General features: G+C 31.3%; 3 protein-coding genes across 10 annotated transcripts; all 3 read left to right on the top strand.

Annotated features, from left to right (window-relative positions):
• The first annotated feature begins 7,694 nt into the window (after window positions 1–7,694).
• On the top strand, window positions 7,695–19,151 carry LOC129296947 (E3 ubiquitin-protein ligase RGLG4-like). Of its 3 annotated transcripts, none has more exons than XM_054935347.1 (13): window positions 7,695–7,835; window positions 7,937–8,229; window positions 15,685–15,769; window positions 15,983–16,123; window positions 16,209–16,322; window positions 16,418–16,515; window positions 16,597–16,676; window positions 17,714–17,819; window positions 17,923–18,050; window positions 18,230–18,356; window positions 18,533–18,589; window positions 18,670–18,776; window positions 18,884–19,151. In XM_054935347.1, the coding sequence occupies exons 2-12, from the start codon at window positions 7,948–7,950 to the stop codon at window positions 18,754–18,756; spliced, it is 1,305 nt and encodes a 434-aa protein (XP_054791322.1). In that variant the 5' UTR covers window positions 7,695–7,835; window positions 7,937–7,947; the 3' UTR covers window positions 18,757–18,776; window positions 18,884–19,151. The 3 variants fall into 3 exon arrangements, with proteins under 3 accessions (XP_054791322.1, XP_054791324.1, XP_054791323.1); XM_054935349.1 differs by having other exon boundaries at window positions 7,697–7,835; window positions 7,992–8,229; XM_054935348.1 differs by having other exon boundaries at window positions 7,703–7,831; window positions 7,900–8,229.
• An 8,432-nt stretch (window positions 19,152–27,583) lies between these two features.
• Window positions 27,584–34,258, top strand: LOC129296945 (uncharacterized). 3 transcript variants are annotated; one of them, XM_054935344.1, is made up of 15 exons: window positions 27,584–28,040; window positions 28,647–28,773; window positions 30,747–30,916; window positions 31,010–31,109; window positions 31,189–31,267; window positions 31,394–31,434; window positions 31,527–31,600; window positions 31,693–31,795; window positions 31,869–31,967; window positions 32,040–32,117; window positions 32,241–32,462; window positions 32,553–32,600; window positions 33,016–33,054; window positions 33,319–33,375; window positions 33,493–34,258. In XM_054935344.1, the coding sequence occupies exons 1-15, from the start codon at window positions 27,604–27,606 to the stop codon at window positions 33,577–33,579; spliced, it is 1,761 nt and encodes a 586-aa protein (XP_054791319.1). In that variant the 5' UTR covers window positions 27,584–27,603; the 3' UTR covers window positions 33,580–34,258. The 3 variants fall into 3 exon arrangements, with proteins under 3 accessions (XP_054791319.1, XP_054791320.1, XP_054791321.1); XM_054935345.1 differs by having other exon boundaries at window positions 32,055–32,117; XM_054935346.1 differs by lacking the exon at window positions 32,040–32,117.
• Window positions 34,259–40,198: 5,940 nt separating this feature from the next.
• Window positions 40,199–42,791, top strand: LOC129296944 (nuclear-pore anchor-like). 4 transcript variants are annotated; one of them, XM_054935342.1, is made up of 9 exons: window positions 40,199–40,352; window positions 40,671–40,857; window positions 41,020–41,149; window positions 41,514–41,642; window positions 41,722–41,792; window positions 42,065–42,167; window positions 42,324–42,422; window positions 42,525–42,587; window positions 42,730–42,791. In XM_054935342.1, exons 3-9 carry the CDS (start codon window positions 41,078–41,080, stop codon window positions 42,778–42,780), a joined length of 588 nt encoding a protein of 195 aa, XP_054791317.1. In that variant the 5' UTR covers window positions 40,199–40,352; window positions 40,671–40,857; window positions 41,020–41,077; the 3' UTR covers window positions 42,781–42,791. The 4 variants fall into 4 exon arrangements, with proteins under 4 accessions (XP_054791317.1, XP_054791316.1, XP_054791318.1 ...); XM_054935341.1 differs by having other exon boundaries at window positions 40,202–40,352; window positions 40,622–40,857; XM_054935343.1 differs by having other exon boundaries at window positions 40,206–40,352; window positions 40,697–40,857.
• The last annotated feature ends 8,991 nt before the right edge of the window (window positions 42,792–51,782 follow it).

The following is a 51,782-nucleotide window of genomic DNA, read 5'->3' on the forward strand; positions in this document are numbered from 1 at the left end:
CTAACTAGTCTCCATTTGTTCATGAAGAGAGCTAGATTAAATGTATGACCCCCCATGATTGTTAGTATTGGAAAAATTGTGTTACACAAGTGAGTGAATTGACCCTAACTCGATAGCTCCTCACAAGTCAAAGGCTAGGTTAGTCTATCAAGGATATAGCCACTTAATAGCTATCGATTTCATGTCAGAAGTACAGGGAGGGTATAAGGCTGGCAGTTGATCATGCATTTAGATCCAACTACATGGTTGCTAATTGTGGTTCAGCATGTGTTCGGGGTGCATGGCAAATATTATTATGACCTCATATTCTGCATTGTCATTAATTATAGATATATGTGCTTTATGTAAAACCTTTAATTTTTAAACACACATAAATAGCACATGCTTAACCTTAAGGTAAAGCTTCTATGATAATTTTAACTAATTTAATCAATAATAAAAGAGATCATAGAAATAAAAAGATTAAACCTGGCAATATAAAAACTCAAAAAGTTAAGTAAGGAAAATCCTATTGAGATGGGATTTCATTAATTATGTAATCTCAAAATCAAACTTAAAAGGTTATTTAAACATTATAAATCAGAGTAAAAAGTATTGGGAACATAAATATTAATTAGAGTTGAAAACAAGTTAAAATGAAATAAAAGGGGGTCATTTTCACTTAATAAGGGTACGTGGTTGCGATTGAAACATAATAAACTATGGTCAATACTTTCAGTGAAGACTTGGCTACAGCTAATTCCCTTTTGGCTGTAGCCAAATGCTCTCAGTTACCCTTTGGCTGCGGCCAACAATCTTTAAGCTATGATCAAGACCTCATGACAGCATCTATCATGATAGCTCCAAATCATAAATTTCTAACACACATAACGTTTAACTTGAATATCTGATTGAGGGGATTCAAGTGCCCACATGTCAAAAATTTCATAATTTAGCTAATGATTTTGGTTTCATATCAATCCAACATTAGATGAAGAATTTAGACACCGGGAACCAAAATTTCACATTTTTACCTCTAAACCATCAATCAAGTGTCCAAATCTCAAACCATAAGCCATTAGCCCATATAAGGGCTTGAACCATACTCAATAAGTCTTGATACACGTGTCCAAATAGTTACAAGTATCAAATAACTCTTAATACAAGAATTGACCACTCAACCTCTACAAAACACATAATGAGGGGATGAAAATGTAATTTTTTACATTCAAGCTAAATAATCACCCAAAATATATAAAAATTATTTAACTTATTAAAATATACTTGTTCAAACTATCTTGGCCGCTACTGTAGTCAGTTTAGGGGTTGAGACCCTACTATGACTAAAACAATCTAAAAATGCTTAAAATCAAAGTTTAAAGTTATAAATGCAAGTGGACTTCAAATAAATATAAGTCCATATGAAAGACTTTTAGTTGGCAAATATTGTATTCAAATTACATATAAAAGATGAAACTAGAGACACTACAATTAATTATTCAGTCTCTAACTTCATAAGCCTCCCTTTGCCTTTAGCTTAATCTTCACCTATAAACATTAAATTATGGGAATAAGATAAATATCTCAGTAACTAAGTAATTTAATCAAGCATATTAAAGTATGGCAATCACAACAATTAAGCGTTTAAAATAACATAAGGCAAATCAACATTATTCACAATACATCTTTAAAATGTGTTTCACATGATCAAATGCAATCGCCTTATACCATTTCTTATATCATTTGACTGAATCCATGAACTATTATCTCATATAGATTTAGCCTATGTGACTAGACTAGCCCCACTTTTTAATTGTGAAGGGTTACTCGGCCAAAAGCTCAAACACTCACTCTCGGACCATAAATTCCCCATATTCAAATTTGGATATGTCATAAATGCCTGACCCATACTGTCCAATCTAGTACCAGTGATACTGAACATTGTACCTAACCTATCCTACACCTGTAGGAGGTTGGCAATGCTAAACATATATAATAATGAAATATGCGAACCATTATGCGTAAACTCAGTGAATACTACACCATATGGATTTAATCCCTCTACTATGTTAGGGTGAACTTTTACCCATTATGACCATGTAAGTTCAATCAACAAATACAAATGTAAGCTCATGCATATCATCATAGTAATTCATTATCCTCATAATTTTTAGAATTTGCATGCTTATCACAGTTTACACCATATTATAGTTTAAAATGGCTAGTTATATAATCAACTCATAGTTAATCTAGCCCACAATTCATATTTCAAATACCAAATAATATCTATATAAACACAATCATCAAGAATTTCATCACAAATATGCATCCATACCACATTTCTTTTAACATTATCAATTAAAACCACTCATCATGTTAACATATTCATCTCATAGGCAATTTAAGCTTAACATCTATATAATTATAATTAACAAACACTTCATTACAATGCGTCATGTTTCATGTTTAGGTAATAGTTCAAAACCAACATATTTATCTATAAACTTATTTTAAGCCATCCATAATAATGCTTAAAGTGTAAATGCAGACATAATGATATACTATACTTAAATTTCTGGTTACCTCAACTCTTGGTTTACCAATCAAGAGTACTCGTGAATATCAAACAGAGCCTCTAATAAGCTCAATAGCACCAATAATTGTCAATCTACAATTAAACACATCAATAATCATTAATGATTAATTATCTTTAATTAATTCTAATCAAAGCCTAAACCTAAAAATCTCATTGTGGTCATCTGTTCATAATCAAATCCATTTTTAGGTTACATTAGTTCACTTAGGCTCTCATTAGTTTAATTAACACCTTTAATTAACACCATTAATAAATCATAACCTTTTTTTCTTAACTAATTAGTTTTAGGATTTACTTCAAACCTCATTTTAAAATCCTAAAACTTCATTAGCATTATAACTCAAAGGTTAGACACTTAAATAAAACTTCACTAGCCATCTGATCTAGCCTAATTTTTAAATTATTGTGTTTGAGAAGGAGGAAGAAGGAGGAGGGGAGAGTGAAAAAAGACATAGAGTGGGTAGAAGGCTTGAAGTAAGTAGTGGTGATTGATGTGAAATAGAGGAGACGAGGAGATTTGGGCAAAAAAGCAAGATTTTAAAACTAGATAAGATCGGCCGGTTCAATCGGTTCAACCATAAACCAATTATTGGTCCGGTTCGATTGAGGCAGAAAAATCAGAGAGTAATTGAACCGGTTAAGGATCAAAAATTGGTCAACGAACTGGGAAAATCAGGAAAAGTGAATGGTTGGCTGATCAATTGATTTGAGTGACTAGATCTAAAAAAGACAAAGGAAAACCGACAGCAAAACTAAAGAAGAGATGAAGAAAAGGAGTATAGTAAATCACTACCTTAATGCGCTTTTTCTCTTAACAAAACTACTAGATATGCCCTAAAGGTTAAAGCTTTCAATGGATTGAATGGAGATTTGTGGCATTCTATATAGTTTAATGGCAGTAACTTAGAGAAAGGGAGGAAAGAGCAAGACGACAGGATGGGAGGTTTTTTGTTTTGTCTATTGATGTAGTACAAATAAACATTAAGTTGTTCCTCTCTCCACGTGAATGCATCATTCAACATTGATTTTATTATTATATTATATTATTATTTATATTAATTAATTAATTAATGTAATTAAAGATGGAAGCAGTGGGTGGGAATAGGGCCGTGCATGGGCAGGGTCGGGTAGGGTATACCCTTAACCTGATGCTCTGCCCTAAATGTCTTTGGGCCAAAAAAACATGCCGGAAGCCCAACCCTGCCCGAAAGATGCCCATTTATGAAGGGGTCGGGTGGGCAAGGTTGTTCAAAGATCGAGCATGTCGGGTTAGTGTCCAATTTATTATTCTTTTTTTGAGTAGGTAGAAACTTTTTATTGGACCAAAATATATTAAAATTGGGCTCAAATTAACCCCTAAAAAACCATTTCCAATAACAAAATCATGGACTAAAAAATCTTTTCTAGCAACAATATAACTAAAAATGAAAAAAAATCAATAAACTTGGAAATGCCATACCCAAATATATATTGAAAAGAGAGAGAGATTTCTAAATGTAGTGACCATCAAAATGATTTGTAACATGAGGTTGATGCTTAGTCTTTGTGCATCTTCGAATTGTTGGAACATCAAAGAGTAAGAGATCAAGAGTAGTAAAGCAATCAAATCCAGAGCTTAGGAATCAAAGACCAGAGCATAAAACCATCAATTAGAGATCAAAGCAACATGGCCTCAACACAAGAAGAGATGAGACAGCCTCGACGATGAAAGACGAGCAACAGACCAAAGGTAGACATAATCTATGCAATACCTTCTCAGACAATAATGACCATAAGTTAATGGGCGGTTCGAAGGTGAGAAGAAAGAGGTGAGGAGCTAAGACCATGATACGGAGTCGCTGAAATGTCACACATGACGGACGAAGTCGTTAAGCTAAGACGAATGTAAGAATGATGCTGTGAATCATGGGTGGTATTATGGTCGACGAGTGAGTAGTGTGGTGGTGTGATTGTGCAAGATGCGAGTTCAAGTGTGTGCTGCAAGGAGAGGATAAAAGAGGAGAGGAGATAAGAAGAGAGAAAAGGAAGACGGCTAAATTGAGAAAAAGTTGAAGACTTGAAGCTAGGGTTTCAAGTTTCATTTCAAACTCCCACTTTCAGCCAACAAATGATGCCATTTTTTTGAGAAAAATAATATATAGCCTTGGGCCAGGTAGGGCTAACTGGTTGGACACCCTAGCCCTAAACCCTGCCCAACCCAAGGTTCGAGCTTAGCCCGACCATGCCTATTTGTTTTCGGGCAATTTTTTTGGGGCATGGGTAAGGCCAAAAACCATCGGGTCAAGTCAGCCATTTCGGACTTCTTGCACAGCCCTAGGTGGGAAGGCGAAGCGGGAGGGAGTTTTTTTTTAGCCAAATTATTGCTTGGGTATTGCAAAAGTTTGAATGAAAATCTACATTAATTATTAATATTATCAAATGCTATGTTTTTAACAAAACCACTCTTATTAATTTATACTATTTATGCTTATAAAAGTTGGGGGGAATGAAATAAATCTATTAAATTATTACTCTTATAATTATAATAAAATTAAAAGAAAAAATTATTAATAATAAGAAAAATTATATATTTAAGTTACTAGTTATCAATTAAATCAAGATATGTGAATTTTTTTAAAATTATTTATTCTATAACAAATTATTTTTAATTGACATTATTAACGCATTAAAATTTATTTGTTTTGATTTTATTGGATAAAAGTATATTAAGTATATAAGACTAAGTATTTAAACTGTACCTTTTGTAAATTTTCTTTATCATTCGACAACCATTTTTATTTAAATATTACTTTTTATGATTATAAATGAATTTATTTTATGGTTTATATATATACATATATAAAAGTTATTTAAAATATTAAATAAATCCTAACTAGTTCAGCCACAATCCTAACTAGTTCAGCCACGGTTCAACTATTAATCCTTAAATCAGTATATTGTTTAGTTCAATGACTGGCCTAATTTTTAAAACCTTACAAAAAAGAGATGGAAAGAAATTTTTAATATTTTATTTGTGATATTTGCAAAACTTTGAAAAAGAAATCTTTTTTTATATTTTTTTGTTTAAAACTATCTTAAATTTGTATTTCTTTATATTTTTAATTAATTAAATATATTTTTGTTAAAATATAATTTACATTTATGTGAAATTGTCATTAGAGTTCGAAAGAGTAATAATATTCATTTGAATAATATAAATTAAACTTATACAACATTGAATTAAAATAAATTCTTAAAAAATTACCGCCAAGCTCAGATATGTAATTTGTACGTACTTAAAAATTAATTTTTAAAAAAATTAATTATTTAATATTTAAATAATATCCTGCCCCCTTAGTCAAAAGTCTTGACTCTCTCACTAGTAATGAGGGTGGGCTAAATTATACAGTATGAAAATTCTGGTTTACCTATCTTATTGAATTGGCAAAACATAAAACTAGTGTCTTGATTTATATCAATAAAATGTTTTATTTATAATAGATTTGATCATGATTTAATTACAATTTTTTCTATTAAACCTTAAACCAATACTTTGATTGAAGTGTTTAGATTTCAATTGAAAAAAAAATAATTATAGAAAAAATTGATTATTAAAATGTGATGAAGCTTAAATAAATTTTAAAAAATTAATTTTGATAAATTGAAGATGTTTGAATGATTTTTTAAAAATTAATTTTGAATGTGTAAATAAATAATATAAAAAAAGGAGTTAAATGGAGTTTTACAAATTGAGAAAATTTCAACTTTTTCAAAATAAAGTTTCACAAGTCAAATGAAATTTTATAAAATAAGGGTGTTTGGATAAATTTGTGTAAAATCATGATTTTCATTCCAGAGTTGATTCCCAAAGAGCATGCACACAGGAGCCGATTTTTATTCCCCTGGTAAATTGTCCCGTTTTGTTTTCTGCTTCTTTTTACCCATGCTTTTGTTGTTGGTTCACATTCTTTCTGCAAATGTCGTGAGCCACGCTTTGTACGTCCATCGTGTTTCACTCGTGTCTTGTGGATAACAATCAGTTCAATCCAATTTGAGCTCGTGATTTACTATCAGTTCATAACAATCAAAGTAGGATTAACCCATTAAATTAATTACCTGATGATAATATCAATTCCACAATATTTACTGTCAGTTCCCTGGATTGATGAGCTCTCCCTTCAGTGTTTGGTTGTGATGGAAGAAACAACAAAAATGCAAATTTCCAGCAATAGTGGATTTTATGGCCTTTCTCATTTTTATATATATATATATATATATTAAATAGTTCTTTTTTTCTCTCACTCTCATTTTTCTTACCAAACATGCTTTAAAACATGGTTTTAATGGAAAATGATTTTCTCCTCTTTCTTTTCATCTTCTTCCTTTTTATCTTTCTATTTTTAACCATTAAATTAAGATTATTAGAATCAAGATTTAATTTTTTTATAATATTTTTTAATTTTTTATATTAAGTTTTAACAATTCAAATTTTATTATAAAAATTAATAATATTAGCTTTTTATATTTTATCAATTTAAAACCTAACAGTTTACTCCCTCCGTTTAAAAAATATAACATTTTTAATCAAATCTCACCCTAATAAAGTATTTACTTATTTTTAAATTAACCCTATTTATTTTATATTTATTCTTATTAAATGCCCAACAATAAATATAAAGTCATTATTAATAGAAATACTTTTGAAAAAAAAAACAACGATTACACCTCACCAGACTAAAAATATTTTATATTTTTTAATATTAAATTTTTTGAAAAATGTTTTATTTTTGGACGGAGAAAGTATATTTTTTTAATAATTTAATATTTTTATAAAAAATCAAATTTAAACCGTATAATTTTTTTTTTAGTAGGTAGAAAAGTAAAAGAGGTTAGAGAGGAGCGGAAGCAGTACGAACTGCTGCCCATCCACACATAGTCAATTTTCTTTTCACTGCTATTTTTATTTCCACTCCAATCCGGTACTAAGCAAACGAGACGCTGGAGTTAACGCACATCCAAAATCCATTCTTGATCCATTTTCTAAGCCTGTAGACTTCACGTTTCCAACCTCAACAGTCAGGCTTCCCTCATACTCGTCGAGCCTTCTTCACGCTGCAAAGCTTTTGCTTATCTGTGAAGCCTAATTCCTATTTTGGAATCGGATTCTATCGCTACCGATCAAGCCAAATCCATAGAAAAAACAAATCGAGACAAAAAACAGAGAGCATCTGATTCTCCATTCTTTGTCCCTGATTACACGGCTTCGCTTTCTGTATTCTAGGTATTTCGCTTCTCTTGCTTTCTTGTCTATAATCTCGGTGTTTCTGGACTAATCAGACTCAAACCTAGGTTTTCATTCAAATTTTGTGAGAAATTTTATAGTTGAAGATGCGATGGGCAACGTCAATGTTAAAAAGCGTAACGCTCAATTTTCCAGAAATGTTAAAGCGGAACGCAGAAGTAGTAGCTCATCCGACCTAACTAACCGATCGGTGCCTCAGCTTCCACGACCGCAGCAGCGGCAGGAGCAGCCGCCGCCGCCGCCGCCGATGATGATGCAGAGGAAATCGAGTAAAAATAACCGATCTTCGGGAGAAAGCTCCGTCGTAGCGGGGAAGGAATCTGCGAAGAAGAAATATGCTTTGATTCCCGATAACTTCACTACCCTAGAGCAGGTTTGAATTTTGATTCAGTTTCTCTAAAAAATTTCGTTTTGTCTGGTTGTTACTTTTTTTTATTTTTGGGGTGAAATTGTCTGGTTGTTGTTTGTTTTGTATTGGAAATATTTTGGTTTTGTTGCTCATACAAAAATAATAAAAAATTAAAACTAGTAAGTAATAATTAAAAAATATAATGAGTATGCATATTCCGAAAAAATCCTTTCTTTCACGCGAGTGAGTAGGTTTTTTGGAATGTTTTAATAATTTTCTTTTCTTTGTTTACACAGAGTTACTTTTATTTTCAAAACGATGAATTTCTCAATATTTCATAAACTGACTAAGCACGATGAAATTATTATTGGGCTTTGAAATTATTGTGCTAAAAAGTAAGTGAATTTTTAAAACAATAAATTCGATAATAAAGATTGCTATATATGACTCTCTTGGTTCTCATATTATTATGAATAAGGTAATAATAATTTTATAATGACCTATTTATTTTTTAATTAAATTATTATTATAACCCATTTAAGTTTTTCAATCTGAGTCAAGTTGAAAATTAATTTACCTTAATTATACACAATAAATGATTTTTTACAAAATAAAAAATGGTTATACTATAATTTAATTAAACTTAAAGCTTTAATATTATTTGCTTGGAAAATATTGTTGGAGGTGGAGCAGCTGCGTTGATGCAGCTGACTCAAATGTGTGTGTGTGTGTGTGTGTTTTTTTTTTTTTTTGAAAGGTGTTGTCTGCCACTGGGCCAGTGTCTTAGATATTGGTTAGACGAAGACTTTAAAGTCAAGTTGCTTTCGATCCTGTGATGAGGGCTCTTCTTTCAATGTGATTGCAAAATTTAAAATTCAAATTCGATTGCTGGTTCCTTTTTTGGCCAGATGGTACGCTGTAATGAATTTAAATAAATTCCATGAAAATTTATCTCCAAAACTATTAGCATATGTTCATGTAAGTATGGAAGTTTCATTGAACATTTTTCTGAAGAATAATTTTGAAAACCTTAATTGGACCTTATTAAATTATAATTAAAATATTCATTGAGGTCTTTTTATCAACATGATAATCTCTATGTTAATCGAATAAAAGTCAATTTTTTTTTTGGTGAATAAGATATGACTGGAATAATTAACTAGAAACTCGAAGTAGCATAAAATATTAGGCAAGTGGAAAATGGCGTGTTTTTGGGGGCCTGGTCATGATAGCTATCATTGATGACTTCTTTATTGCCTTGGTTGGTTTTTGAGTGTGATTGGTTATTAGTGGATAAAATAGCCCTTTATATTATTGGTGTGGACCTTAGTTTGTTTTAGATCCACGAACCCGTTGGATATTCTCTTTAGGCTTAATAGTGGAGGAAACGCAGTGTTTGATTTCAAAAGCTATAAAGCATTACGTGCAAAAGTTTTAAACGTTTATTTGGAGACTGGCCATATATTTTTTAAAGCTAAATGATATATATATTTTAAATAATTAAAGATTGATTGATTAAAACACATGTTTTTGATAAAGATGTTTTCTAAATTTATTGCGTGAAAGATATCACTTGGGAAAGAAAAGATTTAAGAAAAAAGATCATTAGAGAACGTTGAAGTTAGGAACCATGGGCGGGTGGTGCTGGCAGCTTGTTTTGGACTTCCCATTTGAGGCGCAAAGAAGATATGTTAGGCATGTGGACTATAGAATATTAGTTTCACAGTGGCAGACTATAAAAGATAGGATTGAATTTTTTTTAGGAGTTTCCTAAGAATTAAGTGGGTTCTCTCCTCCCTCCCTCCATTTTTTTGCCAAATGAACGGGTTCTATACAGTGGCTAGAAACTGATAATAATTTTAAGTCTGTTCCTCTAAATTGTATTAAATTTAGAATATTGAATGTGAAATTTTAGTGTAAAAATGATTGATAAGGCCCAAAAAAAAAAAAAACCTTTAAGCCTTAGGCGAAAACGCATTTCTCATTGCTACATCATCCCCCCCCCCCCCCCGGGGGGGATAAATTGCTACATCATTCGTACGGGAAAGTCTTGGGGATAGGAATTGTGGTGATTGACCAAATCATATCATGCCGCTTCACTGTATGTATTCCATTTTACTTCTCACAAGCCGAAGCGTGATCACACGTGTTGTGTAGTTTACAGCGTGATCCTCGTGTTGTGTAGGCCACATACCATATAAAAAAAAAAAAAAACCAGAGGCTGCTTACCATGAAAACGACCGTGGCTTGTGTTTTTTGTCTTTGAGATGCATGTTTCGGTTTGAATGATGAATTTTTAATCTAGATGTGGTCTAATGTTTATCACTTCTAAGCTTAAAAATTCAATTTCATAAGCCAGAGTGATTTTGGCTCCCCAGGAAAACAGAAAAAAAGTCAATTTAGGTTGTATTTGGATTTCAGTTGAGTATGATTGATCATTGAAAAACTTGCTTAATGTGATTGATTTAAAATATAATTGATTATATTATGTGGTGCATAATTGATTTATATAATTGATTAATGATATTGATTTTAATCAAACCTGAAAAGTAAAATTGAAAATAAGGTAAAATCATATTTTTGTAAAAATATATCAAAATACTCATGATATATGTTAAAATTAATTATAAATTTAAAATCATGTTTTCAAAAAAAAAATCAAAATACCTATTATATATGTCAAAATTAATTATCAACTTAAAATCATGAGTTTTTTTAAAAATATTCAAACACCTCATACTTGTCAAAATTAATTATGAACTTGAAATTATGGTTATTTCATGAGCTACTATTATTTGTTTTTCAATTCAATTTTTCAATTATACATTTCTAAAATTTATTCAAAAATCATGTAAATTATTTTACAAATTATATTTTTCTGGTTTATAATTGATTTTGACATAATAAGAGCTGTTTGTAAATTTTTAAGGAAATCATAATTTTAGATTTATAATTATTTTTAGCATGAACAATAAGTATTTGGATTTTTTTAAAAAAATATAATTTTAAATTTATAATTGATTTTACATAAGTGTTTGAGCAATTTTTGTCAAAAAGGTGGTTTCCATGCAATTAATTAATTGTGAACGAAATCCAAGCAGGCACTTAATCGTACTTCTATTGAAGAGCTCAACTCATTGGAACAATTGATAACTCAATAGCTATCTGTTAAAACATCGGAAAGGTGCTCTAGGATTTATAGATGCAAGTAAAACAGAGTACCATCTTTGAGAGAAGAAAAATTTAGCAATCAATGTATCAAAATTGCACCTTTCAAAACTCCAGAATGTCAAGAGATGAGCGAGTCCGCGAAACTGCATACCACTATCTCTCTAGCCTCTTCCAGTTTCTTCTTCATCTCCAAGAGCTCCTCCAGATTGTTACACCCTTCCACATTAATCGCCTCCACATGTTCTTTCAAATTTACGTTAGTGGAGGCCGAGTCAAAAACAGAGGACTCCGTCACACAGCTCCCGGCTGTGCTGCTGGCGCCGGTGGTTGTCACAGTCATCGACGACGCTGCTGCCGCGGAGCTGTGAAGGAATTGGTCAATGATGGGATCGAAGGAAGGGAAGCCATGGGCGTAGGATCTTCCAGTAGGAGACAAGACCAGCACCGCAATGAGGGACCCAGAGATTTTGTGGTATTGCTGAGCTTTCTTGATCAGGCCCTTGCGGCGCTTCGAGAAGCAAACATACCTTGCTGATTTGTTTTCAATTTTCTTGATCTCCGTGTTCCGCTTGCCGGCTCCCATGGCGGCGGCGGAGGAGAAAATGATTCCCTGGTATCGGGAGGATGAGAACTGTGAAGTAAAAAAACGCAATGGTGTAGTTTTCCTGTGAAGATGGCGGTGGCGGGAATGAAGCTTAATTACTCAGGTAAGAAGCGAAAGGAAAGTAGAAAGTAAGAAGTGATTTAGCGGTTCTCCATTTCCTTCTCATAAATGATAAACCCCGTTACTTGCGCGTAAACCTCGCCCCTAACGTCTATATTTCTATCCCAGTTTAGGAAATTCTAATCCAATTCAGTTGGGCATTTATTTCCTGATTGTTTAGTAAATATTTAATTTGATACGAGTCAGATCAACAAAGTTATTCCAATACCCAATTACCCAGACCCCCCTAAAAAAAAAAAAAAGATCACCCGTATCGGATGATACCTATGCAATTTTTTTGGGGCAAGAAATGCTTATACATTTTTAATTCTAAACAATCTACTATTACCATCTACCAAAGAACAATGCGCATCGCGCAATTTGTTTCTACAGCTTCTCAATCAGTTTTGAGTGAACACATTATTATATAGAATGGTAGTCCCTAATCCCTATCCCTAGTCAATGTACATGCTTGTCCCAAAAGCTGTCCTCTGTCTATCAACGCAGGGTCATTTCAAGAATTTCATGTTAGTACAACATCAATAACAAACCTTATCACACTAGATGGAGTTGGCTTCATGGATTGTACGACACTATTGTGCTTTATCATGAACCAAGCTTTTAAAAATAGTGTTAATTAAAAGGTTTTGTTTAACAACTTTTATAAGTGTTTTTTTGGCTTTCCTCTATCTCTTTTTATAAGACCAAGATTATTTGTTCTTCTCTCTTCACTGGTGCCTTCTGTAGCTTTCTCAATGCATGTCCAAACTATCTCCAATTGTTTTCTACCATTTTTCCTTGAAAAGATGCCACATCAACTTTTTATGATATATGCTCATTTCAAATTTTATTTTTTCGTGTATGCTCACACATTCATTTGAATATTCTCATTTATGTTACTCTAATTTTATGCTCTTGCTATCTTTATAAAGCCCAAGATTCATCCCCATATAACGTGACTAATCTTGTAACAGTTCGATAAAACTTTCCTTTAAGTTTATTGTATACTTTTCAATCACAAATAACTGTTTTAGCGTTTCTCCAATTAAGTTACCCAACTTGTATCCTATGTACAATATTCCCATCATGTTAAATAATAGCTCCCAAATATATAAACTATATCATTTGCAAAAAGCATGTGCTTAGGAATTTTCTTTTGAATATGCTCAGTCAAAATATTGAAAATCAGGTTAAACAAATAAGGAATCAAAGATGATCTTTGATGTAGTTTAATCCTTATAGGAAAGCCTTTTTGTTTTACTACCAGATGTTTTGATATTAGTTGTTGCCCCCTCACGTATATCTCGTATAGCTTTAATGTAGGCAACTCGGACTCTTTTTGTTTTCAAGGCTTTCCAAAGTACTTTTCTCGAAACACGGTCATGTACTTTTTTCAAATCAATAAAAATCATGGGTAAATTTTTACCTTTGTTTTGATACTTTTCCATTAATTCTCTTAGTGGATAAATCGTTTCTGTAGTCGCTTTACCTAGCATGAAGCCAAATTGATTCTTATAGCCAATCTCAACCTATGTTTAATCACTTTTTTCTAGAATTTCATTGTATGACTCATAAATTTAGTTCTTCTGTAGTTTACATAATTCTAAATCTCTTCTTTATTTTTGTAAATAGGAACTAAGGTGCTTCTCTTCCATTCATCAAGCAATTTTTTGGATCATAAGATCTCATTAAATAATGTAGTCAGCCACAACACTTTCATAGGGATACAATCAGGTCCATTGGTTTTACCATTTGCTATTTTCTTAAGAGCTTCCTTTACCTCACTATCATATATCCTTGGATAGAATGACGGATTATGTTCTCTTTTACAAGTTACTAAATCTTCTAAGTTATTAGACGAGCCCCCTCCATCATTAAAAAGTCCATAAAAGTAGGTCTTTCATATGTTTTTAATATCACCACCTGTAACCAAAACTCTTTCTTTTTCATTCTTTATGTACCTTACTTGTTCTAGATCTTTTGATTTTCTTTCTCCACTCTTAGTAATCTTATAAATTTTTTGTTCTCTATCCTTTATCCCAAAACCATTGTAAAACTCTTTAAATGCTTTAGAATGAGTTTCGCTCATAGCTTTCTTAGTTTTCTTCTTAGCCGTACGATACCTTTATCATTTTTTTAGCATTATTGCACAAATGGATGGCTTTAAAACACTTTTTCTTATGTTTTGACTTTTTCCTGTATGGTCTCATACCACTACCAAGACTTCTCATCTCTCGAACCAAAACCTTTTGATTCTCCCAAAACTTCTTAGCCATATTCTCTTGTAAGATGCTAGCGCTTTCTTGAAGTTCCTGAATTCCTTTGGCCAAAAGATTTGGCTTGAAAATTTTTCGCTTCTCACCTTTTAACTGCACCACCTAAGCCTTGAGTATATTATGTGTTGGCACTTTTGATTTTTACTCTTAACATGCACATCAACGACAAGGACCCTATGTTGTGTTGTTACGCCATTCCCTGGAATCACCTTACAATTTAACCAAGTCTTCTATCTGTGTTCCTGACATAAAAGAAATCAATCTATAATCTTGAGGCTCTATTTTTCTAAGTGATGAGATGTTTATCCTTTTTCTTGGAGCAAGTGTTGGCAATCTTGAAATCATAAAAGGAACTCAAGAATAGATTGTCCTTTATTATTTAGCTCCCCAAAATCAAAACTACCATGCACCCTCACATAATTACCTCCCTTCCTCCTGACATGACCATTAAAGTCTCCTCCAATAAAGATTTTTCATTTTGTGGTATGCTTTGAATCAACCCTTCCAAGTCTTTCCAAAACAATTTCTTAAGATCGGTTTCTGCCCTAACTTGAGGTGCATAAATGCTAGTAATATTGACAGTCTCATGTCCAACGATCATTTTTAAGGAAATAATTCTGTCCTGATTTTGTTTATTTCTATGACATTCTTCTTCCATTCCTTATTAACAATGATATTGACCCCATTCTGTGTGCTTATGTTTCTTGTATATCAAAGTTTGAAACCATTAGTATCCATGGCTTGATCGGTTTATTTAGTTTCCTACAGGCACAAAATATTAATTCTTCTACGAATCCCAACTCCTACTACCTCTGTAGATTTATAAGTTAAGGTCTTGGTGTTCCAAGTACCAAATATGATCTTGCTCATATGAACTAACTTTTTTAGCTGTGGTAGTCCAGGAGAACGAGGTGGTCTTTGCTCATTTAACACTACATTTGGGTGCCGATGCAGCGGTTTTAACTCACTTGTCATTGCACTCGAGCCTTACAGCGTGTTACTTATTGGCACGAAAGCATCTATTGTCCATATGCATGTGAAATTCAACAAAGTTTTATATTGGCTATTGAGAGCCTAATACAACCCTCCTCCTTTATCCGGGCTTGGAACCAACCATAACGTCAATGGAGTTTCAAGAATTTTAATGTCAGTAAAATGAATTTTCTGAATCATGTCATGTACGATAAATTAGAGTAATTTATATATTCATCAGTGAATTTTGTGTACAATAAAAAGATAAAGGAAGTATTTATGAGCAAATTCTAAACTATTGGCATATATGGATTCCACAGTAAACCTGAAATTTCAGCGGCCTTCTCTTTTATACAGGTTACTGCAGCCTTGAGGAAAGAAGGTTTGGAATCTTCAAATCTCATCCTTGGAATTGATTTCACTAAGAGCAACGAGTGGACTGGTAAGTGGCAATACATCACGCGCATGGTCACGCACTATATATATATATATATATCCTGATGGTTCCGTGGCCATGATTGTGGACTTAAACTGGCATAGATATGGTTTCTGGTTTGATAAAAGAAATATGGGTTTAAATTACGCATTACCTTTTAAAATGATTTATCTTTCATTGCTCACCTCAGAAGCCAATGCATCCATGTTTTTATTGAAGGCAAAATGTCATTCAATAACAGAAGCCTGCATGCTATTGGAGCAACACCCAACCCCTACGAGAAGGCCATCTCTATTATTGGCAAGACCTTGGCACCCTTCGATGATGACAATTTAATTCCATGTTTTGGCTTTGGTGATGGTAAGTTCCAATCCTTGAGGAAGTCCACGGATAAAGGAAATTTCATTCAGATTTAACTTCTGGTTTAATTATCATTCTTTTGCAGTTACCACCCATGATCAAGAAGTGTTTAGCTTTCACAGTGATCACTCATCCTGTCATGGTTTTGAGGAAGTCCTGGCTTGCTACCAAAAAATAGTTCCGAACCTGAAACTTTCAGGTTTTTTCATCTGCTTGTTCAAATATGATGTGACCTTAATCTTTAGCTTAAAAATCATGGCTGAAAGATATTTGGATGCAATTTTTGTTTTGAAGGGCCTACTTCTTATGGTCCGGTGATTGAGGCTGCAATAGACATAGTTGAGAAAAATCGTGGCCAATTCCATGTGTTGGTTATAATTGCAGATGGCCAGGTTTCCAAGGCTACCTCTATATATCTGAGCTGGTGAATGTCTGTCGCAAATCTTATTTGCTTGTTTTGGTTTAATATGAAGGTTACAAGAAGTGTCAACTGTGATGACAAAGAACTCAGTCCTCAAGAACAGAAGACCATCCAATCTATTGTTGATGCAAGGTAGAAATAGAAAATTGATAAGTAGTTTCAAAAATCACTTTAGCTTAAAAGTTTATGTTGCTAACAAAAATTTTGTGAATAGTTTTATTGTCATCTCTGGGTTTAAAGCAGGCATGGCCATTTTGGCTTGGCCTGCTCCAAACCCACTTGTTTCAGCTTGATTGGGCTTTGTAAGTTAACAGGTAACTGTTAGTGTTAACTACTGAAACAAACTTAGAGACACGCACACACATCTTGCGCATGTAAATGCCTCTGGACATATGCATATGTTCATATTAAATTCTTGAATTCTGTTTTTGGTTTTTAATCAGCTCATTAGACCTTTTATTTATTGATTTGTTTTGTAGTTTATATGCTTCTTGCTCACTAATCTTTTATCAGTTTGTTTAATCCATTCCATGCTCTGTACCTACCTTGAACCCACAGGTTTGGGTTTGGGGAAAGACGACGTTCATGAGGGTAAGGGGTGAGAATGGGCAGCTTATAAGTGAATATAGTGGGGATATATAGCTGGAAAAGAGAGGGGGGGGGGGTGGGGGGCACTATCCTGATCTGCTTCATTGTCATCCTTATCTTGAAGGGTGGATTATGTTAGAAACGACTTGAACTCAATCTGGTGATTTAAGGCTCATGAAAAATTTCATAGTCTCCAACAATTAGATAATGTAACCCTGAATGCTTACGTAATTGTTTTGATACCCTTAAATTTACAACTCATTGGAAGTTCTCATCTCGTAGCTGCACCAGAGCGACGATTCCAATGTAAAATCGAATTATAAAAACTTGCAGGTGCTTGATTAAATAGTAATACTGAAATGGTTCAGAGAAAAAGGTGAAAAGATATTCTGTATCGAGTTGAGAATAATGCTTGTCGTCTTGGTATTTATACAGACACAGACTAATTCTCCAACTAATTGCAGTTACATGTAACAATAAGTAAACATTCTAACTAAAGTGTAACAACTCTGAAGCAACCTACGTTACTTCCCCTGTTAAATCGTGATTTCTCCTTTCTAACTGATCATTTCTATTGCCAGTTCATATCCACTTTCGATTATTCTTGTTGGAGTTGGTGATGGACCTTGGGAAGACATGAGAAAGTTTGATGACAAGATACCTGCACGTGATTTTGATAATTTTCAGGTATAGCACAATGATGCTCAGAAATTTTGGATGGCGATACCTTACCTATTTGCATTGTTACCATCACCATCACTTGCTTACGTAGCATATTTCTTCTATGCAGTTTGTTAATTTCACTGATATTATGTCTAAAAATTCAAGCCCCTCTCAGAAAGAAGCAGCTTTTGCTTTGGCTGCTCTTATGGAGATACCGTTCCAGTATAAAGCAGCTATTGAACTTGGAATACTTGGGTAGGATTCGTATGCACTACTTAATTTAACTAGTTGGAAAGCGAAAAGAAAGTATAATATGCTGTGACTCTAGTCTGGTGACAGTTTTCATTGAAGCAACCTTGTTTCCTCTGTCGTGACCATTTGATTGAATTTGCCGTTTGACGATTGACTTTTTTCTTCTTTTCAATGGATAAAAGCCGTGTAACAGGAAGGGCAAAGAAAATAATTCCACGACCTCCTCCAGTTCCTTATTCTCGACCTGCACCACCGGCTCGTGTACCGAGCAATATACACTCATCAACAGACGATGAGCGAAATCAGCAGGTATATGAGACTAAAACCAAGAGTGCTGTTGTATGTTTGTTTTAATGGCTGCCTGATAATTTAAACTTACTGCACTAAAAATATGTTAAAACTTAACGAGCAAGTAATTGCTATACACTACTGCTTGCTTTGCTGACAAGTTTGAGGTTGTCTTCTGATAATTCTGATATTTATAGGTCTGCCCTATCTGCCTGACAAATGCAAAGGACTTGGCCTTTGGGTGTGGGCACATGGTGAGCTTCACTGAATTCAAGGTCTCCTTTCTCGTCTTTTCAGTCAGTTTCATGCGTTTTAACAATTCTTCAAAATGCAGACTTGCAGAGATTGTGGAGCCAGGTTAACCAACTGTCCCATTTGCCGAGAGCGGATCACTTCTCGTCTCAGGGTTTTCACCGGGTGATCATACGTGCAAGGGGAAGGGTATTTTTTTTTAACAGAGAACTAGAACTTGATATTCTTACCTTCAAAGTTTGATTGATCGGTCGAATTTATTAAATTAAACTGAAAATCTTACTATGTATCTTAAGGTGAACAGCTCAGGGGTTCATGTTTATGCACATTAACTAAAGTCAGAGTGTTGCTTCCTGATGGTCGAAGAATGGACCGGGATTTGCACGAGACTACTGTAATGATGGTGACTTGGATTTGTGGAAGATTTTATTTGTTTCATGTTGAGTGTTTTGAAGTTGTTTATAAGTCATAGCCATCGTGTAAATACCGTACACTTTCTTCTTTGATGCCAACATGCTTTGAAGAACGTTGTGATATTTCCAAGGGCCAAGAGCTGCTTGCTTAGACTGAGGAATTGTGAAAAGCTCCTTGCGATCCATTTCAATAATTACTGGTTTAGGAGTGAAATCTCTCACAACTGAAATAGCTTTATCACGGGCTTTTAGCTCTGCCAAAGAACTACAGTCAGCAGTCACTTGTTCAAAGCAACCTTTCAGGAAACAACCTTTGTGATCCCTACAGATTAATCCAATGCCAGCACGAACAGATGTAGAAGAGAAGGCCCCATCATAATTTATCTTTATGGAATTATGATCTGGAGGCTTCCACTTAGGATAAATGGCAGTGTCAATACTTGGAGCAATATGATCCTTATAATTATGTTTCCAAAATTCAGATATTGCTGCATCAGTACAGCAAATAATTTTTGAAGGATTCAATTCCGCTGCTGAAAACACATAAGTACGGCACGTTTTCCAAATATTCTGGGAAATGCGAGCGACATAGGCTTTGCCGAGGTCATGCAGGACCTACAAAGAAAATGAGAGCGCTAGTGGTGAAAGGGCTGGATACCTGAATGACCATCCTGAACGACAGTGAACAGCCAAACCAGACTTTGTGTGTCCACTAACAACCCAAAAACATGTGCTCAATCGACTCAGGGACAAGTTTGTGGGGTTGGGAGAACATTTCCTAGAAAAGAGTGCTTCCTTAGTGGCCAGAGCTTTATGTAGAAAGTGTTTGATCTTTGGGTGAATCGTAATCTTCCAAATATCAGTCCAAAAATAGTCTGGCCCTCTAACACTGTAGGATGCAACCTGTGGAAGTTCAATCGATAACCATATTTTGCAGTATAAATACCATTCTTAGTTTCTGACCAGGCCGCAGAGCAGGGATGATTCATTGTCATCCGCGAGAGATACCACTTGCCATCAGATATTAAATCTGCTACTTTCAGATTAGAGTCCACATCTACCACATTCACTCATTCAGTTTTTCAGGAAGGAATTTTTGGCATTCCAGGGATCCAAGGGACCATAGTCGGATATTCGTGCCATCTCCAACTTTCCAGCAAGTGTCTTTCAGCAGCACAACGGTCTAAGGAGTAGATTTCACTGACAGTAAATAATAACTTTACTTTTAATTATCAACAACTATAAATTTGAAATTAACTACTCCTCTCCATAAAGTCAATTTCAAGTTTTTTGAATCGCAAGCAAAGTTGTTAATAATGGAAAGCAGAGCATGTATTACGAGATCGCGGATAAGCTAAGCATCTGATGAATATTTCTTATTCTAAAGAACCCTCTCTAATTTTAAATATAAGCAAATTTTATTCAATTCACACAGTTTAATAAAGTTGATTAATCCTTCACTTTTTTTTCTAATTTAATGATATTATTATTTAATAAAGAGCAATTAAGGAAATATATTATAAATGTTTCTTGAAAATTGCTGTTTTGCTTATAAAAAAAAAGAAACCATATGAAAATTTTGCTTTTATTTTAAGATAAAGGGAATATTATACGCTATCATTGGTATTAGATTAAAATACTTTGACCTCCCATCTATTTTACTTTAATTATACATACATCTCTTCTATGTATCTTATGGTGAACAGCTTGGACTTGGAGGGAAGCCTCCTTCACACCTCTACTGAGGAGGTGCATTTTCTGAATTGTTTAGATTTGATCTGGACAATCTACATTAAATGTACCTTCTTATTTTTTAAAATAAAAAATTTGAATAATTTTTTTAAAAAAATTGATAAATCTGTTCACCAATTTAGATAGTTCAAATTTAATATAAATAACCCATGTTTAATATTAAAAATTTATAAAATTTATAAATTTTTTTTTAATATTAAACATGTATTGTTCAGAATATATATGGATAGTCAATTTATAAAAGTTTTGATAATAAAAGTGGATCATTTTTATTAAATCTGAACTATTCAAACTGGTGAATAGATTAATTAATCTTTTTTTACAATTTATTCAAATTTTTTATTTTGAAAAATATAAAATAAATAATATATAATATATTAAATCTGGACAATTCAAATCATACACCTTTTAAGCGGAGATGCAGAGGAGGGAAGCCAACTCCGAACCGTCCAAGGGGTCATGTTTATGCACATTAACTAAAGTCATAGAGTATTGCCTCCTGATGGTTGAAGAATGAACCTGGATTTGTATGGCACTGCTGTGATGATGGTGACATGGATTGACATTATTTTCATGGAACATTATAACAATCGTGTAAGTACAGTGCTCTTTCTTCTTTGATGCCGGTCACTCTTGTGGTAAGATAATTGCTCGGTGAGAATTGACATTAAAATCCCAAGGAAATGCTCTAATGCCAGTGAAGTCCTGCTAAACGGTAAAACACAGCCATCATCATTTATTGTGATTTTAATGCCAGCGTGGTTTGAAAATTTGGTTAATCTGGTGGAAAGATAGAACGGAAATGTTCTGATGCCAATAGTCTCACAAAACTCGCCATCTACAATACACAAAACATAGCCATCATTTATTGTAATAAATGCCAACGTGGTTTGAAAAATTTTGGTACGGAAAGATAGTAATTGCTTGGGAGAATGACTTTCAAATCCCATGGAAATGCTCTTATTAAATGCCAGTAGAGTTCTAGGATTTTAAATAGAATAAATTTTTTTTGATACATTTGCATAAAAGCCCTTTGCCTTTTTTTTTTTTTAAATAAAGATGACATTCCTCCATTGGCATTGGTTGTTAAGCTATCAAGAGCATGAGGTTTTGAAGAAGTCCATATTCATCGCATAATAACAACAATTCAATTTAATTAAATACTTATAAAAAATTTTATCATAAAAGATTGATAAAGTATCAAATCTTAAAATTTTGAAAGAAATAATATATGTAAGGAGTGTTTTAAATTTTTGAAAACAAACATATTAATAATTTTTAAGTATTGATAAAATTTAATAACTATAATCAAAATTTTAGCAATCAATCCTTAAATTATTGATAAAGAAGTGACCTAATCAAAACGCTTTGTTTTTAATAACCTGGCCATGATTATTGAGCCGTGCAAATGTAACAGTACTAGGGAATAAATTTTAAGATTTGAGTCATTATTCGAGAGTGGAAAATTTTGCTTTTGATAATTAAAAACTAAAAGTTTGAATTTAACGATTGCCATTCAACAAAATCAATTTTACAATTTGACTCCTTGTTCATGAGTAACACTCTCAACTAAAAACTGAATAGCAGGTACCCTGTTCAAAAATGCAATTAAATCTCACTCATAAATAAAGTAATTATTTATCTTTAAATTAATGCTATCTTTTCATATTTATTTTTATATAATAAAATATTTCACTTTAAAATTAATATAAAGTGATTATTTAATAAAGAAACTTTAAAAAAAAGACAATAATGATACATTAAAATATTAAAAATACATTATATTTTTAAAATTTAATCTCTCAAAAACTACCTTATTTTTTTTAACAGGGCCAGTATAATATTAGAAATAACAATTTTACGTTTAATTATTAACACCTACATTCTAGAAGATTTAATTTGACCGTGGCTTTTCAAAAAGTCAATTTTGAGATTTGAGTCATTATCCATGAGTAAATTCGAATTGAATAACAAGTAAATTATGAAAAATAACAACTTAATTTACTTTTATTTATTAACAACTAAAGTTTGAAATTAACTTTCACAAAATCAATTTTAAGATTTGAGTTATTATCCATGAGCAACTTGAAACTAGATAACAAGCATACTATAAAGAAATAATAACTTTAATTTTTTTTAAGTATAAGGAGAAGATTTCACTGACAATAAAGAATAACTTTACTTTTAATTATCAACAACTATAATTTTGAAATTAACAATTTCTCTCCATAAGGTAATTTCAGGTTTTTTGAATTGAAAGCAAAGTATTTCATAATTGAAAGCAGAGATTTATTATGAGATCGCGGATAAGCTAGGCATCTGGATGAATATTTCTTATTCTAAAGTAACCCCTCCACTTTTAAATATAAGAAAATTTTATTCAATTTACTTAGTTTAAAAAAATTAATTAATCAATATAATTATATATGAAATTGAAAAGTTTGAACTAAACTGTCCTTGTGCTTAATCCTTCATTTTTTCAATTTAATAATATTATTATTTAATAAAGAGTAATTAAGGAAAGATATCATAAATGCTTCTTGAAATTATTGTTTTACTTACTCCTTTCGTTCAAAAATATAAAGCATTTTTTAAAAAGTTGGATGTTCAGAAATGTAAGATATTTTTATTCTTTCGAGATGTAATCATTACCCTTTTTTTCAAATATACCCTTATTGATAATGACTTTATATTTATTGTAGGGTGTTTAATAGGAGTAAATATGAAAAAAATAATATTTGTTTAAAAGTAGGTAACTATTTTATTAGAAGATGAGATTCGATTAAAAATACTTTACATTTTTGAACGGAGGGAGTATAAAAAAAGAAATCATTTGACAATTTTGCTTATATTTCAAAATGAAGGGAATGTTATGCATAATCATCATTGTTATTATTAGAATAAAATACTTTGACCTCCTTTCTATTTTACCTTCATTACAAATACATCTCTTTTATTTTTGAAATATTCATGAACATCCTTTAATATAAATAGTTACAAAACATAAATATTTTTTGTATTTTTAAAATTTTATTTTCATATATTCAATCATTAATTGATCGTTTACATTGAAAAACATGTATTGGACTAAATGCCTCCATTTTAAATATAAATATTGTCTAAAAATTACTCAAATTATCCAAAAAATTAATGCATATATATATATATATACACACACACTTTTTATTTATGTTTTTTTAGAGTATTATTATAGGTGAACTGAAGTCAACATCTTGCAATTCCTCTGAGATCAACAATATTTTCCATGGAAATAGTCACCATCCACTGTGACGAAATCAAATTGCCCCTTAAGTTCTTTTTATCCGCAATAAGCGGTTTTAGACTTTCAAGTACTTAATTAAATATAATTAGGAACATAAATATAAATTAATTATCTAAACAAAACATTAAAAGTGAAGTAGCTGCGGGATGAATTGAAAACAACGTAAATTTCGAGTATCATGGAATAATAATTAAATTGAACCCCCATGACGCATTGAATGACGGCATACACATGTAATGAATTAGCTAGTTTGATTTATTATACAAATTAATGTAATCTTATGAAAATCACATGTAGACTTCAGAATTATGATTGCTTAAAATAATAATGCAAATCATATAAAAAGTGTGACATGGTTGTCATTTGTCACCAACATTACAAGTGTTTTGTGGTCATTATTTTTATGGGTGTAAACAACTTTAGGATACAACTTGATAACCCTAACTCTTGGACCAAAAATTTAAAAAGGTTATCCAATACTTAAAAATAGGCATATTTAATTAGAGACGAGCGTTAACACTCTAAAACAGGGGTAAGAATAAATGAGTAAAAAAAAAACAACACCTTAACTTAAAATTTTAAGATTTAAACTTATGCATGGAGTTTTCAACTTTATTTTATATTAATTATTAATTTTAATTTTATTTGATGCAGGACTTTTCATATCAGTTTAAATTCACTTATATTTGAACAATTTAACACTTGATAATCTAAATAGTTTAATTTGTTTGCGTGTCATGTAATTGTATATTTGTACTTATCAGTCTGTTTTCAATAAAAAAAAAGTTGTATTTTTAATGGAAAAATTGCATCCAAGAACGCCGATGTTACAAAATTCACAATGAAAATATCTTGAAAACTTAGAATATTCAATAAAACTCAACGGGTTTTAATTTTGCCTTAGAAAAAAAAAATACCATTATTATTTCCTGCAGCCGATACTTTTTGAAATTATTACAAAAGCTGACTTAAAAGACGTTTGATTTCACATTAGCAACTGCCAGAAGCCCAAAGTCACTAGTCATGTATTTATTATATAATTGTGAAATTGTCAATATCATTTTGAATTTCTTGGCATCTTATTTAACTACTTTAAGCATTGCAAATTTACAATACATTTTTTCTTGATGAATAATTTACAGCACACTTTAATTTTAAATTACAGACTTCAGCTGAAACTATTATTAATATATTTAATTTCAAGTATCTTCTCAAATTAATGAAGATATTTTTGTTAACTCATGATAAAAATCATATCTTTTGAGTGATTTTTTTTTTTTGAAGTGGTCCAAGTGATTTTTGTTTCTCTCTCATTATGGGTTCTCAAGTCAATATTAATTAATTCTCTGTTCACACTTCACGCACTAATTTTAATCGACCCAAATTAAATGAGAAAATAGACGTGTCATGACAATTTTTTTTTTTGGTATTTTGAATGTTAAGTTGTCGAGTCAATCAATCCAACGTTAACAAATCAAAACTCATCGAAGAAATTGAAGATAAAGATGCATGATAATGCTTCCAAGCTATAGAATATTCCATGTTCAAAAAAATCCTCTAGAATAATCCATCGCTTTCTTTATGTTTATCAAGTCAAAGAAAATTATTTCTCACTCCAAATTTTTTGAGGCCTTCTGTCTTTCTATCTATCTATCTATTTTGTGCCAACTAGCCTCCTTTTTGTTTGCTTCTTCTTCTGTGTCGTTGAATTATTGGCTGACATGGATTTTAGTTTATTTTATATTTTCAGAGTGATTACAAATTTTTTAAATTTTATTAATTACGCAGACCTTTATTCTATATTTCTATATTTAAAACTTACATGTCGTCACTTAAGTTGCAGGAATACTGATATGCATATAAGATATGATACGTATCTAATGTGTTGATATTTTAATTTTTAGGAATATAAGATACCATACATTTCAATACATGTATATATTTTATAAAAATATTAAAAATATAATTTTAACTTAGAAAATATTTAAATTAGCATACATATATAGTTATTTATAATAATACCAAATAAAATATACTCACTCTATTAAAAAATATAAGACATTAATATATGATACCGATATAAATACATGATATAATTTGAAGTATCGATTCTCTATAGAAGGTCACAAGTTTTTCATAAAATAAAGATTAATATATACAAATTTTCTTTGAATTTTTAATCAAATTGCATACTGCCATCTTCTTCAAAATATATAAACTATCAAGGAAAATTTCATATAATTTTTGCAAAGCTCAAGAAAAAATTGAGTAGTATTAACTTTTTGCAATGAGTTAAGTGAGAAAATACATGAAAGGAAATACTAGTTGTAATTAAAAAAAAAAAGAGATAAAGAAATTTTCAACCTTTTAAGTTTTGCTTTCGTTATTGAGTTAGTCTCTCAAGTTTAATTTTTATTGATTTAGTTTTTTATATTTTTTAAAGTTATTATATGAGTCTTTTAAGTTTTAAAACACAAATTAACTCTTAAAATAATATAATATGTAAAGTATATTATCGAGAACTTGAGATATATATATGTAGCTAAATAAGAATAAATTAATCATCAAATCAACATAATTTTTATCAATATAATTCTTATTGTGTTTTGTTCTCTTTTTATTAAAAAAATTGTGTCTTTTACTTTTTTAACTAAGTACTTATATTTTTTAAATTAATCTTTATGGTTACCATTGATATTTTATCATGTAGGTCGACAAATTTTGTTAGTGCTGTCTTCTTTTTAAATAATAAGGATCAAATTAATAATTAAAATAAACTTAAAGGACTGAATTAATAAAAATTAAATATGAAGGATTAAATTAATAATTGAGATAAATATAAGGAGTTAAAAGTTGCATTATCCTTAAAAAGATGAAAAAATTAAAGGAATTCAAAATTAAATACTAGTTTTAGACTAGTCTTTCATGACAAACCAAAATTTAAATATTTATATAAAAAAGGTGTCTCATATTTAACATCTAACTATGTCTTCAACAGGATTGTCTCTTGTGAGTAATGAAAAAAGTAGTTTTAAATTAGATTAAGAAGCAGTTGTGGAATTTCCTGGTTTGTTCAAAGCAGCATCATCACCTGGAGAAGAGAAGAAGAAGAAGAAGTGTGAGTCCCAGGAAATTGCCCACGAAGGTCAATGATTTCTCACAACTCAGATTTCAACCCCAACCTCTTGCTTCTGGCCGGTAAGAACAGCAACGTCTGATAGTAATAATTTAATAATTAACCATACCCACTATCTTGCATTACTTTATATCAAAATTTTGACTTGTTCTATTCCTTCCACGCAATCATGACTTTTTCGCTTCGATATTCAAAGCATCGCCGAGATTTAGAAATAACCCAGAAGAGTCACAGAACTTCACAAGAACGGGAGCTCTTTTACTTTATATATATATATATATATATATCACCAAATAATGGAACTCAAGCGTGGCATAATAATAATAATAATATTCCTTGAAGCTCTCTCTCTTGTTCTTTCTTTTATCAGCTTCTTCTTGAAATCGCGCGCGGAGATTTTTGCTGGCTTTGATATTGGATTAACCTAGCTAGATGCTTCTGGTTCATGGGATTCTGAATTGGTTTCTGGGGTTGTTTAGTTTCACAGAAAATAACGGATTGTTTTCATCCAGTTTCTCAGATTATAGCAACAATAATGATAAGCCTTGGCTATTGTTCATCACTTGCCTAGTAATTCTAGGCTTTGGCTTGTTGCTGCTGCATTGCACAGAAACTAAACAATCTGATAACACTACTTTAAATTATGGAAATGAGGAGTTTCAGAGTCTGATTGATCTTTTAAAGGAGGAAGAGGATCAGGAGCAGCCCGGCGATCAAACAGGTCTCGGTTTTGTGGCGGTCTACGAGCAGCCGGCCACTGGTGACCGGACGGCTAACAATGGTGGTGGTCGGAGCGATGGTGCTTGTTGCGCCTTCTGCGGCAATTTGAGCACCACAAGGTGTTCAAGGTGCAAGACGGCAAGATATTGGCAAGTAGTCTCCTCAACTATAATATATTATTTATACATGTGATTTATTTTTCACTGTACTTAATTATTACACGATGTTTTTCTTTTTAAATATTATAATAACTAATTGCAATGATTGATTATCCAAAATCATAAATTTATTTCACTTGCATCTCGATGATTTAACAGTGTTTTTTCTTCTTTGTTTTTTGGCCAGAATTTAACTGTGTTCTTAAGTTTTTGTGATTAAGCATGTATTTTCAAATTTAAAGTATAATAATTTTAAAAAGACAATAACACTTCAAGCTATAATTTTAAAATATTTAGTATGGAAAGTAATACATGATGATTAAGTGATAGATAATTATTGCAATTATTTGTATGTCAAAATTTATTTGTGAAAATTATTTGATATTTAATACCACTGACATGCACATTCGAGTCTGCTAGTCGAGTCTCAATTAAAAGGAGAGTGAAATTTTTCTGACATTTTATTTTAATTTACAAGATTCAAAACGGGGCTTTGTTCAAAGAAAATCAAATTCCTCCAATATAATTCGATGTTTGTTGAAATTAACAGTCATATATATATATATATATATATTTGTTTTCTTGTGGGTTTGTCAGCTCAAGGAGATGCCAAGTTCTGCACTGGAGATTAGTTCATAAGAATGAATGTAGAGAGACAAAAACTGTGGACCCAGAAACACATCAGTCTCATGAAGCCTTAAGAATTGTTAACAAGTCTAAAAAGGTAAGCTTGATTAATTTCATATATATAGGCAATTAATTTGACACATATGGTTCATTAGTTTATTTGCTTCATTTGATCATTTACAGGTTGAAATTATAATTAGCTTAATTAACTGCAATTAATCCCATGTTGTGTAAAATAAAAAATTGGAAGAAAATTAAATACCTAGCTAGCGATCAGGTTAAAGAATAATCAGTAAAAAAGAAATAAAACAAGTGGTTAATTAGTTAGTAATGTATTTGTTTGTTTGTTTATTTTTGGTCCTTTGTGCTTGATAGTCGTCATTAAGCGTTACAAAATCACCACAATGGAAAAAGCCCTTGCCTATCTTGATTATAAATAACTAGCCACTACTATAGCTGGCAAGGGAAGAATAACATTCTTTAATTAAAAGTGAATATTGAAAAAAAATTATGTAATCACATGTAAAAAATAACAAAAATGAAGAGAATAGAGAATAAAAATACCAGATCAAATCAAATTTAATGAAAAATTAGGTTTTATAATTGAGTCAAGTTGAACCAAAGGAGCATTGGGTTGAAGTCTTGAAGATAATTAAACCTGAGGCTTCTCTTCATGCTTTACTCATTACAGACACATTTTAAGGTGCTGGCGTTGAAAAGATTTTTGGAAATTTGGTTGAGAAAATAAAAATAAAGATTGACTGATATGTTTTCATTAGTAATCCTAACATATACTGAAAACAATATTTAGGATTAAAGGAAATTATTATTTGCCAACTACATATATTTCACAAGTAATATCAGTCATCATAAACTATTCGTTTGGAGCAATGCTATTCCTAAAATGTTGAATTGGTGTAATGTCACCCCTTAGCTAACCAACATTGATGTCTACCGTTAGTTTTATATTAATTTTGAATTAGAGGGCATTTTTTGCTCCTAAAATATTTAAGAAGGGAATTGCTACCTTGAAATTGAATAATATGATGAAACTAACATTCTGAATTTTTTTTTACTTAGCAGTTAAAAAATTTATCAGTTTATGTTAATAATTAATTAAATTGACATCAATTTCTTTCTCTTAATTTTTTTTTAAACATGTGCATCTTGACATTGATTATTCATATAAGTAGAGAGATTATTTTTCCTGTTATTGAATTTTAAAGTACCAGTTACTTTTCTATGGATACTTTAAAGGTAAAAATGGGTTTTAACTCAAATTAAATATGGAGTTAACTTAAATGTCCATTAATCTAGAGCAACATGGTAACCATTTTAACTTAAATGATTTTTTTGACTCAAAATAATTTACCATCTGTAATTCATTAACTCAATAAATTACAAAAGCTAAATTATTCTAATTCTAAATTTAGAATTAAACCGATAATTGAAATAAATTTTAAGAATTAAAATTTTTCATGAATTCTTTTGCACCAAAACGTTTGATCCTTCTTTAAAATGTCTAGAACTTATGGTATTTAAGTGTAATTAAAAAATTTAGAAGATCCCCATTTTCCCTACTTAGTAGATTTAAATCTAAAACTTTATTAAAAAAAAAAAAAAAACATGTGCCCGGAGCCAACTGAATGGAAAACCCAGATTTTCAAAGGTTTCAGCCTCTCAACGTTGTGAAGTTATAGCAAAATCTCTACATATAAATTCATTCATAAATGAAACCAAGCTGCCTCCATTATCATGAATTTGAAAGATTTTTGCCAATTGCCATCCTCCTCCACACAGAACAGAAAGTACTACTGAGTGATACTAACACTATCCCTTGCTATTTGCACGCGTAGTTTCTGAGTCTGAAAACGTGCATATGCTTACTAAATACCTTAGCGTGCAACTTTAAGGTCAAATTTTGGAACAAGTTAAAGCCACTTTTAACTCTACGAGTCACTTCTAATTCTATGTAGCTTGGATGTGATGGCCTTCTGTATTTGTTGCAATCTGTTGTTAATATAGTGTTTCAGTTTTCATTCAAAAAAAATTCCACGAGCCATTGTGCAGGAAGGGTTTGATGAGTGGAATTCGGGAATGAAGGACACTGACGGCAGTCACAACGCAACAGGGAAACCCACCCAAGTGTCCGGTGACGCTCTCAGCAATTGCTTCAGTTGTGCCTTGTGTGGCTGCACAGCCACTACGAGATGCTCGCGATGCAAAGCCGTCAGATATTGGCAAGCCTTGAATTTTCATCATCATCTTCTTCTTCGTTTGTTTCGTTGTTATTGGTGGCATCTAATTCTTGTGCTTGTTATGTTCTTTCTCAGTTCAGCGAAGTGCTTAATTGAAGATTGGAGATGGCATAAAGTTGAATGCACTCCGAAGAACGTGGATTCCGCTCAAACAGAAAGACCTTCTCCGGGAAACGTAGATTTTTATTTCTAAATGGAATTTCTGGAAGCTGTGGATACAGGTGTTTGGATTTTTTACGATTTTTTCTTTTTAGGTCGGGTTGCTTGAGAATCCTCATCAAGAGGAGGGTCATGATCATTCACCTCATCCCCTTGCTTTGGGATTTTATTCAGGTGTCTGCCAAATCATACCAAATTTTTGATTGGGAATGTTGTCCAAAATAATTAGTTGTGCATTGGATGGGTAATTCCAATTCTTCATAAATTGTTAGCCTTCTTGTCCTTTTTGGTCTATTGCAGAAGGAACCACCAACACCAACCCTCTGATTACAGGCTGTCAGGTATGCTGGATATAGTTGTTTATGCGGAAAAAAGTGGGCGTGGGTTGGTGATTAAAGGACAGAATTAATCATGAACTTATGATTTAATGAAGGAACCTACTAAGAGACCACAGGATCATACAGTGGAAGGGGTGAGATGCCACGAAGATGAAATAGCAATGTTTAGGTGAAGTTTCCATTTGCTGTCTTGGTTTCTTGTTCGATTTGCTTGAATAAAAACTTAATTATAATATTCTCTTGTTTCCTATGTTTGATCAGGAATGAGATTATATTTCTTAAAGAAGAGCGTGACAAATGGGCAGCACGAGCAAATTTTGCTAGACAGAGATATCAGAGCTTAAAGAAAGAATCTGAACACCTGGTGATATGTCTCAAATTTGGGAGTGGCCGTGCAGTTTAACCATTTTAGGGCAAATGCTTACTTTATTTTACAGTTGCTTGTCTTGAGTAACCAAAAGAAACTGATATCAAATGCTGAGGCACAAGCTCAAAATGCGGTTCATCATTTATCTGAGAGGCTACAAGACTTGCAGGTTTTGATTGTGATTAATCCTGTTACATAATTCATATTTTAACATATCCTTGTCTTGAACTGTTCAACTTAGTTTAATTCCATACAGATTGCAGTCCAAGCAAACTTTGCAGAGAAAAGAAAGCAAGAAGAATATATACAAAAACTGGAGGCCTGTTATCTTAAGTGCCTTATCAGTATTTTAATTTCTCTTGATTGATAGGAAGGAAAATCTTTATATACCTTTCTTTTTTTTTTAATTTTGTTTTATTCATTGGAACTTGTTAATCAACAGAGTAAATGTGCTGAATTGAAGAGGGAACTGCAGAAAGAGTGGGAACACATCCAAGAGCTTACTGCAGCGCATGATGAGAGACATAAGACTGCTGAAATTGCCATGAGAGAAGTTGAAGAGAAAGAAAAAGAGCTCCAATCAGAGCGGGAATATGTCCAACTGCTAAAGGAGGATTTTCGTAGAGATGTTGCAGCTGCAGAATCTAGAACAATGATAGCTGAGGTAATTATTGGTGCCTATTTCAAAATATGCCTTGTTCCAGGTGAACTTTCCTAATGACTCATAGTTACTTTCTCTCGGTTTGCCCTTCAGGCAAGGCTCCTTGATCTTGACAGAAAAATTAGATCGAGAAATGATAAGGTGCATCTCCTTTCTTCTTGTCTGTTGGTGTCTCTAGCAAGTTTAATAATTTTTCAAGTTTAGAAAGTGTACTCATGGAATAAAAATTATCAACCTCACAAGGAATAGCATTGCATGGACTTTTCCATAATATTTTCCCAATTTATAAATGTATATTTGTATAATATATAAAATGCAAGTTCTGGTAATGAAGACGTTTTTACTATGCATTGCATAATTTCTAGATATTAGCCCATATAACAAATTAACCTTAATAATATCAATTGGTGGAAATTTTAAATCTATAATAATTAAATTCGCTTGGCAAGTCCCATAAAATGGTAGGAAAAGGCATGTAAAATGGGGACTGCTTTGTTAGTATGCTCGAGTTCTGAATTTGAGAACCTCGTGTTCCTGACTTCTTCCTTCTATTCAGGTTGCTGTCTGGACAGACAGTTTCGGCCGACCTGCCATGGTAAGTTACCTTTTTTTTTTTTTTTTTGGGGTGAAGTATGGAGGATTATAATCTTTTGGCAGGGATGAAGAAATTCTTGTTGTGGTTGAAGAAAACCCATATAACCGTTATACTAGGGAAGAAATCTTTCCAGTTCTATTGCCAAATAAGGGTTTCGATTACAGGATTTCTAAAAGCGGGAACATAAATCCTGGTCTTCCAAGTGTCGACCTTGACTTACTTGAACTCTATGTTAAACCTGAAACCATTTCCTATTAAATGCAGGCATGCGCCATCTGCCTGAGCAATGAAAAGGATTTGGCCTTTGGCTGTGGGCACATGGTGAGCTTTTCCAAACAGATCAACAGTTCCCACCCTCCCCCCCCCCCCCAAAAAAAAAAAAAAAAGAAAAAAATTTCCTTTATATGTTGTGATAATTTTCAAGTGATTCTGTTACAGACCTGCAGAGAATGTGGATCAAAATTATCGAAGTGTCCCATATGCCGAGAACAGATCACAAGCTTTGTCAGGCTATATCCTGGGTGATCATTGTAGGGTATCAATATCATGTACATATTCCGTATGAGCCATGTCTTGTATCCATGTTGATGCTAGATAACAAAGCTCCTTACTGGTGCTACATGTACATTCCTTTCAACCTTCCCCATCGTTTTCCCTCCCACCCCAACCAAATGATTGGCTGATACAATACATATCTACTCACACAATGGTATGCTGATTAGAGACAGCAGAAGTAACTTCAAAGTATGAAAGAAAATGAAACTTAGACGGGAAACGTGTAGGCATATGAGCATATCAAGCCACTTTTCAGTAAAACTTCTCTCAAACCTCTAACATGCTCCCTTGTATGTTTTTCACTGATTTGGTGTATTTATTTTTTGTATGCCAAATCTACATAAGAATCTCTAGTTCATAACCTACAAGTTTGATGCGTAGGTGGTAACAGTTTGAAGTGTAAGCATCTTAGTTGTCTTGGTTGTTTGGAAGAGTTTTTCATTTTTTTTTTTTGACCATAGAAACAATTATGTACTTATGTAGGAAATTACAAGAATGAATCCTCGAGAGTCTATGTCAACTCGTCCAAATGACTGATAGAGCATCTTGTCTACACATGTGCACCTCTAGATTCAAACCTGTTTGACTTCTTCCCTTGTAAACCATCCACTTGTGAATAAATATGCAAACATACTAGACATTTTGTTAACATCTTCTAACACGTTTATACGTTTATTCATATCTGACTTGATGGATCCATCGTTTGTAAAATAGATATATATATATACACACACACACACAAGAGTTTTTGTCTGTTCTGTTTGTATTTTTTATCTGACCGTGTCATATACGAACAGAAGATCATAAACTGTCCTGAGATTTTATCTGGGAGATAGTATTCATAGCCAGCTGAATCTGCTGCGTTGAAAATGTATCCTTGGTTTTATGATGCAGGGGATGTTAATCCTTGTTTTCTGACTGTTTCAAAAGATGAGACAGGATCATCAGTTGTGTAATTTGGTAATCTGAGTTGAGTTGCAGGATTAACATTTGACTTACCGATATTGTAAACAAAGATTAAAGCAGTTTAATTATTTGAATTGTGATAAGAAAGTGAAAAACATGCCGTACAATTACCCGTCCCTTAATCAAGTTGAACTCCTTGAACAACTAGTGACGTGGTGGAGAAGTCAATATCCTCAAACCAGCACGACACTTGAATGTCGTCATTTCTTGTTTGACCTGGAAGAATGTCGTCATTTCACATCCATGCTTTTTGCAATATTTTAAATGTTATATGACGGCAACAATCTATTCTCTTAATTTAGTTTTTCTGGGGCAAATAATTTTGCTAATATAGATGGATAACTCCTTAAAATTTTGACTTGCTAATATTGGAAATAAAACTCATGAGAAAGTCAATACATGCTATGCAATTACCCTTTATCGAGATGAGTCAACCAGCAACCAATTAGTAACGTGTTGAAGAAGTCAATATTCTCAAACTAACGATACTTGAATGACATGCCGTCATTTCACTTCCATGCCATTTGCAATTTTTAAATTTTATATGCCCGCAACAATAATTCTTTTAATTTAGTGTTTTATGTGTAAATAACTTTGCTAGTACAGATGGATAATTCCTTAAGCTTTAAATTATGTGTAAATAAACTGATATTATGTTTTATTATTAGTGCTCTCTTCGATCTTATTTATTAGTTATTTTTAATATATTTTATCAAAATTAAAAAAACTTTAAATCTTATTAATTTTGTTTAAAAATTCAACAAATTTTTAATGTTATCTTTATTAAATATACTTCCTTTGGACTACAATATACTCCCTCCCTTAAAAAATGTAAGGTATTTTTTAAAAAGTTTGATGTTAAAAAATATAAGGCATTTTTAATTTTTAAGGTTTAATCCTTGTTTTTTTTTAAAAGTACCCTTATTAATAAATAACTTTATATTTATTGTAGGGTATTTAATAGAGATAAATATAAAATATAATGTTAGTTTAAAAGTATGTAACTACTTTATAGATTGAAAATGCCTTACATTTTTTAATTGAAGGAGTATAATATTGGTAATTTCTTTAGGATTATAAAAAAAATTTAGTTAAAACCTTAGTTTTTTTAAAAAATATATTTTCAATTGTACCCTTATTAAATATCCTATATAAATACCTTAATAATTCTAGTATATCATTTTTTTATCAAAAAGAATAATAAATAAAATAGGAGTATAGTTAAAAAAAATTATAAAAACTATCAAATGCCTTATATTTTGAATAAAACATAGCTTCTATAAGATATCGTGTATTGTGGTCCAAAGATACGTCCATTAAAAACAAAACATTCAAGTATTTAATACCTCCTCAACATTTAGTAAAAGCAAAAGGCTAAAAATAAATATAATAATCATTAAGATGTTTTGTAAATAAAATTAAAACAAATACTCTCTGTTGGTCTCTGTTGGTCATGCAAATGGGACGAGAGGCGTGCTCAACAAACTAATTAATGAGGGGTTTGTTAAGTGTTTGGGAGGGTTTATTATTAAGTTTTAGAAATATTTGCTCATATCCAAAATTAAAAGGGTTTATGTGCAATGCAATTTAGCCTCAATATTATAATTATTTTTTTTTTTAAAAAATTGGGTTGATGCTATTATGCACACACACACGCGATGGATTAAACATTACTAAACGTTATAATAGACAAGTGTTCATGCTTGGTGGTTTTTACTCGGTCCATTTAGGTTTTCTTTATTGTGATTAATTAAGTAGCTAATCTAGGAGTAGCATGTTTGAGGAAGTAATTAACCCTAATTTCCCCCTCTTTTAAGAAGAAAGGTATTGCATACCCAATACCCACTCTCTAGTCTCTATCTGTCATTAGCTGATTTATCAGTTTTTTTTAAATTTATTTTGAAATATTTGTAATGAAATTTCCAAATATTGCATATATAACTGATAGTTGAATTTGTTTGTGAAAGTAAACCCGAAAAGCACGCAACTTGATAAGGAAGAAAGGTGTTGTATTTCCCTTTCGTCTTCGTCAATACAAATTCAGCGCATGTACATGAACATGGCTTTCGTTTTCAGAGTTATTTGAAATTAGACGTTGTCCTATACATTATATAAAATTTGAAAATTATTTCGGGGATATATTAAGAGTTTTTATATTTTATATCCTTATATTAACGTTGATTCATGAGCTAATTTTCTAATTTTTAGAAGCATCTAATTCAATAGAAGTTATTTTTTATTAGCTGCCTTCCGTTTCTTCCCCCAGATTTTTCTGTCTTCAATAGTTCAATTGATTTATTATATATATATATATATATAATGTTTGGTGATAATTCAAGTGACAAGAATAAAGCAAGGTGTAGTTAGATTAATTTTAAAAGTATTTTTTTATAAGAAAAGGACATTTAAGGGAAGCTGGCAAGATAGACATCACTGTATGTTGTTCTTAGAAATTTCATGAGATCATTTGACCGCCTTATAAAGTATTGCTCTTTCATATTAGTTAATTAATTAATCGTAAAAAAATGGTTTGAATTAGTTGGGCCTATAAGAAAAATGGTAGGCTATAATGATTTTAAATTAGTTGATTTTAGGGTTATGATCCAATTTTATTTTTATTTATTTTTTTAGAAGTATTGATCACCTTATACTTTTAAGCGAAGCAATTTTACTTTTAAATTATTTTTTTGGGGAGCAAAAAACTTCTTATATTAGTCAACCGTTGATTTTACCCTTTTTTCACTGAAGTGGCATGTGCGTCCATGCACAATGACATGTAAAATTTTGACTATGTCCTTTGATGCTAAAGTCTTTTTTTAAGAATGCTAGATATCCTGAAATCTTGTTCAAAAAAATTTAATAACTATTATTAAAATATTAAGTATTTTAATATTTAATAATTTAAATATTATTATTTAAAACATTACACCACCTAATTTTATATTTTAATATTTTATAATTTTGTATTAAAAATGAAGGGAACAAATCTCTAAATTAATGAAGGAATTTTTTCTTCTCATTTTTACATTTTTTTTGTTAAGTAACTTTTTTTATAATATATTATGGAATAAGCAGTATGTTTTAAATAAATATTTTTGTTGATATATTATTGGTATTGATTTATCATATTTTTTATTTTACTCCTAATATTACAACATACAGAGAATATTAAATTTGGTAGTGCAATATTTTGAAGAAAAATTGTTAGTTGACTAAAAAATTACAAAAATGACTTTAAAATTTAAGGAATTTAACCATATAAAAATATAAATAAGTTTGGATACACACAAAAGGCGTAACGATCTGGGTACTATATTAGAGAAAAGATCGAAGATTGATATATAAAAAATAATTTATAAATTTGAATGAATATTTATAAATAATAATATTTAAATTATTGAATATGAAAATAATTTATATTTTTATATTTATTAAATTTTACTTTAATAAAATTTTAAGGTGCTCAATGCTCATATAAAAGATTTTAAGGTGCTCATACTCTTGAAAGAAGAATTTATGAACAAATTAGCATCCAAAAATATGACTATAGCCTTATCTATTATTGTGTGTGAGACCCACACATAAGTCATGTTAGCAAAAATGACAAAATTAATGACTTCCTAATAGAATGGCATTTTTGGACCTCAAAAAATACTTCAGGAAAAAAAAATTTCCTACTAAAATGCATAGAGCGTCTAGCACTTTAAAATATAAATATGGAAAAATTAAACTTTAACCCTTGATTTAATAATTAATAAAAAAACTGGAAATTTTAAAACAAACAGTTAGAAATTTTACAATTCGCAAGATTTAACCATTAATTAACCAAAACTCTATATTTAATATTTGTAAATCTTTTATCTAATTTTTTATACTATCTTAATATTTAATTGTACATTAATACACACACACACACCAAAAACCAATTCCATTCCATCGGAAAAAATACCAATTCCATCTTGATTATTCACTTTACAAATATTGAATAAATAATAATAGATAAAAAAGTAAATTGATCCTTAAATTATAAGTTTAGAAATGTAAAATTATAATTTATTTTTTATATAATATTTATTTTAATTTTTAAAAATAGTATAATATGTTTTTGTTAATAAAAATTAACTTTAATCATTAATTGATAGAAAATGAAAAAAAATTTTTAAAAACTATAGAAAATGATAAAAAATTATAGTAAATGACTAAAAAAATTACATGCAAAGATTCAAAAAAGTTACAAATTTTTTTGGTCTAACTAATGGTTTAGTTTAATTTTTGTTAATGATATGGCTAAATTGCACAATTTTAAAAAGTTGAAGGAAAAATTATAAAAAAAAGAGTTTTAGTCCTTGACACTTCTAAACTTATAATTTAAAAGTCAATTTACTCTTGTATCCCAATAATAGTCTATGTAATTTAATTTTTACTATGCCAACAAAACGATATTATATTAGGCAAAGCATTTTTCCCCCGTTCCGGTCAATGATTGGAAAATGCTATTTTTTTTAATTATAATTGCAAGACTTCTTTCAAGTTTGGCCAAGAAAATTTCTCCAACAAACGACAAAGACAAGAAGAACGGAAAACTTCTACCACTTGTATCAATAATTTATAATTATAATCTACCATTAGTTTCTCTTTCATCCTACCAAAGAATATTTCATTTGTTTTTAACTTTCTAGCCTTTCTCATTTCTTATTGAAAATATAAAATAGATTCCCCTTAATTAAGTTTGTTTAATATGTAAAAATTGAAAATCAAATACTCAATTATTTCTTTAAAGAATGGAAGTTTTTACTGCTACCGTCAGCCAAGTGTCGATTCCATTTAAGGACCAAAATTTGACAAGAACTACATTAAATATTTTTTAAAACCATAAAGCGTGAAATTACAATCAAACAGTAATATTTATTTAGATTTTGTTTACACACACATATATTAATTATAATATTAAAAACCTTTTGATATAAATTTATAGAATTTAAATATAACTAACATTACGAAACATGAGAAATAGCCCACACTTTTTGAATACTTTTTCTAATCTCATATATAAGTTACTTTTTTAAAAAAATTGATAATCCTTTTTTATATATAACTCTGCATAAAAAATGGATTATTAATTATTTTCTTTTAATTTTAATTTTTCACAATTTTCTATGAATAGGATAAGAGGCTGCATACCAGAAAATGTTTTTAAAAATGATAATTTAATAAGGATAAAATGAGAATTTTTTAAGACAATATCGATGTTTTAATTACTTTTTTAAGATTCCATTGAATTAATTAATTGTGACTTGTATGTGGGAATGGATCGAGCATATATTAGACTTGGATTATAATTTTAAGCCCCTGGCTTCAACCGTCACATCATTGACTAGTAATAAGCTAACTTACGATAATTTAAAAGTAACACTAGATAGCACTTGCCCAATTGTCATAACTCAATTGGCATCAGATGATGTCACACTAGTTAATTGGATTATACTAATGAACGCATATTTTCTCGGAAAAATCCCTCAATACTGAGATCACTGAAAAAGAACCTGTCACTGATTTGGCTGGGGCTTTCACTCCATAGGTCAATATTTTTGGAAGTGGTAATTCACAACACGATAAATTATTTTACCACTTATTATAAACCTCCTTATTTGATCCTTCCCATTGATTTATGGTGATAAAGATTTATCCTTCATGACTTTCATTTCTGAATGAACTTATCTCATCCTCTGAAGAAAATTTCTATGGTTTTAATATCAAGATGAGCACTGGAGATTAAGGTAAGTCAATGGTTTTTGGTAGACCTGAAAACTTCAAGTCAAGCTTTTATGTATTTTCTAGTTTCCCCTAGTTGATTGGTTCTCATTTCCTGGTACTTGCTTCTGATCTAACTTTAATTGTGAAAGTAAGTATCATAATTGGATAGGAGCAAGACATGGCAGTTCCTAAGAACACAAGCTTGTCCTTCCAATTTCTTAACTCACTGAAATCACAGAGTGCCTTTAAGGCGTTTGATGGGTTGTTTTTTAACCTACTATGGTTCTTCAAGTTCATAATGATGATCATGGTCATACTGTTCCTGGGGTGGCTTTTCTTAGCTGATAAAAGAGAACCCTATTATCAGTACTCCAAAGCAGAGGATGGAAAAGACAGAAAGGTTCAAGATGAAGATGAAGATGGGAAGTTTGGTTCTGCAAGAGAGGATTTGGATGCTTGCTCATACTGTGGAAAATTATGCACCATAACCAGAAGAACTTGCTCACGTTGCAAAACTACTCTGTATTGGCAAGTCTCAATTCTTTTTTATAAGCTTTTCCATCCTGATTGTTCATACTCTTTTAGTTAGATATGAGTTTCCTGGTTAATGTATGATATAAATTTAGAAATATTCAATTTACTTTGTGATTAGAGTAAAGATGACTCATTCTGGTCTGTTGAATTTATCAGCTCATGGGCATGCCAAGTGACTCATTGGAGATTTTGGCATGAATATGAATGCAATGAGATGGAGACAGAACCACAGTATGAAAGACCTGTTCATGGTGCTTCTCAGCTTTTGATCAAGCAGCTTGAAAATGTAATGTTACTGTCATATACAAGTTTATTCCATTTTTTTTTTCATATGAAAGCCCACGTTTTAACTTGCTCATATCAGATGTATAAATACTGAAAAATCTGTAGGAGCATATGAATTTTGGATTCTGTCCAAATAATTACTTGATTTTCAAAATTTGATACTAGCTTAAATTTTTAAATTCATGCGTAGAACCTCATTTTTATACCTGTTATTTCATTGGTGATGTGGCATATTAATAGGGCTACCTATATATGTCTGAACATTCATATATTAGGAGGCTTGTTGGAAAGTTTTAAAGATTAAGACTGTTATCTGGGTATGATCTAAACTTGAATTATTGATTTATGATTGAAAATTTGGGCAGGGAAGTTCTTACTCTTCTGATGAAGATGATGAGCAGATAACAGATGCGAGAGAGGCACAACATGTTGAAGCAAATGAAGAGCAGCTTAAGAAACAGCTCAAATTCAATCTTCTAACTGGAAGTTCTGAGGTATGAATATTGAGGATGGAACTTCATCTGAGAAAAAATCAATGGCCAGTTTGTGAATTGAACTTTTGTTTTGATGCAGGAAGCTATTGAGGAACCCCATGAAATAGCAGAACAAGTCAGAACACTAAAGGAAGAACTGGCAAAGATCAAGTACAAGAGTCTTTTATTATTCTTGATTTTCCTCGTTTCACTTGTTCACAAGATGTTACTTTGTTTCATCCAAAACTTTCTTTAGGAACAATTTCATGTCCATTAAAGTTGCAAAGCAATTGAAATGCTGATGTGGTTGACAGATACTCAAATTTCTTTTACAGTAGTAACTAGGTGGACTTTGTGGATTACTTGGAATATGAAGAATGCTAGTTATAAATTTTGTGCAGATTGGTTATGCTTACTGACATGAAATATTCGCTGATAATCAGAAATGAGAATATGTCACTAAAATCAGAGCGTGACAACTGGGAAACGCTAGCAAGGAGTGCTAAAGAGAAACTAGACAGCTTCATCAAAGAATCTGAGCACCAGGTAATTGCAGTAGTCATGAGAACAAGAAGCTTAATTCATGTTAATCCTTTGATTAATATAGAAATGCAGAGAAAACTATGAAGTATAAGTTGTGTAAATTCTAGGGATGTGAGAAGGGCTAATATAACACTTTGTGTTGTTTACTACTTTTATCAGATGCTCATTCTGAAGCATAAAAAGGAATTAATATCAGACTCGGAGAAGCAAGCACGTGCTTTGGTTAATAGTTTGTCTGAGAAGCTACGCTGTTTGCAGGTTATGCTGCTGCCAAATTACTTTGCACACACACACACACACAATTAGTTTCAAGTGATTCTGTATGTGGCTATCTTTAAACTCTGTGGATATACCGTGTAGATTGCAGAGGACAAGAGGGTTGCAGAAATGAAAAGGCAAGAAGAATTCATACTCATGCTAAAGGTATATGATTCCTCTAACCTATAATTGTACTTAACCACTCGGATTTGTTGACAAGAATATTGTAGAGAATCAAAGGTGAAGGTCAAACGTGTAATTTTCTGAGATTAATATGATATGTAATGCCAGTAGAAATGTTGTACAGAATGAATATTCAAAGGCTGTGAGAGAGGTACAAGAAGAGAGAGAAATGTGAGAAAGCTGAGAAAGGAGCGAGATCGGGCCACAGATTTTGCCATGAAACTGGCTGAAGAAACTGGCCAAAAACTACTCACTGCACTTGATGCTGTTGCTGCAATTGAATCTAGAATTGCTTCTCCTTCTCCTTCTCCAGAGGTATTACTTAGGGAGAATGGCAATGAGGGCCTCTAGAGAAGAAAAAATAGCAGTGAGAGCTGAACACAACTGAAAGATTATCTGTTCACAGATACAGATTCATCGATTCAATTGTGAATAAATGAGCCTTAAGTTGTGTGTTTGGCCCTCACTGATATTTTTTTCTCCTCTGGGGGCCCTCATTGCCACTCTCCCTATTATTTATAACACATATATACATGAATCTTCTATAGTGGTAGTATCATCTAGTGGGACTCTAAAGTAGCTGGCTATACCAGTGAAGAGAAAAATAGAGACAGTAATGAGACCAGTCTAGCATGTGAATCTTATACAGACCTATCGCTATATTATAAGCCCATGTTTAAAGGGAGATAAACATAAGTTTAAGCCTATCGACAACTCCACTCTAAAGCACTTTACTGTTTACTGCACAACTCTAAAAGAGAACTCATATAACTATTAACTAGAATCATTGGATAAATATTTAACACAAGTATTTGATGTGCATTAAAAAAACATGACATTGCTTCGCTAAGCTATTTGAAATTAGCTAAAGTGGTAAGGGTGAAATAGAATATGAATAAAGCTTTAGGTTTAAACTCGTATGATGATATAGTGAAAAAAAAAACAACAACAACATTTGTTTAAATTCGGAATATTGATTTTGCTTTTGCATGAAAAAATTTGTGACTAGTTTGTGTACTTTATTCTGTATTTGAAATTTCTGTTTTCTAATTATTGACTTTATTTAGGTTTCTCGAAGGAACAGTTTGGACAGAAATCCAATCTCCTTAATGAACAGGTATGTTAAATAGTATAGGTCCATAAAAAAATCAAAAGAAAAGTTTTTTTGGTTTAACATTCAAATATAAATGTAAATGATTAAGATAGTGTTTCTTACAGTAAATGAATTGTTTAGTTCACAAAAAATTTACCATTATTTATTTAATTTTTTTTTAATATAATCTCTTTGATATTTTTGCCTCATCAAAACTGTTATTCCATATTGTCTGATTTTCATGGGTATTATAATTAATTACAAATGAATTCTAAATCAGTTGTCAGCCTATAGAATAAATAAATAGTGACAAAATAAATCCAAAAAGATTAGGCTTGATAAATCTGAGCTAACACAAGCATTTTACAATGAAATGCAGGCATGTGCAATATGCTTGGCCAATGATAAGGACATGGCCTTCGGTTGTGGACACATGGTGAGACTAACTCTAATAGAATAATGAATGATTTAGAATCAGTACTTCATGTCAGTTCTACTAACTGTAATGAATCTGAATTTCTATTAGACTGTGTACGCACTTGAGCGCGCGTGTAAAATTAGGTCTGTTTTGGTGTTGCATTGTGATTATAATGAAGTGATAATGATACAGACTTGTAGAGATTGTGGGTCAAGAATGTCAAAGTGCCCAATATGCAGACAGAAGATCAAAAGCAGAGTCAGGTTATTTCACAGCTGATTTGTAGAGATTGTGGGTCAACAATGTCAAAGTGAACTTTGTGCAGAAGAACATCAAAGCAGAGTCAAGTTATTTCATAGCTGATTTAAATTCGCTTAAGACTTCATATATATTATAAACAGTGTGGCTTTCCTTTAACTTTGTGTACGACGTGTCTGTATCATTGTGTGTCACATGATTTATCATATTAGTTATCATGTGATTTCTATCACTCAGCAAACACAAGTCAGCAGCACGTCGACAAACTTCTGTACGGCTCAATGTGTATATTTTCTCATACTTTTTTGTTTGAGAGAATATATATATATACATACATATACACCCACATAATATTGTTGAAGTGGGTCTCATGACTAAGATCTTTTTGATTCTCATTCTATTATTGGAGAAGATTCTTATTAAATTTCATCCACTTATTCTTTCGGTCAATACGATAGTGGGCCTGAACTTGATAGGCCTATTGGTCCAATGGTGGATCAAATTTTCACAACTAGATATAAAATTCAATTTTTGACTTAACCTGATCTTCTGTAGATGGGATTGCTAGACTATTTAATTGATATTCATAATTACCACCACCTGTCTGCACTTTTGACGTTGGATTTAATGCTTTACTGAAATCATAATTATTCAGTCACTTTAAACCTAAACCTTCATCACGAATTGTTGTAGAATATCCATTAGTACTAGATTGAGCGTCTATTAGTGAATAAAAAATTATTCTAAAACGCTTCTGTAAACGTAATTCGTTGTTTTTATTACAAAGCAAAACTTAAAAAACCAAGTCAAAGAAACCAGCAAACGATTTTCCCCATAATTGATTATTGAATGCTAAACTTGGTTTTCTTTTAAGCTGCCTTGAGTAGCTTATCAATTACAATTTTAGTGTTACTTTCATTCATTTCTTGCCAGAAATATTACCTGCCCCAACATACCCCTTTGTGCACTTGCAGAGTTGTTGGCTTGCTTTTCTTCGTTAAACTTATTAAATAAAATATTACAATAAATACCAAGATCACGCCTCTTAAATATTATATTATAATACTCCCTGGAGTTAAATTATATAAATATTTTTGAATAAGATTTTACACACCAATAAATTTTCATTAAATAATCTAATAACCTTATTTTTAAAATAAAATATAAACTTTTAAAAATATCATTCATTAATATAACCTTAAATCTATATTTAATTATTAAATATATAGAGAGAGAGAATGTAGTATTAAAATACGCCTAGGAATGAAATGAAACCTTATTTTCTTATAGTATCTTATATTTTAAAAATTTAAATCTCTCTCAAAAGTATTTTATAATTTAGGACGGATGAAGTATTAATTACTAAAATTATAAATAATGTTTTATTTGAATATTATTTTTAAATATAGTTTTCATAATTAATCCTACATGTTAAATATCATATAAATTTATGTGAACTTAGATACAGTAATTTATTTTTTACATACATTAAATTATTAATATTACAGTATAATATAATTGAAATTTTTATAATTAATCAGGTATAATATATTATATAATTTAAAATATATATTTTACTTGTTAAATGAGTTGAATAAATTTAACATCATTGGATATAATTGTATCAATATTTAATTTTTAAAAATAATGTTTTTATAGTAATTTTTACATCTAAAATTGATTCTAACTATATCATTCAAACATTTTCAATTATGTCAAAATTAATTTGAAAAATAATATTCAAACATGATTATCTTATAAGATAATCAATTATAATTAAAGTCAATGTATATTAATCATTTTTTTTGAAATTAATTATATTCAATTGAAATTCAAATAGGCTGTAATTTTGAAAAATGGTGAAGTGAATTGCCTATATGAATGAACCATGTACAAACCCATGATTAATTACATTTATAATTTTTTTTTATTTTCAATTTCTTCTCTAAATGCTTTATATACATGCGTTTCCTTTTGTAGATATATATATATATATATATAGGAAATTTGATGTGTCAAAAATTATAGTGTGAGCAAGGTACTAAATATTAGGCTAATCATTGGTAAAGGCATTGGTTATGATCAAAACTGTAATGAAATTGTGATTAGTACCAGTCATAAATAAAACCTTTATTAAATCAGTCAAGATATTAATTTAATAATTTACTAGTTCAATTAGGTGGGTTGACACGGATTTTCCATGCTCTAAGTATGAGGTAAAATTAACAACTCAAAATGGCGAAAAAAAAAAATTAAATTTTGATGATTGCACACAAAGGTGCAGCACAAATGGACCATATGTTTCGTTTTTCTTTTTTGATCATCACCAATTTAGGAAACACTCCAAGTGGTTCCATATATAGGTCCATAGCCCATGTAAGGCGTTGGTCCTTCCTTCTCTATCACTTTTTCCGCGTCTAAAGGAAAGAATCAAAACTCAGAACTCACCAACATGGTCCAACTTGCCGGCATAGTGCTCCAGTCATAATAATTAATCCGAAAAAACAAAAGCTTTGGAAAACACATGCAACAGTACTTATCATCACTAACACTTGCCTTCTGGTTTTGCAGCCATTGTATAGCAGACGCAGCAGCGGAAGAAAACCCACATGATGAAAGCTTGTTCATCTCTGTAACATGTTCAAAAGCAGAATAACCATTTTGTCTTTTCTACTGCACAAACTAACATGCCAATGCCACCAAACACTTATCCATTTATATATTGACAACTTTCCGAATCTGATACTCTGATCTTCCATCATTTATATATATCTCCTCTCATTATATTGTTTACTCTTTTATTTTTCTTCTCTGTTTTTACTACATATATGCTTTCATGCATTGTTTGAGAACGTACGCTTTATTATTATCGTCCAAACAACTAATAAGATCGTGTGAAAGGTTGCCATGGCTTTAGAAACCATTCATCTAACACCTTCTCAGCATGATGGTCCCTTTCTCTTTCTCTGGGTTAAAAAATGAAAAGAATATGTAGAAGCCATGTGAATGACAAAATATGGTACAGAAATGCATGTAAAGTGGACCAGAATCACGCATATATCACAGTACCTAAGTGTCGCCTAAGAAGCGATCGATCCCATTTTTTCCCCACTAATCAATTCAAGTTTGACTCTCTGTTAGCGAGTGCTATATAAGTGGAATCATATCATGAAATATGATCTTAATATATCTGATCTGTTTTTATCAACTTGTTGGATAAGCAAAACTCTAAACACACTGTGAAAGAAAACTAGCTAGCTAATAGTACATAACATAACACTACTCACATCACTATAAATGAAACCAGAAAAGAAAAAGAACCAGACAGATATATAGCCGTAAGGATTGATGGCTAGCTAAATTAAAACTATAGAATAGCGAGTTTACTTTTTGAAGCAATAGCGTTTGTTTGTTACTGTTTCATGGATGATATATATAAAATATATGGATGAGTTTGGAATCTCTTTATGCAAAATCAAAGGCTGTTTCCTCATAATTCTTTCACACGTAATGTTAAGGAAATAGTTCTAAGACAAGGGGAATGGAGAATTGTAAAAGACGATTTGTTCAAGTTCATTATATAAAGTGTATGACAAAAGAGCCAAGGTCCTTTCTCAAATCATCTCAAGCTAGTGTGTCAGCATAATTGATGATTTTGTACAACTCGATCCACGTCACATTTGAGGTGTAAAAACCAAAAGCTGCCTGAGCAACACATAAAGGGCAGTAATTAGGATATTGTTGGAATATAATTCTTCGCCGTTTTAATTACTTTAAAGCTAATACTTATGCTTCAAAAGTATTTTACCTCATTCTTTTGCCGCCACCACAAACCCTAAATAAAAACTGTCCTTTTATTATGTAATGTAACTATTTATAAAAACTAAGTACGTACACTTTGAATATATACAGTATTATCATTCAGACCCTCGATCATTAAAATACTCACATTAGTATTATTGATATTCTTTGGCAAAACAGGAAAAAGAAGAGGTATTATTGATATTCAGACTCATTTTGATATTTCCTGAGTGAAATCAGTGGTGAGTGTAGTGAGGTTGGTGTTTTTCGAGTGTGTTTTTGAGAGAGGCAGTCAAAGATTTAGGGGTAATGATTAAAGCGGCGAGGATGTCTTTACCGAAATGAAAATGATATTTTAAGGAAAGGGCATAGAAGAAGGAACAAAGGAAACAGTAAAGAAAAAGTGCGTTTGGATGGCAGCAAAAAGCAAAAGAAGACTGTGACTATTTGACAGGTAGATTTGTTCGGATGCTGTTGGGCCCCACTTCACCCTTCATCTCCTCTTTCATAAAAGGGCTCTTTCCCCTCCTTCCAATCCCAACCAATTCATCTCTCTACGTTCTCTGCTTTCCATCTCTTTTAATTATTTTTATCCAAAGTTAAAAATAAATTTCACTCTTAAATTATAAGTTTTAAGAATGGTTAAAATTTCAAATTTTTAGTGCAATAATTTTTTTAATTTTTAAAAATGATACAATACCATTCATATATTATTAATGATACAAGTTAACATTTAATCTTAATTGACTAGAAATTAAAATTAAATACAATAATATCAAAAATTATAAAAAAATAACTAAAAATTATTCAAAATTACATACACAAAGAAAAAAATGTACAGAAAATGATCTAAAAATTATAAAAAATGATCAAGTAATTTTTTTTGTCAACTAATAGTGAAATTAATATTTGTTAATGGTAAAAGTAATATTACATAATGTTTTTAAAGGTCGAATTAAAATATTGTACCAAATATTGCATACAATAATCTGATATGAAACATTAGAACATACCATATATATTTAAATTAAGATCATACATTGATGGATGGAAAAGGTTTATTTCTTTTGATTGGTGAAAATTATAATAATTTTGAATGAATTTTCATATTATAATTCGATCTTTTGAGTTCACAGCATAAAATTGCTACAATCTGGTAATTCGCTTCGACATAGAAGGGATGCGATTTCTAATAATGAAACATGGACAAAGGACAAAGTTTTTTCTTTTATGCTTTTGTTAAATTAAGACTTGGTTGGGTATAAATATTTCAATTCAAACCTGTATTGGTAAGAATTTTCTTGATGTTAGAGCTAGCTAAACATTGTTTAAATCTAATAAGTTAATCTAGCTTATCGTACTTTTCTGGTCTATGTTTCCAAATGGTCTTGATATACAAATTTAATACTTACTTTAATTAGACGTGATGATGACTTCGCGATCTCCGTCAATCCAAGCTTATAAAATATTGGATTGAATTAAAATACACCACCGCGTATGCCAGCGCGTAATAGAAAAAAAGCAGCAGACCCAGATTCAGTATCACTCTACATTTTTTAAATCGTATGTGTTATACTTAAAGCGTGAAGCTGTGGATTAATAATTGTTAAATATAACGTGTATGAAAGAATATTTCGATTATATATTCAGCTTTAAGTGGATCATCATAATTAATCAGCAAATCCTGCATCGGTCACACTGCCAGTAACATGCTTCTACACTTATTATTGCGTCACTTTGTTTTCCTGTACTACATGATCTTAATTTAAGTAATAATATATCTGCTTTACTTATACTCATGACTAAGTTCAGAGACAGTGTTAATCCTTCTTGATTAAAGTCCTTGCTCTGGAGCAAAGTTGAAAAATTATTAATTTTTTAGATAAAATTAATAATTTTTAAAGGTTTTTTTTTGTGGTTTATTTTCGTAAAACATGTTATAGTGACTTATAAATTATACTAAAGGAGTATATATCTTATGCCAGACAATTTTAGTTATTTAATTACTTAATTAGCGACTTCTTAAAACTCTTCAAATATATTGACAGGTGATTTAATATAAGAAACAGCATTTATAAGTCATGAAACTGCTGCTTATCTCAAAGTTCCACCAATGCATAAACATGATGTCTGTCTTTCTTTAAAAAATTAAAAAAACAAAATACTCTTTTAAAAAAATCATATGCATAGCTAGGCTAATATAATATATATATTGTCATATATAATCCAAAAGCAAAGTTAAAGCACCTCAAATTAACTAATGCTAGCTAGATCTGATTGATCCTATCCTGGGTAACCTCAATAGTCGGAAAAAAATCAACTTGCACATGTTGATGTTACAGAACGTAAGAGATTCTGCATACCTAGCTAATGCTACTTTGCATGGAATGCAAAGAATATGATGAATGATGATGGTATTCTATAGAACACACATGCCTGATGCCCGTATAGAGATGTCGATCCACAGACACATATTTTAGCACATGCACATCAAATATTTTACGAGCAAGCTGATACCTATATAATAGTATGGTATGATTGTAATATTTTAATGACTAAGATACACTGTAATAAAATATTCTGGGGCGCAGTATGATTATTTAATGCTGTAAAATAGCTAGGCATAGTATTGCGTGTTGAAGAGTATGGACGGTTCGTGAAGGCCCACTCAGTCTTTTAAGAAGGCCTTTGATTTTGTTAGTTTGTGAGCGGACAAATTAAAAGCAGAGAAGCTTCTTATCCCCTCTCTGCGTTTTCACACATGCAAGTGACCCCCTTGCTTGCTCTTAGATTCTCTTCCTATGACCTTAGACTGTCCGTTTTTCACACTTTTATCCCTCAATTCCCACCGTAATTGCTGAATCTGCCATACTTCTCTACTTCTTTCAACGTATCTAGTAATAGCTTGGATTTCAAGGGTAGTTCATAAGACTCGGGACTTTCAAGTGTAGTCATAAGACTCGGGACTCAACAGTGGCCTATTAGTTCTGTGTCGTACATGCTAGTTTATTTCACATATCTGCCTCTCAATTCCCAAAACCTCCCTCCCTCTCCCTCTCTTTCTCTCTCTCACAAGTTAGAATGGCACGATGAGTCTCCCACCTGGTTTCAGGTTCCACCCAAAGATGAAGAACTCGTTGCTTACTATTTGGAAAGAAAAATCACAGGCCTTCTATAGAACTTGAATTATCCCTGAAGTTGATCTTTACAATGCGAACCATGGGATTTGCCAGGTAACACCTAAGTTTTAATTGCATATATACACAGTTCTTGTTTCTATATATAAGACATTAACATCATGGTTCTTTAATTACGAGTTTTTTTAATAATTGATTTCTTTCAAACTCATATAAAAAAAAAAAAAATACAGACAAGTCGTTCTTGCCAAGCAAGGATATGGAGTGGTACTCTACAGTCCAAGAGATAGAAAGTATCCAAATGGGTCAAGAAAAACAGGGCAACGAGGGCTGGATACTGGGAAGCCACAGGGAAAGATAGAGCAGTTCAGTCTCAGAAACGCCAAGTAGGGATGAAGAAGACGTGGTTTATTACGAAGGAAGAGCACCACATGGGATTAGAACCAACTGGGTCATGCATGAGTATCGCT

Source organism: Prosopis cineraria, unplaced genomic scaffold (genome assembly GCF_029017545.1).
Source record: "Prosopis cineraria cultivar Desert tree isolate PC_DT_omini unplaced genomic scaffold, ASM2901754v1 PC403, whole genome shotgun sequence".
NCBI classification, from domain to species: domain Eukaryota; kingdom Viridiplantae; phylum Streptophyta; class Magnoliopsida; order Fabales; family Fabaceae; genus Prosopis; species Prosopis cineraria.

Bases quoted from the DNA above. Each gene is read 5' to 3' on its own strand.
- LOC129296947 (XM_054935347.1), top strand. From the start codon at position 7,948: ATGGGCAACGTCAATGTTAAAAAGCGTAACGCTCAATTTTCCAGAAAT. The intron at 16,323-16,417 runs GTTTTTTCATCT...TTTGTTTTGAAG, and splicing joins TCCGAACCTGAAACTTTCAG to GGCCTACTTCTTATGGTCCG. The intron at 16,516-16,596 runs GTTTCCAAGGCT...TTTAATATGAAG, and splicing joins TTATAATTGCAGATGGCCAG to GTTACAAGAAGTGTCAACTG.
- LOC129296945 (XM_054935344.1), top strand. From the start codon at position 27,604: ATGCTTCTGGTTCATGGGATTCTGAATTGGTTTCTGGGGTTGTTTAGT. The intron at 30,917-31,009 runs GCAAGCCTTGAA...GTTCTTTCTCAG, and splicing joins TGCAAAGCCGTCAGATATTG to TTCAGCGAAGTGCTTAATTG. The intron at 32,118-32,240 runs GCCTGTTATCTT...GTTAATCAACAG, and splicing joins AATATATACAAAAACTGGAG to AGTAAATGTGCTGAATTGAA.
- LOC129296944 (XM_054935340.1), top strand. From the start codon at position 40,508: ATGGCAGTTCCTAAGAACACAAGCTTGTCCTTCCAATTTCTTAACTCA. The intron at 40,858-41,019 runs GCAAGTCTCAAT...TGAATTTATCAG, and splicing joins TGCAAAACTACTCTGTATTG to CTCATGGGCATGCCAAGTGA. The intron at 41,643-41,721 runs GTATGAATATTG...GTTTTGATGCAG, and splicing joins TTCTAACTGGAAGTTCTGAG to GAAGCTATTGAGGAACCCCA.